Source organism: Ambystoma mexicanum, chromosome 9 (genome assembly GCF_040938575.1).
Source record: "Ambystoma mexicanum isolate Mex_15411 chromosome 9, UKY_AmexF1_1, whole genome shotgun sequence".
Classification (NCBI taxonomy): Eukaryota; Metazoa; Chordata; class Amphibia; order Caudata; family Ambystomatidae; genus Ambystoma; species Ambystoma mexicanum.
This window is the reverse complement of record NC_090931.1, coordinates 162,078,336-162,150,424: the sequence shown is the minus strand read 5'-3', so window position 1 is coordinate 162,150,424 and position 72,089 is coordinate 162,078,336.

The following is a 72,089-nucleotide window of genomic DNA, read 5'->3' as shown; positions in this document are numbered from 1 at the left end:
AAACCTATGAAATTCAATTAAAAAACTTTGTTAAAGGGACGTTATGGTTAAGTTGCACTGAAGAAACATGAAATTCAATAATAAAACGTTGTTAAAGGGACGTTATTGTTACAGGAAAAACCGAAAAATCTCAGACATTTGGCAGTTATGGAAAGCTAAGCAACCATAACCTGCGCCACCACCATGCACTGCTAAGACTAACACCCAGGACATCAAAGTTGACATCACAAATGTCATTGATGATATCACTAATGAGATCACATGTGAAATTAATTTTGATGAAAAGTCCTTACAAGGGGATGTGTTCATAATGTTGGTAAGAAGCTGTTAGGGGTGATTGTGTGATGTTAAACATGTAATAACTAGCTAAAAATTCAAGATTTACTATACACTTGTCCTAGTACAAACAATACAAATGAAGACCCACAATGCATACAAATCAGAGGCAAATACAGAGAAACTAAAGTAAGGAAGAAACAAACAGTATCATCAGAAAATGTTAATGGCATTAAAGTTTATTTGAGACATAATCCTAATGAAAATACTTTAAGAACATATGACAAGGTTAAAGTCTAGATACACAGCTCCTTTTGAATTTTAATATTTTGACTGTCATTGAACAAAACTACCTGGCCTAGATATTTCAGTGAACAAAAACAAGTGGACCAGAAATGTGTTGTCATCAGTGATGTCGTCAATGACATGTGTGATGTCATCAATGACATTTGTGATGTCATCTTCGATGTCCTGGTTGTCTGTCTGAGCTGTGCAAAGGGGTGGCGTGAGTCATGGTTGCTTAGCATACGATAACTGGTGAATTTATGAGGTTCTTCAGTTTTACCTCTAACCCTAACGTTGTTGTGAACATACCGTGTACGCGGTCCTGGAGTCGGGCGCCCCGCAGGCTCTGCTTCATGCGTGATTCCGGGACCACTCTGCTGCTCCACCCTAGTGAGGGGTTCCGTTCTTCTATGGCTCCCCCTCGCAGTATTCCTGTTTCCCGTTGCGCCGCCACTGGACACACGGCGGGACCAAGGTTTTCCCTGCTCACGTGACCGAAGCTCGGTCATGTGATCGCAAACAATCAGGAAGTCCCTCATAAAAGCCTCTCTTTTTCGCCTCTTGTTGCTTCTCAGCTGTGTTTGTGAGTGCCGTCATTTGGACTTCTGTTTCCTGATTCCCTGTAACCGGTATTTCTGACCCTTGGATCTTTGATTAACCCTTGGATTACTGGCTGAACTGGTGTTTTCTGGACCTTTAGCTTTTTTCCTTTTGGACTGGTGCTGGATCTTCCTTCTGCTTTTCTGCTTTTCCTTCTTCTTTGGCAAACTGAATATGTTTTCTGGACTCTAAGGAACTTTGGACTTGGTTCTGTCCTTGTTGAATTTGCTCCTGGATTCACCTAAAGAAACCTCGACTGGAACTTTGTCATCAGCAGCACCTCCCCTCCCAGGGGAGGTGTTCCCTGTTTTCTGGGTTCTTTAACCTTCCCTTCCCTGCTCTCCCTGGGCACCTCGCTAGGTAGGTCTCATTGCATGTTTACCTCCCATCTATCCCGGTAACACTTGTACCTGTGCTAACCATCCTCTGTTTCCTTTTTAGCTGCCTGAGGTTCCAGTGCTGCGGTTCCAGTCCACCTCTGGCCCCAATAACCGGTCAGGGAGAGATATTACTTCTCTGACAGGTGCTTGGGGACAGAAGTATTTAGTCCACCCGGAAGATCACGTCATGACAAGCGTCCCTTTAACAATGTTTTTTCATTGAATTGCATAGGTTTATATTGGTGCAACTTAACCATAACGTCCCTTTAGCAATGTTTTTTCATTGAATATATGCACACGTACATTACATAATATACACACACACGCACACACTTGCACTTAAAAAATACATTTCCTTACCTTCTCAAATCCTTTGCTCCTCCTCTACAGGCAGGTCCCTGACTCCCATGCTCCAGCACACACGCAAGTAACCAGCTCTGGTTCCTGTCATGCGTAGCAGAGCAGAGGAGCCAGAGTCCTTCATATTCTGGGATGGGTTAGGCTCAGATTTAAAAAATAAATCATTTAACATGGGGACATTTCGGCTTTTGGCATACTTATGGTGAGCAGTGAGCAGAGTGCAGTGACACTGACTCTGAGGATTGGATTAGGAGCAATGCCTGCTCATTTGCAAGGTCTGGAGGTCCAACGGGTGACTGTACCTTTTGTCAGTGGACTCTGTTTACATTGTCTCTGGGATGGTGCTTATGGTACTGTGAATTGGGAATAGGAAGACTCAGAACCTTGTAACTCTAACATGGGGAAGAGAGAGGGTTTGTACTTCAGCAGCCCCTTGAGCTGTCGGGTGTTCCTCACCCTGTGTGGACCCCATAATAAGTGCTTGGTGGTTCTGTGTCTTCGTGGGTCTGTGGCCCAAACAGAATCTGATTATTCACATTTCTAGTTAACTTTGAACTTGGATAATCGGACAATTGGATTTTATTGCATGTGATTTTAGCTTTTTGCAGTTGATTTTAGCTGATTTTAGCTGATTTTAGGATTCGCTTGGTTGCACATTTAAGTTTTGTTTCCCATATTTTGCACATACCTAAAATGAGTAAGACCAGAGATTGGATTGGAGACTGGTCAGGAGGGTTAAGAGGGTTGAAGACTTAGCCATCTTTATTTGACCCCATTAGAATTATTGGACTTGTTGGCTTCCACAACATCATGGTCAAACGTAAAGACAATGAGGTTTATATGTCCAGTAACTGTGTCAAAAAGGCACCAAATGCACCTATCGTCAGAAAGGAGGGAACTCAGATGTACTAGCCATCTCTAGCTGTGTATTAGAAAGAGATGGTGTGGAAGTTTGAGGAGCATATTGTGCTCAACCAACGTGACATTGAAGCAGCAACTTTGGAAGACAATGGGGGGTAGGGTGAGTGTTTGTCCCCCTCCTGCTGTCTTTTCGGGCATACCAGGGCAGAAAGGGGCAATTGATATTCTTGTGCCCACCAAATTGACCATGGGCCTTGATGACCCTGAACGTGCTGGTAAGATTGTCCGGCTTGGCCACAACGATCTACGGGTGCTGCATTAAGCAGTGGGGCTATAAGAGGTCCCCGTACTTAGTGTGTCAGCATAGATTAGCACTGAATCCATATGCAATGAGTGCAAACGCTTGGAGGATATGCGAGAGGAAAAACTGCAGTCAGTACTGAACTCTTTACTGTCATATTAAAAAGTGGTGATGGGCTTTTTGGATATTATTGATGACTCAATAATGTCAACTGAACAGGGTCTTTCAGAGGTGAACAAGAAGGTTTCCGAACATGGTCCCAAAGTGGGAGGGCATGGTACAGGGAACAAGGGTTGGTGCGCCTTTCACAGTGATTGATAGTTCCCAGGGTCCTACGATACAGCTCTTTGTTAAGGTTTTTATCCCCCCCCCCACATCAGCCTGGCCTTTCTCAGATGAGTCACAAGATGGGTGACGGGGCAGATGAGGTAGATGGTTTGCTACCCCAGTGATCTACATGCAGCCTGGGCAACTCTAAGGTGCTGTATCTGCACCATAAGTTGGTCCCTCTAGTAGGGGTAATAGTAGGAGTACCTGTGCTACCAACTGGTCAGATTGAACCCACAGTTGCCCTGCTGAATAAGCTCAGCTATTGGATAAACCGCAATCTTCAGGGGCCCACGGTTGATCCACGGTCTAGCCTAATGGCTGGGAAAGTGGGCTGGGTGGGTCACTCCCAGAAAAACCTTGAGGGAGACTGTGTGTTTGTTCCTCAGGCCAGACCCTTGGTGCTGTCTGAGGAACCAGAGAAATCTTCACAATCCTAAGGGAACTCGAAATGCTGGTCACTCCCAGGGACACCTTCATCAAAAATAAAGCCTGGTGTACAGACATCCAAAACACCCTCTTCAATAAAATAACCCTGCTCCACGAAAAAATGAATGCCAAAAAAACGGCCCTACACAAGATTGCATTTCCATCCTCCAAGAAACCTACTGCAAGCAAGCCAGACCTAGTCACCAATTTAAATTCAAATCTATCTCAACCACTGAGACTGAGAAAATAATGTCTTCCCTAAAACCATCTAAATGCTTGGGAGACACTTGCCCAGCACCCATTGTTGAAGAAGCCACAGAAAAGGTAACCCTGTTCATCTCTAATTTCATCAACACCTCCTTCAAATCTTGCTTAGTACCCAGCAATCTCAAAGATACTTGGGTATTACCCTTACTAAAAAAGCCCAATCTAGACCCCAATACTCCCACTAACAATAGAACAATCACAACCATACCCTTCTTCTCGAAATTCTTGACAAAGCTGCCTACATCCAGATTCAAGCTTATCTGGAGATCACAACCTACTAAGTACACACCACTCAGGTTTCAGACCTAGACATGGGGCCGAGACAACCCTCATTGACCTGAAGAACCAATTAGATGATAGGAAAGACAATGCGGAATCCCCCATCCTTCTCCTACTAGACCTGTCCGCCGCGTTTGACCTCATCAACTACAAGGTCCTGTGTAATCACCTCAAAACAGCCGCCCACTTCTCTAAGGAAGGCACCACTTGGATAAGCTCATTCCTGGACAACAGGGCCATGCAAGTCTTCTCTCCTACCTCCGCAGCAGACCCAGTACCTATCACATGCAGAGTCCCACAAGGCTCCTGCATCTCTACAACCTTACATAACATCTTTACAAAGCCACTATTTGACATACTTGAAAATCTGGGTGTCTCATATACCAACTATGCTGACGACACCCAGATTATCATCCCGATCCTAGGCAACTATGACAAAGACAAAACGATGATCAACAAAATGTATCAAATTATTCAAACATGGATGGCCACACACGGCCTATGTCTCAACGAAGAAAAAACAGATCTCCTAATCCTTGGTCCCCAAAAAAACGGACTAAATTATCCACCATGTATAACTCCATCCTCATTGATGGAATTAAGATCAAAGTCTCTAAGGCGGTCAAGACCCTAGGCGTCTACCTAGACTCAGCTCTCAACCTCAATAAACAAATCAACGCCACAACGGCTGCAACTAACTACACATGCAAATTGATTTACACATGTAAACCATTTCTGTCCACAGCAAGCTGTATTACAATTGTGAAAGCCTTAATCCTTTCCAAAGTGGACTGCTGCAATGCCCTATATCTAGGCACCAGCAAATGCAACACCACTAAAATCCAGACTGTCCTGAATAATGCCCTTAGAGCCGCTCTAGGCATATCCAAATTCCACCACATCTCTCACGTAAGACGCAAGACCAACTGACTCTCCAACACCGACAGAATCAAGTTCAAACCGCTCAACCTCACTCATAAGTGACTGTCCAACAAGGCTCCCTTATACCTCATAGACAGATTCGCAAAACACACCTCAACTCATCCCATCAGAAAAGCTCAATCCAACAGTCTCAGCATACACAGGTTTAAGCTAAAAAAAACAGGAGGTGCTAGCTCTATCCCAGACACACTAAGAGACATATCCCCCTTCCATTGCTTCAAGGCTAACGCCAAGAAGTGGCTGCACTCTCTAGACTGCTGACCATCTGGCCTGCTCTCTTGCACCTCTCTCTATATCCCAAACAGAAAATCTATTGTAAATATGTAGCTTGTTGCCACACTCACCTGTATATATCTGTTTATATCTGCATACTGTATATTTCTCTGTACTTGTTACTCTGTATTTTATTTTCTTGTCATATGTAACCATGTAACCATGTAACTTGATCTGCGCCCAGATTCCCATGGGCCCGCTGCACACTATAAATGAATAAACAATTACAATTACAATCAAGGAGTAGATTTGTTGCTGTGGCCCATTTATATCCCACCAGATGCTCTGTGGACCGCAATTCAGTGTCTGTTGTTCCATTTACTAGGGAGAGGTGGGTATGTGAAAAGAGAGGGGAGACATCATCTAACTCAGTGTCCTCTATGACCCCACCAGCCTCTATTTTCTTCATGTCTAAAGTTCCGGCATCTAATAGACAGCCGGTTGTGGTTGAGATTCGCTATGAGGTCTTGCCGACCATTGAGGAGATCGATTGACGGAAATTTAGCAGGCTCAGGGATCATAGTGTGCCTTTGGTGTGGTCTCCGGATACAGGTTCTGGGTCTGGAGGGGTGATTCCAGTGAAGACAGTTATTGACAGACTTTCCTTGGTTTCAAGGAGCATCACTAGTGCAAATACAAAATTCCAGGGTCTCAAAATAATGGTATTTTTAAAATCGTTTGATGTTGTCCTCCTGCAGAAAAAAACCTGGGTGGAATTGGGGGAGACTTTTTGGTGGATGGCTTCAGATCCTTCTCAGTGGTTGCCTCTAAGAACAAATGCAGCTGTTGCTATGGGGGAATGTTAATCCTTGTAAAGGCACTAATAGAGGGGGTGTTGAGGGTTAAGAATCCCAAGCCACTTAGTTTAACAATATTCCCATTAAGGACCATCCGTTGTCAATTATACATTTTTAAAGTATTCCTCACAAATCCTAGGCTGACAGATTGTGCACCCTTAAGACATGCATTGAGGGGTGTACTGTCCCAGGTCTAAAAGCGGATCGTCTTCTTATTGTCAGGGGAGATAGCAATTTAAATATGGGCAATGGTCTTACGGATAGTTTTTGTGATGTTAATGAGGACGCTGCATATGCGGGATCCAAAGGCCATCACTGGTAGATGTACGAACCTTTGCCAGAGGGCTTCACTTTCTCTCTTGGGTTTTGGAATGGGGGATGAAACCACTTGATGGACTCGATATCCCGGGGTAGGTGACATTTTGTAACCACAATGGGACCTTGACAATTCATTATTTCCTTATGGAGATGAAAAACTGGCATTTGATCCAGGAATTTGAGATCTTGAGTTTTCCACACAGCACCTATTTTCCAATCCACCTTAAAATATTATGACAGAGGGGGCATTCGAATTTCAGGTCCCACATACAACTTGATGGGGAATCAGTCAATCCATTTTGTAACAGGCAAATAAAATGGGAAAGGTTTGACCCAATGGTTTTACATTAGAAGATGCATCCTGAATGTTCGCTGTGGTTGTCGTGGATATTAGACTCTGCAACATCTCCTTTGGCGATCACTGAGTCTTTCTGTAACACTCACTGATATTTTCCAATGGGATTTTTTCGACCAAGCAGAGACTGGCCAAGGGATGATTCGATGAGAACTGTCTTAAGTGCAAACATGAACTTCTCTCAGTACTGAAGACACCAGGATGAGAGGGTCATGATATTATTCGAGCAAGATCTACATATCGCCATGCTATAGCCAAAAGGAAACAGGAAATGGATGTCAACGCGTGGGAAGCACTGCTAAAGACAGTGGTGCTGATCAATGCCAAAATGTTCTGGAAATATGTAGCAAGTGGCCCAGCATATAACTAAAACACTTGTAGTGGCGGAGACCTATGTACATAATTTCTCGGGACTCTATTTGGGTGATCCCGAATTGGAGGTTGTTTCCCCCTACCCCTAATATTGTCCCTGGTCTTTTCGGCAAGTGAGGTCTTGCTAGCCATTGAGAAACAAACCATAACCAGGTCTCAGGGCCTGACACTATGCCTGCCAATCTGTTTCAGACTTGGGGAGACGTGTGGGCCCTGCTAGAAAAAGGCAATACTTTTCCTGGTATTTAAGAAGGGCGTCCGCATTTCCCCATGTTCATATACACCCATTTCTCTACTCAATACTTCCTTTAAGATCTTTGGAAGAGTTATTTTGGGCCATATGGAGCGGTACCTACTGGATCGCAATGTTCTAACTGATATACGACTTGGCTTCTGTCCGGGGATTGGCACGGCTGAACCGGCTCTGAACCTATACTTACAGGTGGAAAAGCCTGTTTTTGTCCACAGATGGGCAGTCTATTTGGCCCTCTTGGACCTGAGCACTGCCTTCAACAAGGTTGACTGGGTGAAGTACCGGGCCATGCTCAGGTCCGTAGATTGCCCTGAGGAACTGACTCAGGTGTTGAGACTGGTGCATAACGGGAATGAGGCCTGTGTAAGATTGGGTGACCAGGGTCATTGCACCCCCTTTTCTGAGGTTAACCTAGGGGTTAGTCATGGCTGTGTGCTGGCCCTGGTTCTTTTCACCCTCTACATAAACGGTCTTTACCAGGCACTGGTTAACACCGGGGCAGAATTTCCAACGGTGGGCATCGGCCCCTCCCACTGCTAGCATATGCAGATAACACTGTCATTCTTGCTAAGGCACCCAGAGCCCTTCCGAAACTGATGACCGAATACACCAGGTTTATGAACTCGCTAGACCTTAAGATCAACACATCCACGTCAGCAGTAATGGCTTTTGGGTATGGGAGGAAGTCTATTAAGATGCGACCCATGGTAAGTGATGCCTCAGTTATACCCTGTGTCTATGACTTTGACTACCTTGGTATCCATTTAACTTTGTCAGTCACAGGCCTGGCACATATCAATAGGCAAGTCACTAAGATCAATAGGCAAGTCAGTAAAATGTGCCAATCACTGGGAGGACTGTCACAATTCATAGCCAGGTGTCAAGGAAAACCATTAAATATGATTTTGGAAGTCTATAAGGCCAGGACAAAGGCATCTAGTAACTATGTTGCCTTTCTCTGGGGCACTGAACATTTTTCTGAGTTACCAACCAAGGAGATCAGATGTCTTAAGGGTCTGCTGGGACTTCCTCTGTCTGCCCCCTCATGTGCTGTCCATATAGAGATGGGTTTGAGCCAGATCAAGGACAACTGGTCATTGGCCCTGTTGCTATTTTGGCTCCAACTATGGGCTAACAACAGGGCATCCTTCACCCACTATGTTTTGGAGAACATCATGGAAGAGGAGGACAACTGTAAAATTCCTTTGTTAAAATACATTCAGTCTAGGTTAAGAGAAAATGTTTTCAGTATTCATGAAAGAAATGTTCCTAAGAAAAACTTTGTGGTATTTTTTAGGGCCCTTAGTGAGACATGGGGACTGCAGGTTACGGCAAACAGACGCATAGCCCTAATTAGTAGGGCGTATGGCATGCAGCCCTACCTCGCGTTTGGTAATCAGAGATCAGACAGATGGGCCATTACACAGGTATGGTTCAATCTTCTTATGCTCAAATGCAATGGCGGGGATTTCCAGAGGAGTCAAACTGCCCATTTTGTGATTATCCCCAGGAGAACATTATACTTTTTGTTCCGTACTGCCAGGCATATTGTCACATCAGAAATCAAACCATTGTGCCAGTCCTTAATTCTGAAAACGTTATACCCTGCCACTCTGCTCTACTGCATTTGCAGCAAGCTGAAGAAATCACAATACCATGGGCACTATTGTCCTATATCAAAAGATCAGTGAGAATTTGGAAATTGTGATCATGATATTATCTATTTGATCACGTTATGTAAAGTCTTTTTTAATTGGTCTTATTGGTTTATTAGGAATTTTGTATTATATGTCTATATGTATGTGTAACAGATTTATAATCCAAATAAACTTCTAGAACAGCACTTCTTTTTTAATTACTACTTATTTATTTATTTATACATGTATAATGAAGTGTGCAAAGCACATGGGCATCTAGGCGCTGGTTACAAAGGTGGGAAAAACTGTTGTAGCAGGACAGTCCACGAAGTAAAGATGCAATGTCAGTTAAAGAGGTTGGTTTTGAGGAGATTTCTGGAGGAGTTGTAGGAGGGTTCGTCTCATAGATGGGTTGGGAGTTCATTCCAGATTCCGGCTGCACGGACTGGGCAACTAGATCCCCCCGCTCTCTTTTTGTTGAACCTCGGTGTGATGACGCAATGTTTGTAGGCTGATCTTGCAGGTCTTGTAGAGGCAAGTTTTTTTGATTTTTTAAGCAAGATACTAAAGGGCATCGTTGGAAAGACATTGGTGGATGATGGACAGGATTTTAAACTTGATTCTGTCATTGACCAGAAGCCAGTGGCAGCCTTTCTGGCCTTGGAGATGTGAGCATGTTTGCTAGTGTCTAGTGCAGCCCTGAGGGTGCTGTTTTGAAGTGTTTGCAATTCATGCACTTTTTTCAGCGGTTCTGCATAGTAATGATTTACAGTAGTCAGGTTTAGACCCTATAAGGGCGTGGGCAGCTTTAAGTCGAATTTTGGTGGTGAGGAAGGGTTTGCTGGTGTTAATGAGGTGGCTGGCACGGCCCGATGATGAGGCTATGTGGTTGACCTGGTGAGTCATGGTGAAGGAAGAGCTGAGGTAAACTCCTAGGGTTTTGATGGAGGTGGCAACAGTGATGTTGTGCCATTGAAAATGAAGGTTTTGTAGGCCTAGAGAAGTTTTGCCAGGTGGGCAGTAGGGCCAATAAGGAGAAGCTCAGTTTTTTCATCATTGAGGCAGAGGCTGTGAGCGTCCATCCATGATTGGATGGTTTTGTACATTGAGTTTATTCTGAGAGTATCTTTGTGATGGTTGCCATTGAAGGGGTTGAGAATTTGAGTATCGTCTGTGTCAGGCCTCCAGATAAGGTTCGTGCCAAGCCTTTTTATGCATGGACATCTTGTAAATAGGACAGCTTTATTATTTTTCTGTGTACATTTACAGACAGGTTTAGAGCAAAGGGCAGTGCAAAGGTCAGGTTACTTAACAGAAACCGGAACGCTTCTTTTGATTTTGATCTACATGGATGTAATTGCAAACCATGGAGAAAAGCCTCTGAAACAGAATGTATTTTTCTGTAGCCTTTCAAAAAAAAAGAAACTGCACACTGTGTTAAAAGGGTTGCCTTTCTTCAGATTGCAGCTTCTTCTGTTTTGTGTGTAGATGCTCATGGGGCAAACAGAAGCACTGTGCATATTTGTTTTCCAAGCATTTTAGGATTGTATAATTAATAAGATAGAAAACTAAGTTGTAACTGGGAATTCATCTTTTGTAACAAATTATGCTTTTATTCTAGCGAAAGCAAAACAGGATTGCACCTGTATTTTTCAGAGTTCCTGTGCTGTGTGCATAATCATGCGTAGGCAGATCATTTTTACACTTAAAATTTAATTTACACTCTAATTATGAAAAGTGTGTAAAACGATGGATATGCACAATCTAGTCTACATCCAGTGAACCTTGCAGTCTATGGGGTACGTTATTATAAATGGTCAATGGCAGTAGAGTCTTTGCTCAAGGGTGAGTGATTGTCATTGCACCAATCACAGGTGTTATAGCCTCTCAAATCTTCAAGACTACAATTATAACATCCAAAACCTGACTCTCCAGGAAGTGTAAGTGTTGTTCAAAAACAAACAAATGAAAGTTACATTTGTAATTGAAATAGAAACTCAGCAAAACTTGTCAGTGTGATAATCCAGATAGATATTTAACTTTATGTAGCGCTTCATACATGGTTCGTCCAACATCTAGGCACTGTGATTATTAGACCTCAGTCGATACTCAGTTTACCAACCTCTGAAGGATGTCAGTCAATAAGAAAGCTCAGCCAGTTGAGCGCTCGTTGCTGCGATCTGTAAATGATATCTAGGTTTCAGGTTTGAATCACGGCAAGGCCAACTCAGCCTTTCATCCTTTTGAGGTTGAAAAAGGAGTACCAACATTGGCTTGTCATAATATATTCTATGTACAGCACTTTGCCGAAGGTTCTATATAAATAACCATTTGACTATGAGATTAGATATAGAATTTAGCATGGGGTCCTTGCCTCTCTGCACTGTTGTATCATATCATTTGCATACCATTAGGGAGTAATAGCTCCAGGTAATGAGGAATTCCATTAAACATAAAAAGACAATTCTGCTATTGAACCTAAAAAACACACAATAGAATTCATGTTTGCTTTACTATGTAATTAGCTAGGGTTTTTGTTTTCAACATTTAAATATATAGAGGAGAGATCAAATGGCCAGACCATGGAGAAATAATGAAAGGTGTATTCTGTCACAATGTAGAAAACTGCTGCATGGTAATGATGTCTATACAGTTTTTTCACATGTCGGTTGAATGTCACATACATTTTACTCTCTTGCAAAGGAGAAAATTCATGTTTACTCTCTTGTAATCACATTTGCTATCAAAGTTTAAAAATAGCTAGTAAAATACTCCCTCCTCAAAATCTTATCTGGAGCACTGGTCTGTGTAATTAGTGCATGAAATGCAGAGAGAGTCAAAATAGTCGAACAGGGGTTTGTGTACGTCCACCTTGTGGAGTGTATGTGAGACACAGGATTCTTGGGGTAGTCCACAGAATGTAGGTTTGGGTTTGGTGATGGCATCCCCAGGGAAGACTCAGGAGGCTCTGTTAGCCAGGTAAGAGGCTCCCCATTTGGCAGTGTCTGGGTATAATTAGGCTGAGGATATGAGGGCACGACAGAGGATTTCGGGGACATGAGGTCAAATGCTGCAGCGAGTTCGAGCTGTAGGAGAAGTGAGAGGGAGCCCTGATAGTTGGCGTCATCAAGCTGATTCCTCAGGTCTAAGAGGATGATTTCAGTTCTATGATTTGGATGAGAATCTGATTGATGGGTTTGAGCAATGACAGGATTTGTAGGTATGAGACTCTGTCCGTCATTTTCAGAAGGAAGTGACCATTGTGATAGGTTGGTAATTTGTGAGGCTTGCAGGGTCAAGAGTTGGCTTTTTTAACAATGGGAAGATTCAGGATTCTTTCAAGGATAGTGCAAGTGGCGATGTATGAGTTAATAATAATAGCGATAAGGGGGAGTATGGGTTCTGCACTCTTTCACCAATGAGGCTGGGCAAGCATCTCCCCTGCAGTGGGAATGCTTGAGGCCTTTGATGATGTTGGTGAGGCTGAAGGTGCTAGTGGGTTGGAACTGGAGGACAGGTTTTTTTAATGGTTTTTAGGACTGGGGCTGGAGCCTGGTAAGGGTGTTTGTTTGGCTTTTATGTTTGACTGTAGTTGTGAAATCTTGCCTGTGGGGGTGGCTTGGATACAGTTGCACCAGGCGTTGTCCTTCGTAGTGGAGGAGGGTAGGGAGATGGGGGTCCCTGAGAATAGAGACGAGTTCACTTGAGCTGGAGGTCCCTTTAATGCTTCTCTCATTGTATGTGGCTGCTTTGGAACACAGGATGGATTGCTTGTAATGGAGAGAGATGTTGGAGAGATGGGAATTATTGGGAGTGGTAGTGTCTTCACACCAAGCTGCTTCCACAGCTGTTTTGGTGTCTCTTGTGGTGCAAAGGTCGGGTGACCCAGGAATTGAGTTGTGAGCCTTTTTTCAATTTCCAGTCTTGGAGAGGTGCTACGGGGTCTACGGTTGTGTGTAGCAGGGCATTATAATGTTCAAGGAGGGAGGTGGTGTCCTCTATCTATCTATCTATCTATCTATCTATCTATCTTATAGTGCCATTCTCCCAAGGACTTCAAGGCACTCACAAGACAGTAGACAACAAAAAGCATAAAAAGAAGCAGGAAGTAAGAAAAGAAACTGGAAGGATTGGGTGATTTAGCCTGTACATGTGTCAGAAATGTTTGTTTTTAGACATTTCTTGAATTGAGCAATAGACGTGCATCATGACATTATCTGGCAAAGGGTTCCAGAGACTCGGCACCCATGAATTAAAACCTGAGCCACCGATCTCTTTTAGGAGAGAGCTGGGGTTGATGGAGTGAACTGCTTTTGTAAGAGCGCGTTTCCCGCCTGAAGGGAATACTCGAGACTCGAGATGAGAGGTATATAGGCGCTTTTTCGGTCAGACATTTAAATAGCATAATGGTGCCTTTAAACTGGACTCTTTGATTGAACGAAAGCCAGTGCAATTTTCTGAGTGCTTCAGACACATGGCTGATACCACAGACAGCACCGTACTGTTCCATTTTGAATCCCCTGTAAGCTTTTCAGGTTTGCCTTGGAAGTTCCGACCAATAGGCTATTGCAGTAGTTCAATTTTGAGTTAAGGACGGCTGTTGCGATCATATCCCTGCTAGACACTGACAGATAGGGACAAATCTGCCATAAAAAAGTGGATGTAATAAGAGCAGACGGATTTGATTTGCGAGACATGTTTTTAAAAGACAAGTTTACTGTCATGCAACATTACTGTCATGCTTATGTAACATATTCCTCCTGTGTTTTGTTTCTTAAGTTTACCAGCACTGTTATACTTACAGATTTGGGCGCTGTAAACAAATGCAATAAATAAATAAATAAATATTTTAAAAAATATGTGAGATTCAAAAACTACCCTCAATATTTTGACAGAGTCAAAGACCTTAATGTTGTGACTTGCAATACAGAAGTGGGTATATAATGCATCCAGTTGATTCAGCTTATGTGGGTTACCTAAGATAAGCAGCTCAGTTTTCTTGTTGTATAGGGGGTAATTCATAGAATCCAGCGCACAAGTGGCGCACGCGGCTGGCGCACAGTGTGCGCGTGCGAATCCCTGCGCCAGCCGCGTGCGCTAAAATCCATTTCCGCGCACAGCGTATTCATGGATTCCAGCCACCAAAACCTGCCGTGGCGCACAGTGGCGCAGCAACCCTGCAGCAGCGCCAGTTACGCCCCCAAGAACGCCTCTCGCGCACGGAAAAGCCATCAATATACCCAATCCAGCGCAAAGGGCTGCGCTAACCCTGTACCAGCACAGCAAGCGGGCTACGTGTATCACTGGGGTGCGCGGGAAGTTCCACACGCGATTCCATCAGGGTACGTGTATTTCCGGGTGCGGGGGAAGGTTCACACGCGAAATCAGCAGGGTACGTGTATTCCAGGGGTGCGCAGGAAGTTCCACACGCGATTCCATCAGGGTACGTGTATTTCAGGGGTGCGCAGGAATTTCCACACGCGATTGGGCCCGTGCGAGCGGGGTACGCGTATCTCAGGGGTGCGCGGGAAGTTCCACACGCGATTCCATCTGGGTACGTGTATTTTGGGGTGCGCGTGAAGTTCCACACGCGATAGCAGCAGGGTACGTGTATTTCAGGGTGCGGGGGAAGTTTCACACGCGAAATCAGCAGGGTACGTGTATTCCAGGGGTGCGCAGAAAGTTCCACACGCGATTCCATCAGGGTACGTGTATTACAGGGGTGCGCGGGAATTTCCACACGCGATTCCATCAGGGTACGTGTATTACAGGGGTGCGTGGGAAGTTCCACACGCAATTCCATCAGGGTACGTGTATTTTGGGGTGCGGGGGAAGGTTCACACGCGAAATCAGCAGGGTACGTGTATTCCAGGGGTGCGCAGGAAGTTCCACACGCGATTCCATCAGGGTACGTGTATTACAGGGGTGCGCGGGAATTTCCACACGCGATTCCATCAGGGTACGTGTATTACAGTGGTGCGTGGGAATTTCCACACGCGATTCCATCAGGGCACGTGTATTTCGGGTGCGCGTGAAGTTCCACACGCGATATCAGCAGGGTACGTGTATTTCAGGGTGCGGGGGAAGTTTCACACGCAAAATCAGCAGGGTACGTGTATTCCAGGGGTGCGAGGGAAGTTCCACACACGATTCCATCAGGGTACGTGTATTCCAGGGGTGCGCGGGAAGTTCCACATGCGATTCCATCAGGGTACGTGTATTACAGGGGTGCGCGGGAATTTCCACACGCGATTCCATCAGGGTACGTGTATTCCAGGGGTGCGCGGGAAGTTCCACACGCGATTCCATCAGGGTACGTGTATTTCAGGGGTGCGCGGGGAGCACCACAGCAGTGCAGGGGCACCCACCACCAGCCCCCACCCATGTCTCCCACCACCCCCACCCCCTAGCACTGTGGGGCACCCACCACCAGGCCCCCACCCATGTCCCATCCATGCCCCCCTGCACCTGGGTCCCACCAATCCCCAATCATGTCCGTAATGGCCATCCTCCCCTGCCAAAAGGCCCAACCAACTATCACATCCACCCACATATCAAAGGCAATGACATGTTACACACCCAATGTAAATAATGCAAATGAACACATGTCTGTCACACACAATGGCTGCAAGTGAATGCTAAAACACCCAACATGACATGCATGAAAGCAATGAGATGATACGACACATTGAAGGATGAAAATAAAAATGTATTTAAAATCAACTTGAATGGAAATGAAATGAGAAAAACCACAAAGCAGAACAACCAAAAGAAGAAGAATGTCCAGGGAAAAAAATCAAAAACACACAGCACAATCCAAAAAAATGGTGTCCAAAGTCACAGTCAGAAAAGTAATCTAAGTGTAAATGATAAACAAAAACCATTGCTGCATGGCGATGAAAAAAATCCAAAAAATAGAAAAATCCATTGAAGAACTATTTACAAGATAATCCCGGGTCCATGAGCCCAACCAAATGAAACCTAACTATGACAACTAACTAAAAACTGAACTACATACAAAAATGTGGCGCATTGTCCAATCGCAACCAAATAAAGAATATAAATAAAGGAAACCTAACACTAACTATATAACTATATACAAAGGCGGCGGGCAAGTCCAGCGGCTCACTCCGTGGTGTTCTGGGCCAGGGCATCATCGAACTCCTGTTCGATGTCCCGGAGGCGGTCCTGTTCCATGGCCCCGAGGGTCCGCAGGGACGACGCCGTCTCCTCCAACCCCCTGCGGATTGCCCCGAGGCACTCGGCCCGCCTCAGGGCCCTCCGCATGGAGTTCTCCGCTCTGACCATTGTGAGCCGTACCTCTTCCGCCCGCCGCCGCTCCGCACCTATCTGCTGGCCCAACCGCTGCCACACGGAAGACACTTCCCATCCTGGGTCCTCCTGCCCTTCGGCCGATGCCTGCCCCTCCGATGTTGATGGCCCCGAGCCATGATACCTCCCACGTTGACTCCGCAGCTGCCTCCGACGCCACTGCCTCTGCCAGCACGACGGCATCCAGGCTGATGGGATCCACCGACGCCGTCGTGCACGTGCCCTGCCTGATGATGCCGGCACATCCTCCATCTGCTGGGGTACAGTTGCTGTGGTGTCCACCCCTGCTGGACCTCTGACTCCCGACTGTGGCAGGGATGGGATCCCCACCGAGCTGGCTGCATTGGTCAGGGCAGGTCCACAGGGGGCCCTGGTGGAATCTGGGCCGGAAGACGGCAAGGAGAACGACTGGCGTATAGTCAGAGGTGGAGAGGGCCGCCAGATTGGCCGACACATGCAGGAAACCCCCGAACATGGACGATCCCTATTGGGCCATGTTGGCACGGTGCTCTTCATGATGACGTGCGTGCTCCTCCTGGGAAGCACGCACGGCATCACGAATCACAGCCGTGCGCATCGCGACCCCAATCAGGATCTTCTCCATGCGCCCAGGGGTCCCCTCGTCCGCAGGTGGAGGGGAGTCAGATGACATGGACATCCCCTCTACCTGCGGACGGGCCTGGGACGGGGCATCCCTGCTGGTGCATGGTGGTGCACCCACAGGGTCAGGGACAGCGACATGCACAGGCCCTTCCACGGTGTCCTGTGCTGCCTCCTGCCTCTGGACTGCACCACTTGCACCAGCAGGGATGCCCCCACCAGGCCCCATGTGCGCCTCAGTGGTGGCCTCCTCCTCCTCTGTGGAAACCACCAACCTGGATGGCTCCTCACCATCTTCCGCTGTAGCATGCCCCTGTGGGGGCTCTCCCACCCCTTCCGCTGCAGCCGTGGGGGCATCCCCGCCACCTTGCTCCACAGCGCCGTCTCCGCCCTCTTCTTCACTAGCCGCTGCGTAGAGGGAGACATAGAACACAAGCATCAGGGTACTGTACAATGGTCCCCTAGACAGGAAGCAATAGCAGATGAGTGGCACTGTCAAAGTACACTTCCATCATGTCCCTCCACAACACATGTGTCAGTCCAGGCAAAACACACACAGTGATAGTCATGGTGCATGCCATGGACATTTCCATACATGTCCAATGGACTCCCGAAACATACAATGTAATGGAACTCACATGCATCATGGGTCATGCCTATCACATGCCCACACTTCACCTCAGTCACATCCATCTGGCCCGTACACCCCAATCACAGTGGATACAAGGGTGACTAGGCTGCATCAGTGAATCTGTACATTGTCACAGACATGTGTCATGCATCCATGGCATTCACAAGTCAGAGACACGCAGGTCAGGCACACAGACATGAATACCATATATGTACCTGGCATCAGCACCCATCCCTCACCCCCACCCATGTCCAGGAACAGAGACTGCCATGCTCTCATGTGTACAATCTGCATAGGTCTCCCCATGTCGCATTTAAACACATGCAACAACCGTGCGGTTCACACATTACTGGTCGCACATGCATTACCATGATGTCCCTGCACACATACATGCGTACATGGCCTATGTCACACATACAGGCAAGTATCAGACAACCAGCACACTGCAACATGCCCTGTCTCACACAGCAATGCTTGGCCACTTACCGCTCAACTCCAGACGGGTCTCCCTCTCAAGGACCTGGGTGTGGAGCGCTGGGTGTACGCGTTCCAGGACCCTCATCTGGATGGAACTCATGCGGCCCCGGCCCCCCTCCACGAGGCGCCGGGCCTTTATGAGGGTCCTGGACCTCAAGTCTTCCCAGCGCTTCTTGACCTTCTGGATGGTGCGGGTTGCCACCCCCTCCGCGTTGATGGCAACCACACAGTCGGCCCAGATCCTCTCCCGTCCTTCCTTGTTGGCGCGGGACGATCCGAAGAAGGCATCATACTGCCCCAGGACTTGCTCCACCAGGACACCAACTTCGGTGGCAGTGAAGCTGGTGCCCCTCTGCCCCTCTGGCCGGGGGTTGCCACTGGTGCCAGATGTGGATGTGCCCGACATGGCAACCCCAGGGGCAGGAGTGGGTGGGCAACTGGGTCCTGGGGCTGGGCTGTGGAGCGATGTTATCTGAGTCGGGAGTCTTCTGTTCCAGCAGGGGTGGACACAGCAACTGGACCCCTGCAGATGGCTGATGTGCAGGCACCAAATGGCAGGGCACGGTGGCAGCAGGCAGGCAGGCAGGCAGGCAGCAGCAGATGGCACGTGGGAGGCTCCTCAGGGCACTGGGGGGCAGTAATTCGGCCTTCTGGGCAGGAGCGTGGTCTTCCGTGTGTTTTCGTAGCCCGCTTCCCCAGGCCCGATTGCGTGAAAAAGTTCAGGTATACACGTAGCCCGCTCGCACAGGCCCAATTGCTGTATGTTGCCACTTTTGTAATGCGCAGGGACGCTACCGCCTGCCTTCATGTGGCGGACGTGTTTCGGCTTGTGAGTGTCTTTGGCTGTGCGTGGCTTTGCCCTATTCGATTCCATGAATACGTGTGGTTCGAGTGCGTGTGGGCGTTCCGTCTGCTTCCCTGCAGTACATCCCCAGTTACGCCCTTATTTTCGCGCGTTGTTCCCCATTCCGCACGTTACGCCCCGTGTCCCGCCCACTTTCTGGTGTATGCGCCGAGGTTGTGCGCTTTCACTGTGTGCGTCGCGCACGCCTTTCGGGATGTTGCAGTGACTTGTGCGCCATGCACGGGTTTGGCGCACATCCCGGGGTGTACACGCGCAGGGACTTCCATGAATCGCACGCGTGCGACTGTTTTTTTCCGCTTGCGCCTGCTTGCGCGTAGATTTTCGGCGCACGTTTGTTCCATGAATCGGCCCCTTAATGTCAAAGAGTTCAGGATGAGCCAGAACTTTATAGCTATAAAGACTTCACTAACCCTGTCCAGATCTAAACTGTAGGTGCCAGATAGTTTGAACACAATTTGGGTATCGTCTGCATAATTTGCAAACCATAACCCTAAAAAGAGAAGAAGGTTGAAGAAGGGGCTTGATGTACACATTAAACAGAAGTGGTGATAGACAGAATCCCTGGGGTATGTCACACAAAAGGGAGGCCATTTGTGATTAAGCTCTGTCCTTAGTCACATATGCAGTTCTTGATCCAAGGAATTATCTGAACTAGCAGGCCTTAGGGGACGTACAGCCGCCAACCTTGACTAGCCCATCTGTCAAGAGGGCATGATCAACCACGTCAAAAGTGGCTAATAGATCTAAGAGTAGTAATAGTGCCAGTCTGCCCCTGTCAATAATGCCTGCTATGTTGGATTTAAGATCCAAGAGTGCACTTTTGGTCCTATGGTTCATGCAGAACCCAGATTGTCCTGGAGTGAGAAGGTTATTATGTTCTACAAACTTTTGATATTGTGCATATGCCACTTTGTCAAGTATTTTAAGTATAAACAGGACGTTTGTGATCAGCCTGAAATTTCCAGGATCATTAGGATCTAAAATCTCTTTTATTAATACAAGGTGTAATCCATGGTTCTATGATGTTATCTGAAACAGAGGCTTCAGATAAGGAGCAGTTGATAAAGAAAGTCACCTAGGGCACAGGAGAACTGAGAAACGCTTGAAATAAGACATCAGGAAAACTGTCCCCTTAACACGAACATGAGCAAAATATCAGATCCCTCTCTTTCAGACACTTTGTGAAAAGCGAAGGGTGGGGACACAAAATTATATATGTTACTAATAGACTGAATATTAGGTCTACCCCCGACCGTGGAGTAGGGTTGTTCTAAAAAGAGGGGGCCCGTTTGTTTGTCCTGTTTTATACATAACTAATAGACTGAATCACATTTTCAGTGGTATGGAGAGAGTTATGTTGATTTGCTCTGTATTGTTGGTGCAGGTGAATTTTTTAACAAAACTGTTGTGAATCGTCTGACAACACTTGTTATCAGCAACAGGTGATAGTTCCGCAGGACTGCCTTTTAGTTCTTGAAGAACAACAAACAGCTCCCTGGGTATTCATTTTACCACCTCAATTCTGGCGTTAAATTTGATTTCCTTGACCTTAAACACAATATTCTTGAAGGTCTTCATGGTTGCTTTATAGGCCAAACGTGATGCATTGGTTGGATGTTTGCGCCAGAAAGGTTTGGCTTTACTTTTTGCAGTCCTAGCAGATAGCATCCCTGGTGAGACCATAAGTTGTGTGGAGTCCATTTTTGTTTACTCAATTTTTTAAGTGGGCCAGGGATTAATAATGTCAAACAAATAGCATTCCTAAAGCATGAGATAAAATCAGCAAGTGGAATATATTTTTCTAGAGATGCTAATAGGGACAGAATAGCAGAGGAAAAGACTTGAGAGGTAACCTTCCTTGAGTTCCTAGTACGGGTGAATTCATGAATTTGTGGAGTATATGTCATAGAATGAGAGGAGGGGGGAAGCTCAAAATCAAGATGGTGATGATCTGACCATATGCATGGTAGTGCAATGGTTGAAAGTATCTCCTGGTTGAGTGTTTAGCTAATAGTTTCAAGTGTGCTTATAAGGGACATTGGGTGTCATTACGACCCTGGAGGTAGCCATGCTGCTATTTGCGGCATGGCTACCCCCTGGTCCGGGTTCCTGTACTGGGGAAATACTGGGCCACTCCGACCTTGGAGGGCCCGGTTTTTCCCCATTCCAGGAACCCATCCCCATTCCCATTCGAGCCCACATAGGGCTCAATGGGAATGGGGAGCATGCTAACAACGGGCCTGTTAATGACGGGCCTGTTGTTAGCATGCTGGTCTGCTCTTGCTTTGCATCTGTCCCTCAATTTCTACAAATCGTTTTGGTTTGGGTATACTTATACATCTGTGCACCCCAGTTCACGGAAGTAGAGGTACACCCAACCCAAAACGATTTTTTGAAATGGGGGCACAGATGCAAAACAACTCTGTCCCTCAATTTCTAAAAATCGTTTTGGGTTTGGTGTATTTGTACATCTTTGCACCCCTATTGGCAAGAGCGGTGCACAGATGTAGAGGTACACTCAACCCAAAACGATTTACAGAAATGGAGGCACAGATGCAAAACAAGTCTGTCTCTCAATTTCTAAAATTCGTTTTGGGTTGGTTATATTTGTTCATCTGTGCACCCCTCTTACAAAGAGGGGTGCACAGATGTAGAGGTACACCCAACCCAGAATGATTTTTAGAAATAGAGGTATAGATGCAAAGCGGGGGAGGGGGCAGGGAGCAGGGGCAGGGAGAAGGCAAATGAGACTGTTTGCATGTCTCTGAGTGTGCACGTGGTGAGGGTGAATGCTATGGGCGGGGAGCGGAGGCGTATGAGCCAGCACTTTCTAGTAGAGCTGCCATATTTGAAATGGGGCAATGCTGGTACTCCTCAGTTAACTCGCTATACTCTTGATGGGATAGTACTGCTGTAACAGGGCTTCTATAATTGTTGAATCTTCTCAGCGATAATACTATGCTTTTGTTGAGGCAATGCTAGTTCATTTTAGTGGGGCTGCTGTACTTTTGATGGGACAACATCAGAACTTCCCAGTTGAGCTGCTACACTCTTATTGACACGGCCCCAGCACTTCTCAACAGATGTATTTATTTGTATTTTAATTGGTTATTTATAATGCGTGTACTACCCAGAGGTTTCTAATCGCGGACTGAGGGAGCGAACCTGTGTTGCGCGGACTGAGGGAGCGAAACTGTGTTGCGCGGACCGAGGGAGCAAACCTGTGTTGCGCAGACCGAGAGAGCGAACCTGCGTTGCGCGGACCAAGGGAGCGAACCTGTGTTGAGCAGACCGGGGGATCAAACCTGTCTTGCTCTGTGTGGTCTTCCTTCCAAGGCGAGCATGTTGCCCCTGAGCTATCCTTCCGATACTCTAAAGATCTGAAGTAAATTTAATGATACCAGAACTATTGAGCAAGTCTGTCATCATCAGAATAACTCAACACTGTTGTGGTTATACAAGAGCTCATATATTTAAAGGGATGGAATTACTCAGAATGTAGCAGCACTATTCAATAATCCAAAGTTCTTAAGCATAGTTAATGTGAAAATACTACACTTCTCACCATTGGGACAGTACTGCCACTTCTCACAGAGGCTTCTACACCTTTTATGGGCAGCACTGATCCAGCCTACTGCTCACATGCTCAGAATTGTCATTTCTCAGCAGGACTGCAACACTATACCATTGTGTTCTGTATGTTGAGTGCTTCTTCACCACCAATGTGGATTCATGGCTCTCTCCCAGTGTCTAAATAGTAGATCTGTCTACATTCAATTGGCAACAGGCATGTCCAGAGCTGCCTGCTGTCCATAGGCTGCTTCTCAGGATGTTGGGAGACATGATGGGGCAAGGGATAGAAGGCTCGAGCCTGTCCGATAGCAGAATCAGCAGGGTCTTAAAACCTGCTCACTCCTTCTGGAGGGGCCATGGGGCAAAATGAGCCTGATCCCACATACAGGGGGTTGTTACCCCTTTATCTCTCCTGAATGAAAGAATGAGCTCTCTCAGACACAAGTTATCACCCCTGTACACACATTGAAAAAATATGGTATGGATCTATCGATCGAGAAAACTGGAGTGACAATTCAGAGTGTTTTAACAGAAGTATAATTGTCTTCCTAGATGGGAGACTGACTCCATTAATATACATGGGGTCACTGAGATGACCAAGAGTGAAACTGTACATTCAGTTGTGAAATTACCAGCAACGGTTTATACTATGCTCCAAGGAGTGAGGTGCCCACTCAATATATCACACTGTTTATAGGTGTGAGACCCATCCTGAATGCTTGCCCAAAGAGCCTTGCCCAGAGTTTCACACTGAAGAAGTGAGCATGTGAACTGGGGTCTGCAGCCCACACAAACACAGGGGATTCCCATGCTCCCACTTGCGAGATTTGCACCAAATTAGACAGATTCTGCTCTAAGGTTGGAGGCACCCGCACAGTCTTTGCTCTGACGTTGACACTCTCACAGGATGGGATGGCATTTCGTTCTCCCATCCCAGTTGTGTTGCTCTGCCTTTTGAGGGCTACTAACACCTGGATGATTATAGAGGGGTGGAGTAGGGGCAGTGATGGCCTATTGGAATGCAACGCGAAGGCTTAAATCTCCTTCTTACTTGACTTTAGTATATGCAGTACATGCTAGCCAATGTTGCCACTGTTCTGCGCTGCACGCGTCTCCACCCGCCCACTGCGTGCTGTTGCACCGAGTTGGCGACTACATGCAAATTCAGAAGACGTCTCCCCTGCCAGGTAGTGCGATGAATTAGAAGACACTAGTGTCCTAAAAAAGTTCACTAAGGTATATTATCTAATAATTTCTAGTAGCAATTCTATACTATTTTTAAAAGACCGATACAAATACATTTTAATAAAATTAAAACAATTCAATTTGGCAGCATAACGTTCCATTTATGGTAAATCTTTTGAACTGACCTCAAAAATAAATTCTGTAACGAAAACTGTTATGGAAATCATTTCTTTATGAGGCGAGAGTAACTTCAAAAACAGATCCCCCCACTTAACCAGGGATTGCAGAGGCAGTGCCAGGGGTTGCATGGGGGTACCCAGGGTTTGCAGTTGCATTCCCTTGTTACCCCTCAAATGACATCCCTGGCTTGTCTTACTATTCTCTGACATGTGAAGGCGGTGCAGCCGAATAGAAAGATGCCAATACACAGAGGGACAGAACAGGGAGCTGTGGCAGATAGGTCTTGGAGCTGCAAGCAGGCGGGCCGGTGGCCGACAGGTAGGCTAGGGAGGGTGGTGAGAGGAGAGGCAGGTTGCGGGCCTAGGCTGAGAAGTATACACCCGGTGAAGAAGGCACCAGACACCAGGAGCAGATATGGGTCATTGCTAGAAATTCACTCCTGCGCTCCGTGGATCCGGATTGGCTACTGCTTTTTAAGACCGGGTGAAAATTGGAGTCAAATTGGAAATTCTTATTACTAAGCGCAGGACAGGAGATGTTTCCCAGGGTCGAGAGGGTGCTGATCTCGACAAAGGGCTGCTTACAGGGGGTGCTTGTGGCCCATTAAGCAGGCTCGCAAGGGGCCATGGCCTAACGAGCCAGCAGGCAATCCCACCATTAGGCTTTGCATCCTTGATGAGCCCCGACTCATTTTTGGTGCCAGTTAAGACACTGCTCGCCCCTCTTCTACACGTTGAGCTGTCTGGACTTCTAACTTTCTCAGTCCACTACATGATGCAGTCTGTCAATCACATTTTCCTCTCTCTGTTGGTGACTTGACTCCCATATTCCTAACATTCTTTTCTACATGGAGCATTTTGCACTTCCTTCCATCACTTCTAGCCGGGCGAATCATCTGCTTTTTCTCCCCGCACCCTGCCTCTCTTCTCCACACATCACGTTGAGTCCTCTGACCAATGGGCCAGCTCTTGCTGGGTCCGAGATTTGGCACCAGACCTGGCTGGCTTCTTGCTGCGTGATGACTACCTGGAAACAAAAGGCGAGCTGGGCAGTCCAGCCCTCCTCCTGTTTCTGAGTATAGAGATATCAAGCAGCCTGTGCAGCCAGAGGGCTGCACAGTTACAGAGGCTGCTTTTAGGTGTCAGTACTTCCGAAGTGCTGACACGCACCTGCATGCTGGAAATTCATCACTTCGGCTACTCAGGCTGTGTCAGCGTTAGTCGTGGATGGGCCCCAGCAGGGCCCTGGCTCAGGTGACCTTTTTGGAGACGACCGGGGCTGGGCCCCGACTAGACCCGGCACATATAATTCCCTGAACCTTCTACTGTAGATGTCTATGGACCCCTTAATGTACTAAAGATCACTGCATTACCAAAAGTATTTTGGGTGCACCACTGACATGGAAGTGATTTAAACTGGAATTGATGTACAGTGTGGAGTTTGTAAAGAAGCAGCATGGAAGTAATTGCACCATTATTAAACTATTATTTTGAACATTTCCTTTGAGGAGTTTGAATGCCAACTCTGTGCCATTGGCACTCCGCCCCCTCATCCAAACTCCGCCCCCACCCAGGCCCTTGTGGCATCCCCCTTTAAATGCGTTCCATTTCCACCACTGCTTGCCACAGCTCATCCCCATCCCTCCACAGATCGGATGCTGCCCTCCTTCCTTCCACACTCGGTGGGACACCGTGGCCCCTCCTTCCATCCCTCCTTGCCGTTTCCCCGGCTCTCACATGCCACTGACCTCGGATGTGCAGTGGAGAGAAGCGGGTCGCGCGCAGCGGCGTGCGAGGTGACCACGGCTGAGTGAGCAGAGAAGTCAGCCTGGGTGAAGGTGACAGCTAAGACATCCATCCCTCTCTGCCGCTGGAGTGGCGGGGGACAGCACCTGCTTCACTCAGGCTTCCTGATCAAGTGATGGATGCCTGAGAAAGGCTCTCGCGACAGGCCCTGGAGAAACATACCACCCTGTGATTGATTCACGTGCTGCGGAAACCAAAAGTGGCAGCAAGTGGCGCTAGTGAAAGAGAGAGTGTGGGTTAGGTGAATGTAGAATGGGAATCAGGAGGGAGAATGAAAGGGTGGGGGGGGCTCGCGCTCACAATCAAAGGGCCTAGGTCTGGTGATACCACCCCAGGAAATCTGGCAGGTTATCACCAAACGGAATTACCTTTACAGGCACTTGGTCTGCCGGAATTACTGGCAGATTCCAAGTGCCGTCAAGGGTAGTTAATCCCCATTCCATGGAGTGCTGGGGGGGGGGGGGGGCGCCGGTATTACCAGCGCTGGTGCCGGTAATAAGGGCTGTTTTTTGACAGTGGGGGCCTGACTTTCCTCCTGCTCTTGGCTGCAGGTAAATCAGACCCACCACCGGAGAACCTGAAGTGTGCCGGTGCAGTAACGTGCTGGTATGTGGTAATACTGGCATGTTATTACCACACCGGCACATTTGTAAATGTTGTTTATGTGTTTCAGTGTATTTATTATGTAACATACTCTATGGCAAAACCAATCGCGTCCAGGGACGGGGAGTGGAGGTGACTGGTTAGATTGCGTCAGATGTGTTCAGTTTGTTGACGTCTCCGTTACATACTGGCGTAGAGGAGTTTAGAGGAGGCTTAACTCAAAATCACAGTCAATTTTCTGGCGAATTACAATGTGCATTGAGTGAGTGGCGGTGGTTTCGAGGTCCATGATTGAACACATGTGTCTCGTGAGTGTGATTTGATTTAATGCAGATGTATGCAACATGTCAGCATGCCAAAGCAAAAACGTTGCGTTGCGTTGTTAATAATACCATAAGACTCAGAAAAGCACTATTTAGGAAGCAGAAACGTCAAGCATGTACGGTACCAGCAGTAAATAGAGATGCAGCTTTGAAATCCATTAAAACAGCGGATAAACACTGGATGATTGAATATAGACGCTCTTTACAACAGAAAGAGGGTGACAGCATGCTAATGCATATGCAAAATAAGAACACTGCTCAGATTTGGCAGCTACTTAATACAACCAATAGAGCATCATCACTAACAACACAGCTAAATGGTGTCAAAGAAAATGATTGGATAAATCATTTCTCAGCCATTTATGCGGCACCATCGCAACAAGATGCTCTAAGTCTTAAGCCATCCGTATTCGATCTACAATTTGACGAAGATGATATTCGTCATTTTATTAATAAGACTAGCTTGTCTAGAGCCCCTGGTCCTGATGGACTACCGAATTTAACGTTGAAAAATAATGTTCATCTATGGGTGTCAATATTGTATATGTTATTTAAACTGATCATCTGCAATCAGAAGCTCCCTAAATCCTGGACCCATTCATTTATCGTGCCAATATACAAAATGGGAGACCGCCAAAATCCACTGAGCTATCGGCCCATTGAACTTTTGGATGTGCCCGGAAAAATCTTCTGCAGATTAATTCTGCGTGATTTAAACGCTTGGTCTCTGGCTAATCATCGCAGAGACCCTTTTCAAATGGGATTTTTTCGCAGGTTTAGGTACCTCCATCAACCTGACATTGCTCAATATTATCAAATCATCATGTATTATACATAAACAACCTCTATATATATGGTTTTTGTGGATTTCTGCATGGCATTTGATTCTGTCGACCGACATCTTCTTATGAAAAAACGATTGAAATACAAATGCCCAGACTCACTGATAAAATTGGTGAATCTTTTGCACACTGATACGTCCATACAAATAAAATTGAATATGGAAGGCCTCCTTTCTAAGTCTATTTCTACCTCCCGAGGCCTGAAACAGGGCCGTATTCTTGCGTCAACATTATTCAATCTTTTTCTCTTGGATATTGCAGATGACCTAGCCCTTGTCGTCTCAGACTCTCCAAAGATACAAAACCAAACTCTTTCTTGGCTGCTATATGCAGACAATTTGGATTTAATTTCGCAGACTCCAGCGGGTCTTCAAATCCTTCTAGACACATTGGATCGTTATGTATGTAACAATAATCTAACGGTGAATGAAGATAAAACCCAAATATGGATACTGAACAAACCAAAAGCCTCCTTTTCAAACAAGTATGAGTGGTCAATCTCGGGAAAAAAGCTAGAGATAGTTTCAGAGTATAAATATTTGGGGATGATGTTCAACAATTTAAAATAGGATAAATCGACAGAAGCCCTAATATCATCAAAACTTATTATGCTAACTTCCCAAGCAAAAATAATTCTAGTCAAATACTGTAAATTCACATGTAACCCAATCATGACTTATTATCAACAAAAGGTCATACCTGTGATTACTTATGGAATTGAATCAATGCTGCCCAAAAATCCTAAATTCTGGAATCAAATAGAGGCAAAATTTTGGAAATCTGTGCTTAATTTACCAAAAAGCACTCCCTCTATGCTATTAAGGTTTGAATTAGGGCTTCTGTCTATTCATTCACAAATCACATGGAAAATTTGTACATTGTTAAGGAAATGCATACTGGGGATTTCTAATCAAAATAGCTTAGCTCCTTAGTGAACCATCTACTGACATCAAATCAGATATTCCCACTCAAATGGCAAAACTTTGTGTTAAATGTGCTAGCCAATGCAGATATCTCAATTGATCTACTGCTCATAAATCCATCTAGAGCTAGGATCAAATTATACCAGTTCGACTGGATTCTAATGCAAGATTATTGCATGAAACTGAAAGATTTTGATAGGAATGTCTTTGGTCATACGAGATTCGGCATGATGGCTGATTACCTTGTGAAATGCCCTCCTCCTGTTCTTAGACAAAAAATTCTAAGATTTAGTCTGAAACTATGGCCGGTTGGCGAAATTTTAATCAGACGAGGGTTGGTTGAAAAAGATATAATACATTGTCGATTCTGTAAGAAGACATCTCACATAGAAACTCTTTGTCATATTGTCACAGAATGCGAGACCTTTGCAGCAAAACGAATGAAATTGGCCAAATGTATGGAACCTAAGTTTAATACAAGATCTGTAAATGAACTTTGGGCTGAGATATTTGGTACAAAAAAGATTTCGATAAGAATTGCAACTATTAACATACTTGACGATGCATTTCCATATGAACAAAAGAGTAACATGACCACCGTGCGAAAATGAAAATACACATCTGATGATGAAATTTGATAATCTTGGAAAGATCTGTGAAAGATTTTGGTTGCTCTTCTTCTTTTCTTTTAAATCATAAGTTTTGTTATTATGTATTAATTTTCTCTGTTTTCTCTTAATATGTAAGATATAATTCGATTTATCGTATTATAACAATGATGATTTCCTTCTTTTTTAATATGTATTTGTAAAGTTGATATTCAACTAAATCAAAAAAAAAAATAACAATAATAATTATTGAGTGTGTGGCGGTGGTTTCGAGGTCCATGATTGAACACATGTGTCTCGTGAGTGGCTCAGAAGAGGTGCATCCAAAGTGTGACTCTGATTTGCATAAGAAAGGCAGATTAACGTGCCTCATTAAAAAACAGGTAGGGAAGTGGTTGCACCCCCTACTTCTGCAGTTGGTTCTCGGGTCCATTAGCTGCTTTAAAAATGATTAAACAATCACCCTGGTGCTAGCTGTAAACTTAGATCACCTTGGATTCGATATAATTACATCAAGTTAGAGCATCTAGAAGGGATTAGCTCCTGAACAAGCACTACAGGAATGTAGGTATGCACATGCTTAAATCATTTCATTGGATGAACATTTTGCTCATGGTACAACAGGTATGTTAAGTCTACTCATGTACCAGGATTGTGCAAGGTCACTCTTGAGCCCCTCACCCACCCAACACTACTCGATGACTCACTCACAGTTCTTTCAAAACTGTGGTGGAATCTCAGTGCCTTTATTCTGCCAAGAGATACTTTTCTAGGTCACAGCTCTCTAGAAGGTAGTCCATATATAGTCCTATAAATCAGATCCTTACGTTATGTTATGTTAGAGGTTCCTATACTATGCACTGTCATGACCTGTGTCGTGCCTTGGTGCTCTGGTGGATCTGTAAAGCAGGTTGGTAAGGAGTTGTAAGTTAGAAGTACTGAGCGAGAGAAAAGAGCAAGAGAGCTTTGATGTGCTGGTGGCAGCTTCAGTTCAGTCTACGCCGTTCGCTATGCATAGGTGTTTTTTCAGGTTTGGTAACCGTCACGTGCTGTTGTGCGAGGCTATGTTTGGTTTGTTTATTGTTGTGGTGTAGTGAAGTGGGTGTAGTTTGTTGTGTGTAGAGGTATGGTTGTGTTTTGTTCAGAGTTTGAGAAGTGTATGCAGAAGATTGAGTTTTTTTTTAGTAGGGTTGGTTAGTTGCCATAGCCTATCCTACCCTGACTGTTTTGATAGACGTTGGCTTGTGTGCCTTCCCCTGCCATATATGCTGGTGTGCTACATGTTCCAATCCTATGTTGTGTGCAGAAGAGTGGGTCCTCAACAGACTATTCAGTCGCAGTATCTTTGCATCCCCAGCGTTCACACCAAGTGCTGCTCCTATCCATTCCCCCTTAGCACACCCTTGTGTGCGGCAACCAACACCCCACAGGCTTCTCCAGGGGTGGATGCGCTCCCTGTACCCAGCGGTCCTTCAGGTCGCAGATTGGGATGTCTCTCTCTCTCTCTCCCCATTTATTCTCTAAGGCTCTCTGTCAGTGGTCCATTAAGTCAGACCCATCCCTCTCCCATGTTGCCTGTGTGACCCTCTATAGTGAAGGCTACATCTAAGCCCCCCCCATTCAGGTGGCACTCTTCTTCTCTATACTCCACTTAAGTCTGGCTTACTCCGCAGTCCTTCTCTTGGGGCTCAACTGTAGATGTAGTGCTACCCAGATTTGAGACAAATCAGTCAAATATATAGCACCTATATTTGAGGTACCTGGATAAGTGGAGAAACACCTAAATTAAAGGTATGGAGAAACGCCTACATATGAGATTCAACAGCACATATGCAACAACCAACATTCGGAACACCTGAACATTGAGAGAAAAAAACTCCATTTGGCACTGAACAGTAGTAGATGTAGTGACACCCAGACTTGAGCTACAGCAGTAAATGATAAAACATCTAAATTTGAGGTGGCTGGATAAATGGAGAAAAACCTACATTTGAGAATCAAAAGCACATGATGGAAAACCTAACATTGGGGTACCTGAACAGTGGGAAGGAAAATGCCCACATTTGGAAGTGAACAGTAGATGCAGTGACAACCAGATTTGAGAGACAGTAGCACATTTTAGGTAGCTGGATAAATGGAGAAATGCCCAAATTTGACAGTCAACAGCACATGGTGGAACAACTAGCATTGGGAACACCTGAACAGTGGGAGAACATGCCTAATTTTGAGAGTCAACAGTGCAGGGTGTCACACCTAACGTTGGGGTATCTGAACAGTGGGAGAAAACGCCAACATGTTAGAGTCAACTGCACATGGTGAAACACATAAGTTGAGTATCAACAGTACATTCATAAACGCCAAACTTTGGGACAGTTGAGCAGCTGGAGAAAACACCCTCATTTGGGACTCAACAGTAGATGCAATGACACCGAGATGTGAGACACAGCAGTGTGGGGCGAGAATACAGCCCCTGAGTGAGAGAGAGTGAGAGGCCATGCTAGGCCCCGTTGTGAGAGTGAAGCTGGCTAATATGGAGTTCCATTGAAATATAAAAGCCAGCACAAAACACTGATTTTCAACATAAGGCCTAGAGAAATGGAAAGAAATGGGCCTAGCCAACTCCACTAAAATGGACAGGTGCGCAAGTGAAGGGGAATCTACCGGAGACCTTAAAACTGATGGATATGCCCAATGAATGTGACATAACATGTGGTGCTGCAGATGCTGACTTTGTGTAAATTGGGAAAAGGCACCTTTGACAGATTTAAAACCGCAGCAGTGCACGTGGAAATAAAAAATACATTTGAAGTACGGCACATTTGGAAGATAAAAAGCAGCAATGATGCCTGACATTTAAGAAATAAAGTCAAGTGACAGATTGCGTTATCACGAATAAAGAGACTTCATTTTCATCATATAAAATCACAGCATGTAATGAGAAAGGCCTATATCGTTTGTGAACATTTGTTTCCCATGTTAACTGTGGCCTATATATTGCATGAATGTCATAATGAATCTTCCTCTGTTCTAATATAGTAGGAAAGAAAGATTGTATTTATGAACAGCAGGCCTAGGTGTAATATAAAATGTCACATGTTAAACACACATCAAAGTAAAATGCAATTATTTTAGAATTATGTATGTATCTTGTTTATCCCCATTGAACTGGAAGGTCTGGGCCTCTGAAACCTTGACCACTGGATGTTTGTCTGAGGACCTCTAGGAGAAGAAGGTCTGGTTTTCAATTTAAATGTTAAAATAAATACAGAGGAGTAGATTGGAATTGTGGAGGTGGCAGATAAGCCAGCCTGCAAAGGTGTCCTTAAGATCAGGTAACCCCGTTAACTATGCATTAGCTTCGAACAACAAACCTTTGAAGCCCAGGAGGGGAGGACATGGTCACATGGGCCAGCCAGGTGTCCTAATCAGGTCACAGGAGAGAAATCAAACCTAATAAATGGTGAGGGCTGGTGTGAAACTAAGAGTCACTTGTGGTGCCTTGCCAATGACTAACATTGAATCCATTTTCTTGAATAAAAAGTGCATTGTGTGTTCCACTGAGCTCATCCCCGGTTCATATTAAAGGGGATCAGAAGCCCACCGGGAACATGTAAAAACACATTTTGGGTGATGAATACACGTGAGTTATGAGAAAAACTATGATTCTGGCCTTCCCATAATTCTGAGGGAATAGAAAATTGGTGTGATGATAAGTTATGGAAGTAAGGCTTGAAGCAGGAAGGGGAAGATTTGTGACTATTTTGGCTCAGGAGAAAATCGACAAAAATGTTAGCTCCTGCCAGGAATAGCGTGCCAACATATGATTAATATTTTCCGACTTGCCATAAAATATAGGACTCAAAAAAATATATGTGCCTGCAGTTATCGGAAGAATTCGGGTAGCTGCCATGTTGTTAGATTTTAAGGTCACTGAAAAAGTGAAACCCACTTGGGGCATTTTGGGATGATGAATCTTTATCCTCCCTCAGCCTCCATCATTCACACCCCCTACCTCAGTGTCCTAGTAGCAGGCCGTGGGTGTATTGGGGAATGGGGTGGAGGGAGAGAGCTGGCCAATCCATAGCGTGGGAAGTATGATAGCAATGGAGTGTCACCAGCCCTATAAGATATCAGATTTCAATCTAAGAGGGATGATCTTTCTTTGACATTTTGACTTGTGGGACCTTTCTTTGGACATATGATTTTTTGCTTGACTTTCCCACTCTATTGCTAGACCTTAAACATTGTGTGGGAGGCAGAGACTGGGAAACCTAGAAGCTAGCTGGGCATGCCATTTGAGGAGTCAGAGGAAGTCAGGGTGCTGGGGACGACCTTTGACCAAATCCTTTGACCAGATCTGTGCTTTCCTCAGAGGAGCCCTGCTGTTTCCCTGGATGCCCCATATCCAAGGCCTCCCATGTACATAGATTAATACAAATTCCAACAAAAGTGTAGGAGGGAATCTGCCAGCCTTAATCACCATCTTGCATAGCGTGTAGGGGGGTGGAACTGGGGGAGACCCTTGGCACATGCTATTAAATCCAAATCAAAGTAATTCCACTATAGAAAATCACCCTTTCCATTTAAATTGCATTGTGTTGGGAACTGCTTGCCTTAATCCTTTCCATTAAATTGTGGAAGGGGGGAAGGTATGTAGATCCTTAGAGCATTGAATTGAAGTTAAATCAAGTAATTCCCATGTAGAAAATCATGTGATGAGTGTTGTTAGAGTTTGAAACAAACAAAGTTAAAGCCCTGTGTGTGAGAGCCTGTATAGACAATAAAGTAGTTGGCTGACTCTCCCTTTCTGAAACCCCTGTCTTCTCTACAGAAAGTGGTGCCCATAATCCCAAAATAAGGAACCATAGAACGCTGCCATTGAAGTGAATGTAAAGCGTGAAAAACAAAATTTCCCATTTATTTACTTGCATACCAAAACGATTTTCCCAAAGCCCTGTATTTCATGCAAATAAAAAGCCCAACATGATTTTCCCATTGAGTTCCTTTCTTTAATTTGCCTTTCAAATACAAAGCCCAACATGATTTTCCCAATGAGTTCCTTTCTTAACTTTGCATTTCAATTAAAAAACCCAAAACAATGGGCCTCATTACGAGTTTGGCGGTAGCCATCGGTAGCCATGGAGCTATTAGCTTCATGGCTGCCGCCAAACCGGGCTCCTTTACCGGGTTCCCAGAATGGGGAATTACCGGGCCATTCCGAGTTTGGAGGGCCCGGTAATTCCTCCTTCTGGGAACCTGGGCTTGGACCTTCCCCATTCCCATCTGAGCCCCCATAGGGCTGAATGGGAATGGGAAAGGGAGCTAACAACGGGCTGATTACGACCGGCCCGTTGTTTGAAGTTTGAAGTTTAATTTATTTGTAAAGCGCAAACCAGGCCCAGGGGCAACCGGGCACATACTCTTGAGGACAGGTTACATAAACAATTGGTACATGATAGGTTACAAAAATATACACAGTATACAGGGCAAATACCATTGGCAGATTATAATACAAATACAGTGAGCGTGTATATACACATAACCTGTATTATATGTGGAAGGCAGGCTGAGTAAAGATCCTCATTAATTGTGAGAGAACAGCCAGGACTTGGCGTTGTTCTTGAAGGTTAGTAACGATGATTCGGTTCTGATGGGAGTAGGGAGAGTGTTCCAGAGTTTGGAAGCTAGTACAGGGAAACTTACACCACCCGCTTTCTGTAGTTTAAATCTGGGCAGGGTGAGGCTGTGAGTTTGGGCTGATCTAGTGGATCGGGAGGAGGTGTGGAGGGTAAGGCGAGGACAGGTAGGGTGTTAGCTCCCTCTTCCCCTCGCGAGACCTGGTAACAACGCCTGGTTTTACCAGGCGTCCTTACCGGGTCCCACGAGGGGACCTCGTCATTTCGCAGAACGGGTTTAATGGGTCCGCCTCCATTAGCGGAGCCTGTTAACCCATTCCGTGAAGGTCGTAATGAGGCCCAATGTTTTTTGAATTGTGTCTAGTTGTCAAACCCTGCCTATTAATAAACAAACAAAACGATTTTGCTGCTCTATTCCCATTCCCTGTACCATGCCTTCAAATTAAGGGGTCATATATTACTGATGGCTGGGGTGTGGTTTGCTGGGAGAGAAGAGCATTGTGATAACCCAAGCAATCACTGGGGGTTGCTGGGAGGAAGGAGTAGTGTGCCAACTAAGCAATTACTGTGTGTTTTGTGTTTTACCTATTGGTTAATTTGCAAGAATTCTGATGTAAATTGAGACTGCAAACTTCAGAATCTAGTCAATTTGTGCAAGTAATACTGGACCGGCATACTCCAAGTGCTACGGGCGGGTGCAGTCCCTCCCACCAGGTCTGACCAGGCTGGTGTAACGAAACCCTCTCGCAGACTTTGACGGAAGCACCGGTACCGTTATGAAAGGTGCCAGTGCTTCCGTCCTCCCCATTCCCATTGAATCCTATGGGACTTGAATGGGACTGGGGAGTCGTGTTTTTGGGCACCTGGAAATGGGGAATTACTGCGACTGCCGGTGCTGTAATGCCCCAGTTATTCCCCATTGCCAGGCGCTGGAAAAAAAACAACTATGGCAGCAGCCGTGCTGTTTCTACCGGCACAGCCACTGCCAGGGTCCTAATGAGGCTCATTGTGTTGTGCCACAATGTTGGTGGCTGACGTTTTGGTTGCTATTATTATTTGTCAAACCATTAATACATATATATTCTTACCATACACCTGTCTGGTTTGTAGCTCATTGGTGGTACTGCGGGTATTTTTTGGGGTGGTGCGAGACAGGTTGGAGGCCTCACTAAAGTTGCATCTTTATAAGCGCTTTGGGTGCGCTCCACCTTGCTTGAGGGCAGGGGGGAAGGAACTGATTTGAAATTGACCACCTAATAAATTGCTACAGCATCAAATGATAAAACACCTACATTTTAGGTACCTGGCTAAATGGAGAAATGCCTACATTTGTGAGTCAATGGCACATGATGGAAAAACTAGCATTGGGAACACCTGAACAGTGGGAGAAACCACCTACATTGGAGAGTCAACAGCACATGGTTGGATACCTAAGTTGGGTAGCAAAGTTACATGCATTACGCTCAACTCTGGGACACCTGAGCAATGGGATACACACCAACATTTTGGAATCATCAGTTCAAGGGTGAAACACCTTCATTTGAGATACATGATAGTTACTTAATTACTAGCTGACTATGAAGGGTGAACTATCTTATATAGGGCAATAAGAGTGGCAGGGCCTTAATGGCGTACAGTAATCGCTGGACTCCCTACCCAAGCCACACTTACCCCATTAGTCGCTGCTGGTTGATGGTGGCAGGCCTCCCAGGTGAACACGGGCAAACAGGGAGTGGTCCTGCTACTTCAGGAGCTTCCCTTTGCCTCTGAGCCCTTAGCTGGTAGCTACCCGGGCAGGCACTGTACTGGTTGGATGTTCTCAAATGGATCTCTTGGGTTTAACACCTGCTGCCCCCCAGCCTGACTCACTTCCTTGGTCTGCAACATACTTCCCTGTTTTCCCTCTGTCTTACTATATTCTTGCTCTTGTTATTCTTCCCAGCAGACTAAGGGCCTCATCACGACTTTGGCGGTAACCCTTAAATCCGGCGGTAGCACTATTACTGCTGATTTAAGGGTCTGCCAAATCAGGACTTCAGCGGATTTTGCCCCAGCTCTGAGCTGGGGGGAAATCCGCCGAAAATATGCGCTATTACCGCCAGCGGGAAATCCGCCGGCGGTAACAGCACGAAAATTCCCCATTGAGCCCAATGGGGAATGGGGCATTCCCGAATGGGCTCAATGGGGAATGGGGATTAACATTACCGCCAAACTCGTGATCCGGCGCTATTAGCGCCAGGGAGTTCTGCGGTAGGGCTAATACCGCTGGAAGTAATACCGCCGGCGTTAACGCCAAAGTTGTGTTCAGGCCCTTTGGGTTTCCCCAGGTGCACCATGGACTAGGATAAGCACTTTCAAACTACTGCAGTAGTGATTTGATTCAGTTAGAAAAGCATTTTAACATAACCAAACACAACTTGTTTACTTGTGAATTAAATGAACAAAGTAATACATGGAACACCTTATCCTAAAACCAATCTTCCAAACTTTGGCTGAAGGGTGTCAAAAACAGACATACCACATGTTGTTTTTATTAATTTACCTCTTTCCTCTCTCTTCTTAGTTTTGGACCACAGGTGTTACATTAGTGAAACCTACTTGAGGCAAAACTAATGGTATACAATAATGTAGTTGCGCGTGCCCTTCTTTGATGGCATTATAAGTGGAATCTGGCACTTTGCAAGCCATTATCCATCACCTGTAGTGTCTGTTATGTTTAACAATATATTGATTTGTCGTAGTGATTAGTCATGCCAATTCGGCCTACAAATTAATTGTTTGAACTGTAATAGGCTAATTGAAGCCATGAATTGTTCTAAATCTAGATTCATGTCACAACTATGTGATTTATAAGATCCATTTTTGTCTGAAAACACATCTGGTTAATTGCAGCTATCAAGCAGCTTCTATTGTAAGAAAGCCTATACAATGCAACATATAAACTTTGCAATCCTTAAATATATGAATGTGTGGGGGAGGGGGGGGTGGGCGCATGCATCATTCACTGGAGCATATTTTAATGAGCTTAACAGAATGAAATGCTGAGTCAGGTCCGAAGGGCTTCCCTTATGAAGTCTTCAATTTCAACCCTGAAATCAACACCCGGCAGTGAGCTCACTTTCATATTTCACAGGGCTGGGTTAAGCAGAGACACACGAAGCACTTCTGGTGGCACACCTGTGTCAAGGCCCCTGATGCTTCCGTGAGCCGAGCTCAAGGGGTGCTTCTGAGAATTAAAGGTGTTCTGCTTCTTTAACTTGATCAGTGACTTCCTGGGAACTTCCCACTCTCGGCTCAATATCTAATCATTTTCTCTTTGAGTTCACAGTCTTTTTTTTCCCCATACATTTTAAGACTAAAAATAACCGGATGTGTTCATGGCAGTGACGCGGCCGAGTGAGTAGCACGCGCGTTCTGCAGCATTAGCCCTGCTTAGTTATTCAGAGTCAATTTTCTCGAACCTCGCCATTGGCCAGAACTCACTCCTCAGTCCAGATGTATGTGCCGTCTTCATCAGAACTCTGTGCACCCACACTTCACAGTGCCCCTCGCGCTTTTACTAGCACTCCGTTTCTTCACCTCGGCCTCTCACGCTTCATAGTTTTCTTCCGGACAGGAATAGGAATTACCATTCTGATTTGGGAAGAGGGGTCAAAGGCAAGTGACTCGGGGCATAGTGCCACCAGTCGAGATTCAGCAGCAGGAGATCAGTGTCACAGGCAAAAGACGCTGCTCTGTGACCAAGGGCAGTGTCACAGGGAATAGATGCTGCTATGTGTCCAAGCGCAATGTCACAGGCAATAGATTCTGCTCTGTGACCAAGGGCAGTGCCACAGGCAATAGATGCTGCTCTGTGACCAACGGCAGTGTCACAAGCAATAGATGCTGCTCTGTGTCCAAGGGCAGTGTCACAGGCAATAGATGCTGCTATGTGTCCAAGGGCAGTGTCACAGGGAATAGATGCTGCTCTGGATCCAAGCGCCACAGGCAATAAATGCTGCTATGTGTCCAAGGGCAGTGTCACAGGCAATAGATGCTGCTCTTTGACCAAGGGCAGTGTCACAGGCAAAAGGTGCAGCAGTGGGTGAACAGTGTTACAGACGATAAATGCTGCTCTGTGAAGGGCAGTGTCAGAGGCAAACAATACAGCAGTGGGAGATGCTGCTCTGTGTGAAAGGGCAGTGCCCCAGGCAATAGATTCTGCTCTGTGAGGGCAGTGCCAGAAGCAATAGATGTTGATGCTGCTTTGTGAGAGTAGTGCCAGAAGCAATAGATGTTGATGCTGCTCTGTGAGAGTAGTTCCAGAAGCAATAGATACTGATGCTGCTCTGTGAGAGTAGTGCCAGAAGCAATAGATGTTGATGCTGCTTTGTGAGAGTAGTGCCAGAAGCAATAGATACTGATGCTGCTCTGTGAGAGTAGTGCCAGAAGCAATAGATGTTGATGCTGCTCTGTGAGAGTAGTGCCAGAAGCAATAGATACTGATGCTGCTCTGTGAGAGTAGTGCCAGAAGCAATAGATGTTGATGCTGCTTTGTGAGAGTAGTGCCAGAAGCAATAGATGTTGATGCTGCTCTGTGAGAGTAGTGCCAGAAGCAATAGATACTGATGCTGCTCTGTGAGAGTAGTGCCAGAAGCAATAGATGTTGATGCTGCTCTGTGAGAGTAGTTCCAGAAGCAATAGATGTTGATGCTGCTTTGTGAGAGTAGTGCCAGAAGCAATAGATGTTGATGCTGCTCTGTGAGAGTAGTTCCAGAAGCAATAGATACTGATGCTGCTCTGTGAGAGTAGTGCCAGAAGCAATAGATGTTGATGCTGCTCTGTGAGAGTAGTGCCAGAAGCAATAGATACTGATGCTGCTCTGTGATGGTAGTGCCAGAAGCAATAGATACTGATGCTGCTCTGTGAGGGTAGTGCCAGAAGCAATAGATGCTGCTCTGTGAGTGAGATTAGTGCCAAAAGCAATAGCTACTGCTCTGTGAGGGTAGTCCCAGATGCAATAGACGCTGCCATGTGACAGAGGACTGTGTCACATGTAATAGATGCTGCTCTGTGAGAGTAGTGCCAGAAGCACTCGTTGCTTCTCTGTGACAGAGGGCAGTTTTCCGGGCAATAGTTGCTGCTCTCTGACAGAGAGCAGTGTCACAGACAATAGTTGTTGCTCTGTGCCAGAGAGTACTGTCACAAGCAGTAGATGCCGCTCTGTGTGAGGAGGCAGTGGTACAGGCAATAGATTCTGCTCTGTGACAGAGGGCAGTGACACAGAAAAATAGATTTCACTCTGTGTCAGAGGGCAGGGTCACCAGCAATACATGCTGCTCTGTGACAAAGTACTGTATAAAGACAGTATATCCTGCTCTGTGACAGAGGACAATGTCACAGACAATAGATGCTGGTCTGTGTGAGTGGGCAGTGTCAACTGCAATAGATGCTGCTCTGTGACAGAGGGAAGTGTCACATGCAATACATGCCACTCTGTGTGAGGGGGCAGTGTCACCAGCAATAGATGCTGCTCTGTGATAGAGGGAAATGTCACAGGCAATAGATGCTGCTCAGTGTGAGAGGGCTGTGTCACCATAAATAGATGCTGTTTTGTGACAGAGGGCAGTGTCTTAGGCAATAAATGATGCTCTGTGTGAGAGGGCTGTGTCATGGGCAATATATGCTGCTCTGTGAGACTAGTGCCAGAAGCAATAGATGCTTCTCCGTGACAGAGGGCAGTGTCACAGGCAATAGATACTGCTCTGTGTCAGAGGGCAGTGTCACCGGAAATCGATGCTGCTTTGTGACAGAGGGCAGTGTCACAGGCAATAGATGTTGCTCTGTGCCTGAGGGCAGTGCCAGAAGCAATAGATGCTTCTCCGTGACAGAGGGCTTGTCACAGGCAATAGATACTGCTCTGTGTCAGAGGGCAGTGTCACCGGAAATCGATGCTGCTTTGTGACAGAGGGCAGTGTCACAGGCAATAGATGTTGCTCTGTGCCTGAGGGCAGTGCCAGAAGCAATAGATGCTTCTCCGTGACAGAGGGCTTGTCACAGGCAATAGATACTGCTCTGTGTCAGAGGGCAGTGTTACCGGAAATCGATGCTGCTTTGTGACAGAGGGCAGTGTCACAGGCAATAGATATTGCTCTGTGCCTGAGGGCAGTGCCACAAGCAATAGATGCTGCTCTGTGCCAGAGAGTACTGTCACAGGCAGTAGATGCCGCTCTGTGTGAGGAGGCAGTGTTACAGGCAATACATGCTGCTCTGTGCCTGAGGGCAGTGTTACAGGCAGTAGATGCCGCTCTGTGTGAGGAGGCAGTGTTACAGGCAATACATGCTGCTCTGTGCCAGAGAGTACTGTCACAGGCAGTAGATGCCGCTCTGTGTGTGGGTTTAAATAATGCAAATGAGCAAGGTCAAAGGAACCCACAAAGAGCAAAACACTGTTCCTGACAGTCAATAAAAGAACAAATAGTGCAAATGCCTACTGACTGTGATTCAAATGTAATGCATCAGAGCATGCTTTGCAGATACATATGGAAACAGCATAGGACTTTCAATAAAATTACAGACAACGTACATATAACAATATACAAATACATGTGCAACAATAACTCCTTTTTTAACAAGTTTAGCCGCAATGGTGATCTCTATGGTGGTTCCTTTTGGGGAATGCCATGAGGAAGATAATGCAATTGCAGTACATTAAGTACAAGCCAGTAAATTGGACTGGTAATAAGTGACAATGTTGTGACACTGAACAAGATCTACACAACTGTGTTTCGGCCTCAAAGCTGTTCTTGTGTGGCTGTGACTTGATTGGCCTTCATCAGGACGGAGAAGAGTAGTATGCGAGAAGATCCTATATGATCATAATAGGTTGCAGCGCTGCACTCACATGCAAGTCGGGAGGCTCTCCATCGCCTTCCTGCGGCTTTTGGACATCAGATTGAAGATGCCAGTACAAGGTTAAGCCTCGACCATCGTCTTTGACCCGTTGTCTCCAACTTCGCAGGAACACCGGTCCCCTATTGAGTACTGCGATTCATACGCACATAACCTACTCCGGAACTCACCGGCTTTATCTGATGACTTGGACAATCAGAAATTTTAGCCATCGTGCAACCTATTATGATCATACAGGATCTTCTCTCATACTACTCTTCTCCGTCCTGATGACGGCCGATCAAGTCACAGCTACACAAGAACAGCTTTGTGGCCGAAACACAGTTGTGCAGACCTTGTTCAGTGTCACGACATTGTCACTTAGTAACAGTCCAATTTACTGGCTTGTACATAATGTACCGCAATTGTATTATCTTCCTCATGGCATTCCCCAAAAGGGACCATAGAGATTGCCATTGCTGCTAAACATGTTAAAAAAGGAGTCATTTTTGCACATGTATTCGTATATTGTTAAATGTACATTGTCTGTAATTTTATGAATATGCATAATTGCATTAAATTTGAATCACATGCCGAAGTAATTTGCACTATTTGTTCTTCTATTTACTGTCAGGAACAGTGTTTTGCTCTTTTGGGTTCCTTTCACCTTGCTCATTTGTATTATTTAAATGTTCACCCGCCTGGGTAGAGCAGGGACGTAACCAGGCGCATTTTCGTATTAAATTAGCTCTGTGTGAGGGGGCAGTATCACAGGCAATATTCTCTGTTCTGTGTGAGAAGGCAGAGTCACCGGTAACAGATGTTGCTCTGTTACAGAGGGCAGTGTCACAGGAAGAAGATGTCGCTCTGTGTGAGGAGGTAGTTTCACCATCAATAGATGCTGCTCTCTGATACAGGGCAGTGTCACAGGCAATAGATGCTGATCTGTGTGACAGAGGGCAGTGTCACAGGCAATAGATGCTGATCTGTGTGACAGAGGGCAGTGTCACAGGAAACAGATGCTGCTCTGTGACAGAGGGCAGTGTCATAGGCAATAGATGCAGCTCTGTGACAGAGGACAAATTCAAAGACAGCAAGTGTCACTCCGTGTGAGGGAGCAGTGTAACTGGCAATATATGATCTCTCTGACAGAGGACAGTGTCACAGGCAATAGATGCTGCTCTGCTTGAGAGGGAAGCATCACAGGCAATAGATGCTGCTCTGTGACAAAGGGCAGTGCAAAACGCAGTAGATGCTGCTCTGCATGAGAGGGCAGTGTCACAGACAGTAGATGCTGCCCCTTGTGAGAGGGCGGTGTCACCGGCAATAGACTGCTTTGTGACAGAGGGCAGTGTCACAGGCAATAGACGCTGCTCTGTGACTGAGGGCAGTGCCACAAGCAATAGATGCTGCTCCGTGCCAGAGAGTAGTGTCACAGTCAGTAGATGCCCCTCTGTGTGAGGAGGCAGTGTCACAGGCAATAGATGCGCTCTGTGACAGAAGGCAGTGTCACCGGCAATAGACTTCTTTGTGACAGAGGGAAGTGTCACAGGCTATAAATGCTGCTCTGTGTGAGAGGGCAGTGTCACGGGCAACATATGCTGCTGTGTCAGAGGACAGTGTCACAGGTAATAGATGCTGCTCTGTGAGGGTAGTGCCAGAAGCAGTAGATGCTGCTCTGTGACTGAGGGCAGTGTCAAAGTTAATAGATGCTGCTCTGTCCGAGAGGGCAATGTCACCAGCAATACATGCTACTTTGTGACAGAGGGCAGTGTCACAGGCAATAGATGCTGCTCAGTGACTGAGGGCAGTGCCACAAGCAATAGAGGCTGCTCTGTGCCAGGGGGTAGTGTCAAAGGCAGTAGATGCCGCTCTGTGTGAGGGGTTAGTGTCACAGGCAATTGATGATGCTCTGGGTGAGAGGGCAGTGTCACAGTCAATAGACGCTGCCCTGTGACAGAGGGTAGTGTCGCAGGCAGTAGATGCTGCTCTGTTTGAGGGGTCAAGGTCACTGGCAATAGATGCTGCTCTGTGACTGAGGGCAGTGTCAAAGTTAATAGATGCTGCTCTGTCCGAGAGGGCAATGTCACCAGCAATACATGCTACTTTGTGACAGAGGGCAGTGTCACAGGCAATAGATGCTGCTCAGTGACTGAGGGCAGTGTCACAGGCAATTGATGATGCTCTGTGTGAGGGGGCAGTGTCACAGTCAATAGAGGCTGCCCTGTGACAGAGGGTAGTGTCGCAGGCAGTAGATGCTGCTCTGCTTGAGGGGTCAAGGCCACTGGCAATAGATGCTGCTCTTGGACAGAGGGCAATGTCACAGGCAATGGAGAAAGGCGAGGTGGGGTACCTACTCGGTTGTGCGCTAAAGCCCAAAAAGTAAAGATGTGACTATATTAGATGGGGGTTTTAGTAGCGTTTTTTTGGGGAAAAGTGGACCCCCCAACCCACTTACTTGAAAAAACCTGTAAAAGGGATTCCCCAACCCGCGCTGAAAAAACACTCACATATATTTGCAGACAAACTAAACTTACTCGAAAAATGTTTGGTGATGAACAGCGTCAACATTTATTGAACTTAGTAGCAATTTGGGACCGATAGGGAGATAACCACCATTGGGCACTTTGTTCCAAACTGACTCAAGGGTAATGCTACGCTAATCTTGGATTGGCACAGTGTACCAAGAAACCACAAAAAGTATGCCTATATACTTAGTTCTTCACATACTGGAAAATGGCTTTCACAGGCAAAGGATGCTGCTCTCAACTCAGGGCAGTGGCACGCGCATTAGATGCTGCTATGTGACAGAGGGTAGTGTCACAGGCAGTAGATGACGCTCTGTGTGATGGGGCAGTGTCACAGGCAATAGATGCTGTTTTGTGACAGAGGGCATTGCTACGAGCAATAGATGCTACTCTGTGCCACAAAGCAGTGTCACAGGCAGTAGACGTCAGTCTGTGTCAGGGGGCAGTGTCACAGGAAATAGATGCTGCTATGTGACAGAGGGTAGTTTCACAGGCAGTAGATGCCGCTCTGTGTCAGGGGCAGTGTCACTGCTAATAGATGCTGCTTTGTGACAGAGGGCATTGCTACAAGCGATAGATGCTACTCTGTGCCACAAAGCAGTGTCACAGGCAGTTGACATCAGTCTGTGTCAGGGGGCAGTGTCACAGGAAATAGATGCTGCTCTGTGACAGAGGGCAGTGTCCAGGTAGTAGATTTCGCTCTGTGTGAGGGGGCAGTGTCACAGGAAATAGACTCTGCTTGGTGTGAGAGGGCAGTGTCACGGCAATAGATGTTGCTCTGTGACAGAGGGCAGTGTCAAAGGTAATAGATGCTGCTATGTGACAGAGGGTAGTTTCACAGGCAGTAGATGACGCTCTGTGACAGAGGGCAGTGCCACAGGTAGTAGATGTCGCTCTGTGTGAGGGGGCAGTGTCACAGGAAATAGACTCTGCTTGGTGTGAGAGGGCAGTGCCACAGGTAATAGATTCTGCTCTTTGACAGATGGCAGTGTCAAAGGCAATAGTTGTCGCTCTATGTGAGGGGTCAGTGTCACAGGCAATATACACTGCACTGCTCTGTGTGAGAGAGCACTGTCACAGGCAAAACATGCTGTTGTGTGACTGAGGGAAGTGCCAGAAGCAATGGATGCTTCTCTGTGACAGAAGGCAGTGTCACGGCAATAGATGCTGCTCTGTGACAGAGGGCAGTGTCAAAGGTAATAGATGCTTCTCTGTGACAGAGGGTTCTCTTTGACTGAGGGCAGTGTCACAGGCAATAGATGCTGCTCTGTGACAGAGGGCAGTGTCACAGACAATAGATGCTTCTCTGTGACAGGGGTAAATGTCACGGGCAATAGATGCTTCTCTGTGACTGAGGGAAGTGTCACAAGCAGTAGATGCAGCTCTGTGTGACTGGGCAGTGTCAGTGCCAATAGATGATGCTCTGTGTGAGAGAGCAGTGTCAGAGGCAAAACATGCTGCTTTGTGACTGAGGGTAGTGCCAGAAGCAATGGATGCTTCTCTGTGACAGAGGGCAGTGTCACAGGCAATAGATGCTGCTCTGTGACAGAGGGCAGTGTGAAAGGTAATAGATGCTTCTCTGTGACAGAGGGCAGTGTCACAGACAATAGATGCTTCTCTGTGACAGGGATACGTGTCACAGGCAATAGATGCTTCTCTGTGACTGAGGGAAGTGCCACAAGCAGTAGATGCTGCTATGTGACAGAGGGTTTTGTCACAGGCAGTAGGTGCAGGTCTGTGTGAGTGGGCAGTGTCACTGCCAATAGATGATGATCTGTGTCAGAGGGCAGTGTCACAAGCAATTGATGCTGATCAGTGTCAAGGGGCAGTGTCACATGCAGTAGATGCTGCTCTGTGCCAGCAAGTAGTGTCACAGGCAGTATATGCCACTCTGTGTGACGGGGCAGTGTCACAGGCAATAGATGTTGCTCTGTGACAAAGGGTACTGTCAAAGGCAGTAGATTCCCCTCTGTGTGAGGGGGCAGCGTCACAGGCAATAGATGTTGCTCTGTGACAAAGGGCAGTGTCACAGGCAGTAGATGCTGTTCTGTGTTAGGGGACAGTGTCACAGGCAATAGATGTTGCTTTGTGACAGAGGGCATTGCTACAAGCAATAGATGCTACTCTGTGCCACAAAGCAGTGTCACAGGCAGTAGACGTCAGTCTGTGTCAGGGAGCAGTGTCACAGGACATAGATGCTGCTCTGTGACAGAGGGCAGTGCCACAGGTAGTAGATGTCGCTCTGTGTGTGGGGGCAGTGTCACAGGAAATAGACTCTGCTTGGTGTGAGAGGGCAGTGACACAGGTAATAGATTCTGCTCTTTGACAGATGGCAGTGTCAAAGGCAGTAGTTATCACTCTATGTGAGGGGTCAGTGTCACGGGCAATATACACTGCTCTGTGTGAGAGAGCACTGTCACAGGCAAAACATGCTGTTGTGTGACTGTGGGAAGTGCCAGAAGCAATGGATGCTTCTCTGTGACAGAAGGCAGTGTCACGGCAATAGATGCTGATCTGTGACAGAGGGCAGTGTCAAAGGTAATAGATGCTTCTCTGTGACAGAGGGTTCTCTTTGACTGAGGGCAGTGCCACAAGCAATAGATGCTGCTCGTTGACAGAGGGCAGTGTCACAGGCAATAGATGCTGCTCTGTGACAGAGGGCAGTGTGACAGACAATAGATGCTTCTCTGTGACAGGGGTAAGTGTCATGGGCAATAGATGCTTCTCTGTGACTGAGGGAAGTGTCACAAGCAGTAGATGCTGCTGTGTGACAGAGGGTATTGTCACAGGCAGTAGGTGCAGCTCTGTGTGACTGGGCAGTGTCACTGCCAATAGATGATGCTCTGTGTCAGAGGGCATTGTCACAGGCAATTGATGCTGATCTGTGACAAAGGGCAGTGTCACATGCAGTAGGTGCTGCTCTGTGCCAGTGAGTAGTGTCGCAGGCAGTATATGCCACTCTGTGTGATGGGGCAGTGTCACAGGCAATAGATGCTGCTTTGTGACAGAGAGCATTGCTACAAGTAATGGATGCTACTCTGTGCCACAAAGCTGTGTCACAGGCAGTAGATGTCAGTTTGTGTCAGGGGTCAGTGTAGGAGGAAATAGATGCTGCTCTGTGACAGAGGACAGTGTCACAGACAATAGATCCTGCTCTATGACAGAGGACAGTGCCACAGGTAGTAGATGTTGCTCTGTGTGAGGGGGCAGTGTCACAGGAAATAGACTCTGCTTGGTGTGAGAGGGCAGTGCCACCGGCAATAGATGCTGCTCTTTGACAGAGGGCAGTGTCAAAGGCAATAGATGTCACTCTACGTGAGGGGCAGTGTCACAGGCAATAGACACTGCTCTGTGTGAGAGAGCAGTGTCAGAGGCAAAACATTCTGCTTTGTGACTGAGGGCAGTGCCAGAAGCAATGGATGCTTCTCTGTGACAGAGGGCAGTGTCACAGGCAATAGATGCTGCTCTGTGACAGAGGGCAGTGTGAAAGGTAATAGATGCTTCTCTGTGACAGCGGGCAGTGTCACAGACAATAGATGCTTCTCTGTGACAGGGATACGTGTCACAGGCAATAGATGCTTCTCTGTGACTGAGGGAAGTGCCACAAGCAGTAGATGCTGCTATGTGACAGAGGGTTTTGTCACAGGCAGTAGGTGCAGGTCTGTGTGAGTGGGCAGTGTCACTGCCAAAAGATGATGATCTGTGCCAGAGGGCAGTGTCACAAGCAATTGATGCTGATCTGTGACAAGGGGCAGTGTCACATGCAGTAGATGCTGCTCTGTGCCAGCAAGTAGTGTCACAGGCAGTATATGCCACTCTGTGTGACGAGGCAGTGTCACAAGCAATAGATGTTGCTCTGTGACAAAGGGTAGTGTCAAAGGCAGTAGATTCCCCTCTGTGTGAGGGGGCAGCGTCACAGGCAATAGATGTTGCTCTGTGACAAAGGGCAGTGTCACAGGCAGTAGATGCTGTTCTGTGTGAGGGGACAGTGTCACAGGCAATAGATGTTGCTTTGTGACAGAGGACAGTGTCGCAGGAAATATATGCTGCTCTGTGTGAGAGGGCAGTGTCACCGACAATAGATGCTGCTCTGTGTGAGAGGGAAGTGTCACCGGCAATAGATGCTGCTCTGTGACATAAGGCAGTGTCAAACGCAATAGATGTTGCTCTGTGACTGCGGGCAGTGCCACAAGCAAATGATGCTGCTATGTGACAGAGGGAAGTGTCAAATGTAGTAATTGCCTCTCTGTGTGAGAGGGTAGTGTCACTGTCAATAGATGCTGCTCACAGGCAATCGACTAGGAGTGTGGCAAAGGCAGTGACACAACAGGCAGTGTTGTCACATGGGTGACAAGTGACAGTGTAAAAGAAGTCAATGTTTCATTGTTATAAGGGTGCACATCCCGTGCTTGGGACAGTATGAGAGAGAGCAGAGATATGTTATGTTAATAGATTTGCATGCTATGCCAGTCGGTTTCGGACAAAAAGAGTGAGTTGAAAAGACCTACCCAACCAAGAGTCCTAAAGAAGGTACTACCAAAAGAGTGACCTTCTAAAAGGTCGACATTTGGTTGTGTAGGTCTTTTCAATTTGGTCTAGGACTGTGGGGGCTACCAGGGTGTCCCCCGCAAACCCTGCTCACTCTACAGTGAATGGGAGTTGCGGGGGTGTCCCCTGCAGCTGTCCCGCAGTTCCCCCAAAAATATAAAGTATAGTTAGTGGGGTTGCAGGGGACACCCCCGCAGCTGACCCAAACAAAAAAAAAAGGAAAGGACCCTGCGGCTCTGTTTCCCGATCACCGAAGTGAAAGGGAACAGGCATCACAGGGACTGTGAGAGACGGAATGCAAGGTAAGTAGGGGGACGGGGGTGTTGGGGTGTATGGGTAGGAGTGGGAGGTGGTTAGGCATTTGGGTAAGTGGGTAATGTTCAGGGGAGAAAAGACTGAAGATTATTTCGAAAAAAATGATCTTGTCTTTTCTCCCTTGAACATTTCTTATTTGGGCATTCAACCCCAAATCATGCCAGTCACCACTGCTGTGGTCTAAAAGAGCAGAGGCTTGTCTGGAAAATGCGCACTGTGCCCCCAACAGAGGTATGCCTTACTGAGTCTGTGAGGATATTGAAAAGTGCTTGAGAAGAGAGGGAGAAGGATGGGAGCACAGAGGTAAACATGAACGACTTCTACAGGGAATAGAGGGACTGGAAGGTGGGATGGTGATTGTGATACTTTCCGTTCCTGTAGTGTCATTGAAGTGCAATCAGAGCTTTCACTGATCAGAAAAATGGTCAGTGGATAATGCTCTCAGGATTTGGCTTATAATCCACAAGCATGGGTGCCATATTTAACAGTCAGACAGGGAATACATGCCCAGGCGCCCTCCCTTGCTCTAACTCCCACACATCAAAGACAAAAAGCCGGGGCTGCAAATTTCCATTCTGAGATGCCCTACCTTTTTAACATGTCCCACCACCAGACTATTTACTACAGGAAGTGATTAGTTATGGGAATTAGAAACTGGTAGTAACTATTGCTGTGACACTTGTTTTTCTTAATTATACAAGTTTTTATTTTTTCGATTTGACTGGGATTGGGTGATTAGAAAGTATGGCAATACAGAACAAGCTGCAAGCTCTGTGAAACAATGACCTTGTCATTGGTTTTATTTCACTTTGTGGGACTCATCACGTGTCGGGCGGTAGCGCTTAAATGTGGCGGTAACAGTATTACTGCCGTATTAAAGGGCTGGCCCTATAACAAGTCTGGCGTGTTTACCCCCAGCTCAGAGCTGGGGTAAATATGCAGAGAAAATGCCAATTTTCAGTGCAATTACCGGATGGTAATACCGTCAAGTGGTACTTGCGTTAACGCTGTGAGTTGTGGCGCAAACAACGCTGCATCACGAGTTGATGGGCATGCGCCCATGGCCTGGGCGGTAGCACAAATAGCGTTCGGCAGTAACAGCGGCTAAAACCCAAAAACTCAGCAAATATATCGTTACCGCCGGCGTCTTAAACTATTAGCATGTGATAATAGCAGGAAATGCGGCACCACCGGAACGGGAAACAAAGCGGCAGCCATTTTGGAAATGGGAATCCACCTAAAATGGGAGTCCATGGAAGCCATCTCCTCCAACAAACCACAACAAAATGTCTCAGGCGCGTGTGAGGGACAAGTCTGCACTGGACAGGGTGCGCAAACCTAAGTTCTCTGACTCAGAATTCACAATACTGGTGGGGGAGGTTATTTCCCACGAGGATGAACTCTATGGTCCCCAACAAAAAAAGACAGGGGCACAGCGGCATAACCACATCTGGGCAGACATCAGCAAGAATGTCACTGTGGTGGGCCATGTCCCCAGGGATGGAGAGGATTGCCAGAAGCGATTTAACGAGCTGCGGGTCCATGTCAGGGGGGCCACCTGGCACAGCACAGGAGTGAGACCATGGTGACTGTTGGATGGCCACCACCACCGGAACTGGCACCATGGGAGGAACAGTGCCCCACCCTCATTGATATGGCATCCATTGAGGTAGTGGAAGGAGTGGAGGCAGGTGCCTGCACCCAGGAGGCAAGCACCTGCACCCAGGAGGCTGGAGGCGAGTCAACCCCGAGTCAACCCCCTTGCAAATTGCATTGTAAATAGGCCACCACTCCATCCCCAGTGTGAATGCCCGACAGCTGGGCACTGTGAGTGGGTGCAGTGCATGTGATTGACCACAGCCACCTGTACCAGTGCACTTAGGTGACCCCAGGGATCCAGTATTGTGAGTAGGGCAGCCAATGGACTCATGCAAGCACCATGGCACACACATCCATGGCGGGGGCACAGCAACATCATGTGAGAATCTACAGTACTAACCTCCCTTACTGACTGTAGCATGCCATCTGTGCATTTGCATCATATGCATGAAAAGGCTAAGCCAACAATTCTGAACTGTGTCCCCCCTCATGTAGTATTCCCCAGTAATACCAACATTGTGAAAAATAAACAGGCCAGGCCTAAGTATGATTGAAACTGTCCTGTACAACCAACCCCACCCCGTGTAAGCCTTGCAATGCATGAAAATAATTTGAGATGCTCTGTCCTCATACCGCTATAGACACGCAGGCATCATCTGAGTGCAACCTGGATGATGAGGAGGCAGGCCCATTCCAACCTCTGCCCAGATGTGACTCTACCAGCACCACCACCCCATGAAAGGCCTGGAAGGACACGCCAAGGCAGAGGACACACCCCACCCTCCTGCACAAGGGGCTCACCAACTCGGTGCACAAAAGCTAGCAGGGGCTCACTACCTCGGTGCACAAACGTCACCAGGGGCTCACCACCTCGGTACACACAATCCATGAGGGCCGCCTCACCAAGCCGATCCCAAGCCACCAGATGCTCATGGGATGTTGAAGTTGCCACAAGTGCAACCACCCCAGATGATGGTGTCCAATCCAGTAAAGAGCAGCATGCTGTATCTGTTATAACCCCACAGTCCAGTGCAGCAAATGGATACACCCTAAGGGACCCCTGAGCATGTGGAGACTCCCAGCCACAGTCCACATGTCTGTGCATGCCGCTGCCATGCAAACACACAAGTGGTGGATGAGGACACACCTTCATGTGGGTCATCTGCTGGCAGCCCCTCCATCCAAGCTGTGACTCTGCATAGCTCCGCTCGCATCTAAAGAGTTCACCTCTTGTTTCTGTCAGAGGGTTGTTTTCCACACCTGTGGTCCCACAATTTACCTGTGTTGGGCCCTGACAACCGCTACCCTCTACTTACCTGGGGCTTTCTCTACAGACAGCAGTTTCCTGCAGCCACCACCATAACTAATCTCTGGAGGACGCCTATACCACTACACCAGATGCACATTGGGGTCCTACTTTACAACTCCACCCAAGGGCCCTGTTTGCTGCTACCCACGCTTTGATGATTGGACACAGCACTACCAGACAGATTTGATATCTTCTCTTCCACCCCCCTCCTACTCCACCCCAGACCCTATCTCAAGGGAGATACAATCCTCTTTTGGCCCAGAAGAAGGCACCCACACTGGAAGCCGAAACGTCCTAGGGTCCAGTACCTTAAACTGTGGACCCACTTTACACCTTGGGGAATTTTAGGTTCCTGACGTATGTCTACAGCTCCTCTTATTTTTGCCCTTCCTTTATATCAGGACACCGCACTTTGTTTTTTGCTGTTTTGATATAGGAAGCTGTGAGCAATAAAACTGTATTTCTAATGAATAAAAACTGTTGCTCTTAATCATATAGAGCTTGCCAATACAATTTAATCTATTGGTCTTGTTTACCCCCGAGGGGGCTTTAAATTTCATCACAAGTATGAACCACAAATACCAAATTTAAAGTATGGTCCAACTTTGTCAGGCGGCTACCCCCTGTGTGACACCCAGCCCTCCATCCACAGCAGACCCACCAGACAGCCCAGCACCACAAGCAACAACAGCCCCACAACCCTGCACAGCCCTGCCAAGCACTGCAGACCCACCACCCCATTTAGACCTGCCAGGCACAGCAGCCCCACTGCCTTGCAAAGACCTGCCAGGCACAGCAGCCCCGCACGGGAGACACAAACAGGTCTCGTCAATGCAGTCATGGCATGCCTGGATGTGATGGAGGTAGACCAGATGAAGATAGAGGGCATGGCCAGCGAACACAACCGCAACATCAAGTCCATTAGCAGGGCAATTAGGGTGGCTGTCAAAACCATGGCGCATGACAATGTCCGATAATACAAAAAATGGTACCTGGAAATGAGGAAAACAACTGAAAGAGGAAGGCTAGGGAATGTAAAGATCAAATCATCATTTCATTTTATTTAGATTTGTATAGACAACATTTTATGAAATAATTTAATCAATTCTTAAAAAACATTTGACTATTCAAGCATTCAACCATTCATTCACTAGTTGAACATCTAAAAATCATATAAATGAGCTAAAGTATCACAAAAAAGTACTATTCATTTCATTAGTACACGTCTTTTCAATTTATTGATAGTTCCAAATATTCAAGAAACGAATCATTATTGATAATAGTTCATTCCAGGACAAAGTATCGACTATTGGTGCCTTAAAAAATCATTCTTCTTTACGAAAAGGCTTCCCAGTTGGTAAATAGTTTCGACTTGACCGATTGTGTGTGTCTTCATCAGGATTGGATGAACGTTTAACAAATATTCTAAAAGCAAACAAACATACAATTAAAATTACAATTACATACCCCTGTCAACCCTCTCTCAGTGTTACCTCTCTACAAATATAAAACCAGATCTTAGAGAACAAAAACAACTCTAAGTCCAAAGTGGACATCATTTAACCATGGTTCTATAAACATCATAGGCTGTGTATATCCTATTGTGAAAGAAAACATTACTGACCAAATCAGTGAGATTTCATTTACCCATCCGAAATTTCCCTAATTTCATTTGGGACTCCGGGGTTCAGAAAAGCGGAAGTTACTCTCATATTCCTAATAATCTACACTTTCCCATTTGTGTTAAAGCAGCCCACTCTAGTCACACCGGGGAGGACCCCACTAGGACAGGCTTCATATATCAGTTTCAAAAATACAGTGACCTCCTACCTGAAAACCCCATTTGGTTTGCCTAATGGCTGGTATTCCAGTAGTCTCTGGTGAGGGTCTGAAGTGCTAGACCCCCTAAAGGAAGTGACGATATCTAAAGAATTTAGAACAAAAAAATGTAATTTAAATGTCACAATAGAATAAGCTAACCATAATAATCTCTCTGGTTGGAGAAACACATATTTATACCTTCTTTCTGAAAGATTCTCTCCCAGGCTGTATAAGATCCCTCTCTCCCTATTACACCGTTCCCTTCTTATTCGTATAGAAGGATGTCAATGTGGCCGCGGTGAAGGGAAAAGGAAACGAAAGCACTGTTACCCTTCTTCAACTCAGCACGTTAGATTAAACGGAGGCATGGGCCTTCAACAAAGAACGTTTATGCTCGCCCATGTAACGATCTGTGAATCAAATAGACAAACAGGCTCAAATTACAAAAAAGCTCGTTAGCAGGTGTCTGCCATCGAGAAGGACCCATCAAATCCTAACGGAAAACAGCTTACCCAAAAAGCAGATCACTGTTGTTTAACCGGAGGACGAAAAGACCCTTCTCTGACGGGACACTGCCTCAGCCGTTGAGTTAAGCTAAGGCAATTGTTGGCTCGGTATTCTAACGGTCTAAAAAATGAAATATAAACAGACAGTGTCAGCTCATATACAATGTTCGCACACGGAAGGGATGCACTGTGGCACTCACAGGGATGCAATGCGAAAGGAATGCAAAACCCATCCACAAAACCACTGTAGATGATCAGGATCAAATCCAAACCTGAACATCCCTGAGAGAGTGACCCATGATGCACATTTACATGCATGTGAAACTAAACTAAAACTGGTGCCATGTAGCTAAAGCTCCACCATCCATTGAGACAGCTACAACCAACTACAAATCACCACTTGCCCTGAACAGCCAGTCATGACGGGACCCTCATCCTGATTGATTGGATGCACCACTATGCCAATCAAAACCAGGGAGCGGTGCATGTAGAAAGTGGACTACAAGGGACATGGCACACATTGCAGAGCAAACCCGTGGAACATGAATACATCATATTCAAAGGACAAGTGGTTACATGACGGTACTTGTTGAGCATGAGTGTCACAGACAATCCCATACACACAGGTCATCATCCACCAGTGCAAGTCCAGTAATACCATATGCATGCAAATGTAATCTGCCACATTACAGGCCACTCAATCACACAGAGTTAATATACGGTTCAGAAGATGCATGGCCTGAAAGATGATGGATGTATACCAATCAGCCAATCACATTGCATGACCCTGTTGCACACTAAGATGACCACAGTGCATAGTGTATTGATGCTTATTCCTTGAACATCCAGTGAAGCAACCTAGGCCTCATGTACACATTTCATCCCATGCAGGTGTTTCAGGCTACCCACAGCTCACATGGCTGATGACCCCTGTGCTGAATTCACAAACTCCGGCAGAGCTGGCATACAACAATGCCCACAGTAGGACCCCCATATGTGTAGAAAGGACATTTGTTTTGTTGAAGGCACGGTTCCGGTGCCTGGACTGTACTGGAGGGGCACAGATGTATGCGTTAGAAAAAGGTGGCAAGATTGTACTCACTTTTGCCATGCTGCATAACTACTGCTGCCGTAGGAATGTGACATTTCCCCCTCATGTAGATATGCAACACCCAGGGGATGAGAGTGACGATGATGATGTGCCCATTGCCATGGCTAATGCACACAGGGATGGGGTGAGGGAGGGGAGTTTGGACAGATAGGCACCGACTGAGTATTTTTTTCTGAATTGGTGGGGGGCACATGTCACAAAGAGCACTTTTAAAATAAATAACGCTTGTACACAATCAAGAATGTCCTTGCTTTCTGTCATGTTTGAACAGGCTTTAATTTAAGTAGAACTAACCCCCTCGCCCCACTAACTCCCCAGCACGCATACCCACTCCCCCTACCAACTCCCCAGCATGCATATCACCGTCCCTCTCCAACTCCCCAGCAAAAAAAACCCTCCCCCACCAACTCCCTAGTACACATACCCCCTTCCCCCAACACAGGGCATATGGGTCCATGTCCCCGGTCCTTAGGCCAACAGTGTATTGTCCATCTAACATGGATGTTGTCGCTTCCCACATGCTCCGCCTTCATGTGAGTGCCATGGTAAATGATGCAGTGACTAACGCCTATGTGAGCCCTGTAGGGAGCCCTCTGTGGGGGGTGGTTGAGGTGGATGACACTGATGCAGCCAACTGCAGCTGCTGGCGGAAGAGATTATTTGCCTTGCGCGTCTGTTTGGCATGCGCAGATTGCACCTCGCATAATTCACGTACTCACTGGCCAAACCTTGTGAGTGCCACAGTGCATCCCTCTATAAACTGCCATGTGCGGGCATTGTCACGCGCTATTGTTTTGGCAGCTCCTGCTAATGGCCTTGATGTGGCGGTTGTGTTCTTTGGCTATGCCCTCTATCCTCATCTGGCATGCCGCCATAACATCTAGGTGTGCCATGACTGCATTGGCCGGACCTGTTCCTGTCTCCTGTGTGGGGCTGCTGTGCCTGGCAGGTCTACATGGGGTAGTGGGGCTGCTGTGCCTGGAAGGGCTGCGGAAGGGTTGTGAGGCTGCTGTTGCTTGTGGTGGTGGGCTGTCTGGTGGGTCTGCCGTGGATGGAGGGGCTGCCAGCATATGACCCATATGAGGGTGTGTCCTCATCCACCACTGGTGTGTATGCAAGGCATAGGCATGCACAGACATGTGGACTGGGGCTGGGAGTCTCCACATGCTCAGGGGTCCCTTTGTATGTGTCTGTTTGCTGCACTGGACTGTCTATTGGCGTTATGACAGGTATAGCATGCTGCTCTTCACCGGATGAGACACCCTCATCTGGGGTGGTTGCACTCATGGCAACTTCAACATACTGTGAGCCCCCGGTGGCTTGGGATGGGCTTGTTGAGGCAACCCTTGTGGCTTTTGTGCACAGAGGTGGTGAGCCTCTGGTGGCTTTTGTGCGCCGAAGTTGTACACCCCTGGTGGGTTTTGTGCACCAAGGTGGTGAACCCCTGGTGCGGCAGGGTGGGATGGGTTCACCGTCTTGGTGTGTTCTGCCGTGCCCTTTGCTGGGTGGTGGTGCTGGGGGAGGCGCGTCTGGGCAGATGTTGGGATGGGCCTGCCTCCTCCTCATCCACTTTGCACTCGGATGATGCCTGCTTGCCTGTAGAGGACATAGGGTAGGGCATGAGGAGTGAGCACCTCAAATTATTTTCATGCTTTTCAAGGCTTAAAGGGGGGGTGTACAGGAAATATTCAATCATGCTTGGGCCTGACCTGTTTAGTATTCACAATGTTGGTATTACTGGGGAATACTACGTGAGGGGAGACAGTTCGGAATTGTTGGCATAGACTTTTAATGCAAATAATGCAAATGCACAGCTGGCATGCCACAGTCAGTGAGGGAGGGTTGGTACTACACAAGCTCACCTGAAGTTGCTGTGCCCTGTTATGATTGTGTGTGCCATAGTGCTTGTATGTGCCCAGTGGCTGCCCTACTCACAACTCTGGATCCCTGGGGTCGCCTAGGTGTACTGGTACAAGGGTATTGGCAATCACACGCACTGCACCCACTCACAGTGCCCAGCTGTTGGGCATTCACACTGGTGATGGAGTGTTGGCCTATTTACAATGCAATTTGCAACTCGGGGTGACTTACCTCCAGCCTCCTGGGTGCCTGTGCCTGCCTCCTCTCCTCCCACTCCCTCAATGGATGCCATATCAATGAGGGTGGGGCACTGTTCCTCCTATGGTGCCAGCTCCAGTGGTGGTGGTGCCCCTCCACCAGTCACCATGGTCTCATTCCTGTGTTGTGCCAGGAGGCCCCGGACATGAACCTGCAGGTCATTAAATTGCTTGCGGCAGTTCTCTCCATCCCTGGGAACACGGCCGCTGCAGTGACCTTCTGGCTGATGTCTGCCCAGATGTGGTTATGCCGTTGTGAGCCCATCTTTTTTGTAGGGGACCATAGAGTTCATCCTGGTGGGAAATAACCTCCTCCACCAGTATTGTGAGTACTTATTCAGAGAACCTAGGTTTGAGCATCCTGTCCAGGGCAGACTTGCCCCTCACAAGCTCCTGAGACATTTTTTGAGGTTTGTTGGAGTGGACGGCTTCCAGCGGCTCTGATTTTAGGTGGATTGTGATTTCCAAAATGCCCACCGCTTTGTGTCCCGTTCCGGCGGTGACGCATTTCCCACGCGCTAATAGCGTGAGACGCCGGCGGTAACGCAATGTTCGCAGTTTTCAGGTTTTCAGCCACAATTACCGCCAAACGCTATTTTTGTTAATGCCCGGGCTGTGTGCCAGTGCCCGCCAACTAGTGCTGGGGCATTGTTTGCACCACAACTCACAGCGTTAATGCAAATGCCACTCAGCGGTATCTGCACCCGGATATTGCCCAACTTGTGATGAAGCCCTGTGTCTTGCAAGCGGCTGCGTCCTGTAACGGGGCTGGGTTCCCTGATTTGGTCCACATGTGGTGTGAGGGCAGGTGAAGCTTCTACCCAGAAATGAGGGCTCCGCAATTCATGATGCAAGAGAAGGTGCAATGATGAGGAGGGTGAGTCAGGCGGCAGAGGCCATAGAGGGGTTGAGCCGCAGAAGATGAAGGGGCATGGATGGCACTCAATTATACTGTGCAGTAAAGAAATGTAAATTTGTAGGTACATTGATGTTATTTGTATATCAGTGTGTGGCCTTACCACTGCCGCTGAAGATGGAGGCACCAAGCAGAGAGTGTGGGAACCAAGAAGGCTCCATAGAGACGTGGTGAAAATGTGGAGCCGGAGTACGCTGACTTCCCGCTTGAGAGAGAGAGCGAGAGAGAGAGGGGATGTAGAAAGAGAGACTGCTGAAAAATCATGGGAGAGTGGAGGGCCAATGAAAGCAGCAAAGAAAAAGAGAGGGTTGAAAGATAAGATGGACAAATAAACATATCAGAATGAAAGAGAAAGGAAAGCAAGAATGGAAAGAAAGTGAAATGTGGAACAGCAAAGCAAGAAAATGAAAGAAAAAAGAACGCACAAATGCAGACACTAAAGAAAAAAAAAGAAAAACGTTGAAGTAAAACATACAATTATTTTATCATACAAGCTGTGCAAAGAAATACTTAGGGCCTCATTACACGGATGGCGGTAAGGATTTACCGGTACCGGTATTTTACCGGTACCGGTAAATCCTTACCGCCTTACTACGAGGTCCCTTTGCGGGCTGGGGAATTTAACGCCTGCTTTTTGCAGGCGTTAAAAACCAACCCGCAAAGGGACCCAGGGAGCTAATTACGGTACCGCAATTAGCGCCTTCCCCATTCCCATTATGCCGTATGGGGCAAAAATGGGAATGGGGAAGGGCAATGGTGGAATGGGGAATTACCGCCCCGCCAACCTTGGAATGGGGCGTTAATTCCCCTTTCCGCCAAGGCGGTGCCGGTATTTTACCGGCATGAACCATGGCGCTAATAGCGCCATGGTTCTCCGCCATCCGTGTAATGAGGCCCTTAGTCTTATTTGAGCGTAGCTTCTGAAAGATACAGAATTAAACCTTGAAAATGATCATAGTGCATAACCCACATTTTCCCACGAGCAGACCTGTAGTGCCTTACATGCAGGGGCCCTGGAAATAGCTGGAGATGCAGTGTACGCTGGTCGTCACTGGGAGCTGCACCTGCACAGGCCATTTGAAGTGTTGGTTTCATAAGAAAGACCCAAGGAGAGACCCCTCCCCCCAATCACGGTCCAGGTCGTCCATTGAGGAACATTATTCAGCTTGGAAGCAGCGGCCTCCCGGCTTTGAAGTAAGCAGCCTTGCTTCAGGAAGCCTGCACCCAGCAGGCGAGGAGTCAGAAGCCCGGCGGCGCTTCGCTCAGGCCAGACTGTTTAGAGAAAGGTTTGACCAGCAGAAACGCAACAGAGCAAAAAGACACTCCTGCCCCGTTGTTCAAGGAGTACAGGGTCAAGTGGCTCATTTGCCCTCATGTACCCACCGCTCATGCCCACAAGGGCAGTTTCTAGTACTCTAAAGGAGTGCTGAAGTGTGCAAACAAATGGTTGTGTGCAGAGCCGGCCTTGGGGGGGTGAGCCAGGCGACCACCTGGGGCGCCTCGCCCCCCAGGGCGCCATTAGCCCCTGCCACGCCAGCTCCGGGGAGTCATCCAAGGGCTCCCCCCCGCTGGCATAGTGGCAGGCACCTCATTGGCATTGAATGCACCCACAGCAGCGGCTCATTCAATGACAATGGGGTGCTGACGCGCCCTATTTAACCTCGTCGCTGGAGCAGGCCCGGCTCCAGCAGGGGGGCAGGGGGGCCAGGCCCCCCCAAGGCCAGCCCCTGGCCCCTCCTAGAAAGCAGAGCCAGACTAGCAACCAAAAGAGGCCCTGGAACATTTCATCAAAGAGGCCCCATATTTCGACAGAGTGCCATAGCTTTGGCACCAGAACGCATGCAGAAAGGTTCCTTACGGAGGTGTCAATGAGATCCTGAGCAGGAAAGTGTAAAAGTGGATGGGGGATCCCCCGAGTTCCCCACACAGCATGGGCAAAGTCAATCCATGTGCCTAGAGTAGGCGTCTGGGGGTTGTGGCTGCACAATGGAGAAATGGACACAGTCATACAGTGAGGCCAGGAGGTGAGGACTTGAGGAGGACCCCTGCACAGTTAGAATTTTGCAATCTCGACACTAATGTTATGTTACGATCCGTCTATTTCTGGCCCTTTAATAAGCACAGAACTCATTGGAAAGCTCTGCTCAAAATAAAATAACAAAAATGAGCTGTCGCTCGTGGGTTGACAATGAAAAGGCTTTTTGGCCAAGTGGAGAAACTCAAGAATGTGAAGGTTGCCACTGGCTTCAGTCGACAGCGCAGGCGCTCACAGGCAAAAGACCCTTCTTTAGACGCAGTACCAGAAGAGGACCTTCAAGAAGAGGCAGATGAAAGGTGGAGTAGGAAAGATGAAAAGAGGAGCATGAAAAAAAGCTCTCCTTGTCCAGATTTGCGTCTTGCAAAGAGTTTTCAGATTATTACCAAACCTCACATTGCGATGGATACAGCAGAGGATTGTGGGTGCTTCCAACTATAAATTCGCTCTAAAACTAGATACTACTTGCCTCAGTGCTACTCGGATGTCTTTTCACCCATTCCGCCCTTTGGGGTAAAGGAAGCAACATAAGACCCCATGGCATGCTTGAATCCTTCTCATACAAGCAGCCCACTATAATCCTGACCAGGCACTGGTGGTAAAATATAGTGCCATGCACTTAAAGAGCAGTAAACATGATGTATTTAGAATAATCATGTTAGTGCTTTGAATAGCAGGGATACACTGAAAGCGCTAGCTGCCTGAAGTTAACCAGAATGTGCTTTTATTTGCAAAACAACCTCTAAAGTGAGGTGTGTGCTTTTAGGATACATTTCATTTATGAATGCAGGCTTTTATGACGTGTAAGGTGAACCAGCAAAGAGAAAAAGGAATTTCGTTTTTATTCCTCTTAAAAGGATTTCAACAGTAGCCCTCAAGGGATGCATTGTACAAAAAGAACTTGCACTTTGTACATACACGATTTTAGCTGCACTTTGATAGCAAAGTGACGGCACTAATCACCAGAAGCACAGAGCTGGTGACTGACATGGCGTAGAGATAGTGCTTTGGAGCTCTACGCCCCGGAAGTAAAATGTTGGATATCGATAATGTGGCCTTAGACCTTTGGGCATCTTTTAGCTACAGACTGATAACTAGACAGACAATGGCAGCTTTTTGCGGGTGACAGATAAGTCACTGAGCAATCATGGACATTTGTTTCCTTCAGCTTTAAGCTGCTGGGCGCACTGAGGAGACTGTTGATACACATTACAACTAAGGGCAGAACCTTTAATGGTCTGTAGCCCCACTAGATCCAGAGTGACTGCCCATCAAATGACATGCGAGTATATAAATTAGGGACTTTCCATATACAGGGTATATATATATCATACCAGCTTGAATGAAAGCGGGCTTGCTGATCAGGTGGGACAAAGCTGAGGATGCTGTCAGAAGATCCTGTCTCAGACTGGCAAGCCTAAGCCTCAGGGAATGTTTTGCTTGGTTTAGAAAGCAGGCATTCAATGAGTTATATTGCTGGGGAGTAGCTTGAATTAAATGTGTGCTCTTGCTGTTTATTACATTTCTGAAAATGATTGCTCCATTTAACCTTGTTTTTCATTGTGTTTTTTTGCAATTTTGAGACATATGATAATAATTGTAATAATATATGTATTTTTTTATAGTGCTCTATTTATTCCAAAGCGCTTTACACAGGACATATTTACATACATTACCCAATCGAAATTGGTACTCATTTATCGACCTCAGAAGGATGAAAGGCTGAGTTGGCTCCAGGCCGTGCTCCAGCAGGGGAAGCGGGAGGGAGGGGCAGGCTCCCCCTGGGAGCCATCCTCTGTCCCCCCTAGAAAGGAGGACATGTCAGTGCTGTTATACACCACTGGTAACCCGAGAGAGTGGGGGGTGTATGTCACTCTAAGCATTCAGCAGCAAACTCAGAGACATCATTCTGAGAGGCTGTACTGCAGGGGGCCCGTCCAGGAATTGTTTTCTTGCCCTAGACAATGATTTATGCGTCACAGACATAAAAGTAGGAATGACCAGGGAGATGGAGGGCCATTCACACCTCTAAGTGACACACGTATTCAAGCAGGCTGCCTACAACTATTTTCGCAAACCTAAAATCACAATTTTGGTTTCTGTAATTCTAAGTATGTTTATTTTTTGTGGGAATATAGTGGTTTTTCACATCATGCTTAATAAAATGGTTAATTATATCAAACAATAAATGACAGGTAAAGTTGCTTGAACACAGATTTCTGCAGCAGGTGCGTCAACTGACTGTGGGCCCTTACAAATTACATTCAAAGTATATATTCTGCTGCATTATCTACTTGGGTGTAAGTGAAAAGATAAGGTTGGTCACAACACAAATTTAATTCTGGAGGGGAGAGTGTAGTAAAATTAAAAAGTAATAGATACAAGGCTTTGAATTAAACATTACCACTACCGTTGCTCTGCCCAACATTCCATGCCATAATTAGCTAATTCATTTTGGTGCTACCACCAAAAGGTGCAGTTCAGGCTCAATTGCTGGGCTGTGTTCCATCTGTACTGGAACACAATCAAACACATGCATTGTTAGGGCCTGCGTTCTAGCAGTTTGGGAAGGGCTTCTGACATTAGTGACAGGGCCAAGGCTGATATGCAAACAATGGCATGGAAGGCTGGCCAGAGCAATGGCGGTGGTTATAATTGATTTAGAGACTTTTGCCTATTAGGTGCAACCAGAATGCATGCTGTGGAGCACAGATAGGATGGCAATAAAATGTGAGGAGAAACACACATCTTATGGGTGTGTCTGGTCATTTACCCACCTAATGACTAGCCATGGCTATGTCTACACCTCACCACCAAAACCTAACCTTTCTAGAACTCTTTGAGCAAGCTCTATTACAAAATAACACCAAATGTGTTGCTTTATAGGGCCTGCCAGTGTTATATCTAAGCATTCTTTTAAGTGTTTAATTACTTTATTGCCTCTGTAAAGGAGATCCTGGTGTAGTAACATTCTCTTAATGTGTGTCTTCAGCCAGTTGATTTTATAAGCAACATATTTGTCAATGCCTCTGTGACTTGCACTGAAGTCCTGTCTTAAACAAGCAATCACAAAGCTAGCAGTTTTGGCTTGAGTATAGGTATTAGCAGACATTTGCCAGGCAATGCCATCATATGCCCAGTTACTGGCACCATTTTCCAGCTGTTCCCATTTTATGGCCAGTTGGTACCCTTATGGCACTGCCTGGCAAATATTTATCCATGCCTAATCAAAAGCCCAAGCTGTTGGCTTTGCCAATGCATGTTGGCGTTCGTTTGTCTCCCTAAGTGAATCTGCATATGCCCAGATGTGGCTGTATTGCTTGCTACGCCCAGGGAATCAAGCTGCACCTCACTGAACTGGTCCAACAAGGCCCTAACTGAAAATGATAAGGCTAGGTTGGCAAGTATTACCAAGTTTCAGATTTTCTCATGCAGACTTACCAGTGGGGCTCCGACCTAAATAGAATGCATCGTTGTTTGGACGCCTAGTCTACTCGGCCAGAACGTTTCATGATTCAAACTGTTAAGTACTGACTTGATAACCTCATTCTGTTTGAGTAACTTTGCAGAGTTTGTATGCAAACAGAATGGTTCCCAGTCAATTGGTCGAAAACATTTGGTCGACAGGACAACTGGTCGAATGCCAAATGGTCGCATTTTTTTTTTTTTTTTTAACCCCTTTTTTGTTTTTTTTGGGGGGGGTCCCCCCCAACCCCATTTTTTTTCTTTTTTTTTTCCCCACACGAAAACCCACAAAACACATATATAAAAAAAAAAAAAAAAACGACCATTTGGCATTCGACCAAATGGTGTCAACCAAATTGCAGTCGACCAGTTTGCTGTCGACCAATTGACTGGACACCAAACAGAATATGTCATGTGTGTTGTGGGATTTGTTTAGAAAGTATGATGTAAATCCTGGGTGCTGGGTGTTTAGGCAGTGCCGTAAATTAAACATGAACACCCGTAAAATAACAAACAAGAAGAGCGTTTTCTATAATGTTGCTGGCAAAGTATAAAAGGTGTACATCTTTTATAACTAAAAAGCAGTATTTAAATATTTTTCTAAAGAGTGCAATTAGAGGTGGATTTAACATTTGGACCAGGGAAAAATGCCAATGACCCAACCCCTGCCCTACTCCCTCCCCTCAAATACAAACAGCAGGGCTGAACAAGCCATGCCAGTGAGATCTTATCTTTTTAACGTGTCTCAGAGGCAGATTATTTACAACAGGAAGTGATTAGAGATGAGAAAAGGTAAAAGGGCAGTGACCATTGCAGTGGCACTGTAAAAAAAAAAAAAATATAGGGTTTTAAGACGCTATTTAAGTGTGATTGTTGGGTGGTTAGTAAGTAAGGGGATACAGAACAAGCTGTGTGAAACAATAACCTTGTCATGCATTTCATTTCACTTTGTGTCTGTAGGAGATTTTTTGTAAGTTCTTATGAATTGCTATGCTGGAGCTTGCACACTTCCATTCAGGATGGGCAAAATAAAGCTACAGTCATAGGGGATCATTTTGCAGGTCAAGCGGAGTGGAAGAAGTGGTGCTAAAGCATTTAGCTCCACTTTTTATGAGCTGCAGGATTTTGTATGATTTGACAGGCAAAGTTGGAGAGCAGATCAAACTCAACAACGTCCCCCTGACAAATCCAATTGGTATTCTACCAGCATATATTTTTACGTTGGCAGAAAACCAATTGATTCCATGGGATCTGCCTGACTTTTACACCTCATAAAAGCAGGCAGAGGCCAAAGGAATCCATTGTGGATGGCTCCCACAGTCGTTAATTGTGGAAGTAATTTATATTTTTCCAGACTAAATTTCAGGCTAGGCTCAAATTATGGCTTTACCACTTGACTAAAGTGTGTGATCCTGGACATATTTTTTAATTTCACTATGCCTTACCTGTTAAAATTAGGTGCCCCTAGAAGTGATTTAGTTCGCATTATAAGCTATTCTAAAAAGCCTCACTCATGTTAGGACAGACAGACAGACACACACACACACACACACACAGACACTTTATTTAACACAATTTTATCGTCCAATAGCAAATCAAAGTAATCAGAAACAAAGAGTCATCACGGACAATTGCATATTATAACCAGTATGTAAACAGTATGTACCAGACAATGATGTCTAGGGGCACATCCCACCAGGAGCTATACCAGGAGGCCGCAAACCCCTCAACCAGCACCGCCTGCCTCCTGATGCAGCCCTTACAGCCCTAGCACTCCCTTGCACTCTCAACTCAATTAAAATGTGCTGCAAAAATGTAACAAAAAATAACGTGTTTAAAATGTAATTTTGGGTGTGAACTATTGATGGGAGACATTCACAATGGGACTACTGTAGTGGTTCAGTTGGAATAGAGGATTGGGGAGGTTGTGGAATGGGTGGGTGAAGAGAGGATTGTATAAATGTGTATGTTATTGGAGGATATGTTGTTGTGCTCGAAGTATTGTTAAGATCAACAAGGCTACCTTTATTGATTCTGTTCTTGAAATTAAAAGAAGTTTGAAAAAAATGTAATTTGTAGGAAACAAAATCTCCTATTCCTTGCTTCAGTATTCTGGGTGGGGCGGTCTATCTTTCACAACAAGATGGAGGGAGCACACGCATCTCCTCCGGGGACTGCTGGGAGTAGCCACAGTGCTCAGGAAGGTATTGTTGGGCAGACACCATCTGAGATGGTACAAAGACTGGGGGCCTCACTGCTCAGCCCTCTCAGAGGAGGAAAAGGAGGCATCACCCTCAATTCTCCCAAGTGAGGCCAGGAAAGGCATACTGGGTGCTGCTGTCAATAGGTGGGAGGGGAGGTAAACGGGAACGGTGGTTGGGGCAGCTGAAGGAAGGTGACTGGACGGTGAAAGGTGAATGAGGATCAGATGTAACAGAAAGGGGAGAGCAGGCGGGATGGGAAGATGGGTAGATTGATGTTGCAACACTGTTTTCCTTGCTTCTCTTTTGCTATGTACTGTTTTATATAGAGGGGTGCAAGTGTATTTTTGCAGATCTGGGGAGACATTTTTTGCTTGATCAGGGATCTGGGAAATATGGATCAACACCAGCACTCTGTGTCGGGTACTCCTACACCCACACCCAATGGAATGTGGGCCCCCCTGATCACAACCCTGGCCCACCCAGATGAAAATTCCTGGAGCCCGGCCTGCGCCGGAGCGAGGAGGTAAGTAAATAAATAAGTAAATAAATAAATAAAGAGTTGCCCATCCTGGCCCCACCCCCTTCCACCCGCCCCCGGTTAACCAGGGGTGCGCGGGGGGGGCGCCAATTCGCACATGGCGCTGCTGCCCTTACGGCCGGCCCTGGTTGTGTGATGGGCTTGAGTGATACTTCAGCATGTACATCCAACACCAAGGCGTGTTAGTGTGACCTATCAGAAGACCCAATACAGAAACATCCGGGCATTGACTGGCCAACTGCCAGGAGTGCCAGAGTCCAGAGTGGAGTGTGTGCCAGGTAAATGCAGTGAATCCAAGATGGGAAGAGGAACCGGAGCCTGGTGGGCACCGTCTCTCAGAGCATCAGACCTCTATGTCCAGGTGTGTTTGGGATGGAATGGTTACATTTACTGTGATGTCAGGATTTAGTTCAAAGTGGCCAAAAAACGTTGGGAATTGTCAAAATTGGTACCCAGTCATTTTATCAAAAATAACTCAGAGCGGTACATTTCACTGAAGACCATAATACAGAAAAACACAGAAAATATTAAATAAATATATACAGGGTAGTGGGTAAGGGGTTAACATTAGTCGGGATGGGGGTGGGGTGGCGTTATAAGGGTAGAACATCGGGGGCCTTGGGGAGCCCCCGAAATAAAAAAATAAACACAATCTGTGTTTTTCAGTATTTTGGCCGCAATGAAATGTACCCACTACATGTCAAACTACTCTGAATCACACGTCTAAGGTATCATTTTCCATCAGTACTTTGGCAATAATAAGCGAGTACTGCTTGGAACTCTAAATGTCCTCTTATAGAGTGTTCTGTGCTTGTTATGTTATGGTATTGGATTTTACTGTGTTATCTTATGTTTACCCAGCTTATAGGCACATTTCAAAATGTCATCAAATCACATGTTTAAGAAGGAAGTCATTCCGTTTGAACATACGTTTGATAGCGAGTGGCGACCTGCTGGACCTTTTAAATGTCATTGTATAGATTTGTGTGCATTATTTATTTATGATTTTCTACATTACTTGACTTTTGTGTGAATTTCAAAGGTACCCAGATCAAGCTTTAAGGTGTTATTGCACAACAGTATACTTCCCTGATAGCGAGGGACTTGTGTTTCGTGCTCCTAAAATACACTTCAAAGAGCTTGATGCAGTATTTATCTTGGGTTCTGCTATGCTATGTTACATTATGGTATGTTATTTTGTGTCTTTTTATGCAATGTATTTTACTCAGCTTTTATGCACATTTCAAACTTTCTGAATCAAACGTTTAAAGGTGTCATTCCTCATCATTATACTCACTGATAGTGAGGGACTAGTTTCTGGGCCTCTAAAATGTCATCTTATAGAATGGTTTGCTCAGTTTATGTTCTGTTATGGTACAAAGCTTGTATGTGAATTTCAGACTTCTCAAAATCAAGCTTTTAAAGGGGTATTCGTCATCATTATACTCGCTGATACTGAGGGACTAGTTTCTGGACCTCTAAAATGTCATGTTTTAAAATGGTGTGCTCTGTTTATGTTCTTTATTGGTACAAAGCTTTTATGCGAATTTCAAACTTCTAAAAATCACGCTTTTAAGGTGTCATGTTTCATTAGTATAGTTCATTATAGATAGTGAACGACTTTTTTCCGATCTTACACATGCCAGATTGTGGGGTTTTAATGCACTGTCTATGTTCAGTTCCTTTATTCAGATTGTATACAGCACCGATAAGCGTTCATGAGGCACTTTACCCATGGCGGCTACACCAAGCATATGAGGCCTTCTAAGCCCTTGCCCCTGCAGACAGCTCCTATTTCACGTTATCCCTTTTGACACTGTCACACCCAGTACCTCTGTCTCTCTCAACCAGCCCCACTGTCCATGTGAATCAAGGATCCGGGAAATGTCAGATGAGAGAAGGGGGCGCTCTGGAGACTCCTCTCATTACCAAAAGTGAGGTGCTAAGGGTTCTAGGATACGTGAACCTCTGGTTCAGTGAAAGAGCATCCTGCAATATGAAAACATCTCACCCCCCTTCATTAGTATGTTGTTTGGCATCCTTAGAGACATCTCAAACCACACTCTAACTTGCTCAGGTGCTGTGCTCAGTGGGCCTGCTGGAACTTTCACCTGGCAGTGCAATGCATGGCATTTGTCAGGGGTTTGCCAGGTGGTTCGGGCATGGGTAAGAAACCCTTGATTTTTTTTGTTGTTGTTCCTGAAGATCAACCTCGCCTCTACAACAAACCTGAAAAGCCTCTCTCACACAGAAGACACAGCCACTAACCAATAATGATGCTGCACCCCCTGCCCGCTCTTTCAATTACCGACCGTTCTTTGTAGGTAGCTCCATAGATTTGTTTTCAGAATGATGCTGGAAATCTCAGGGGATTTGTCATGGTGAGGTTGACAAGATGAGAAGGAAAGATAAAAGGCAGAGTGTGGATTTCTTGAAGTTCCCAAGAAGCTGAGTGCACCATCCCTTGACCTCCGGCATGGTAAAAAAATGTGCATGGCCTTATGTGGGGCAGTGTGGCATGCAGCAGTGTGACAGTGTAAGCAGTGTGATGATGTAAAGGGTTTTGGGATCCCCTCAACATTGCAGTAGAGGAGAGCAGTGAGTTAAAATGCGGATCATGCTAGGTGTATGGTCATGCCCCTGCTACCGTGATCCATTGTTGGATGCCCAAGGATCATCTCTCTCTACGCCCTTGCTCAGCATGCCCCCTCTCGCAGCACAGACTCTCTGAAGCTATACCTTTATGTCAATGTGTAATAATAAGACAGTGCAACACCCCAAACCCCTGGGATATCTCTAGACTATGCCTACATTATAACAAGACTGGCCTATTGCTACTGGGCCCATGGCTCCCTGCCCACTGCCATTGTCCTGACTGAATTCATGTCCAGAATCTGGGCTGTACCTTTGACCTTTCTCTTTGAACTCTTGTTATTTAAGGCGCCAACATGATAGTTCTGTTATGGCAACTAGTGTACATGTATGTATTACTTTATTCTGGTTAAAGAACATATACTGTCAATGATGACACATACTTCTGGAGATGTGTATATCAGGACACAGCAAAGGGGTGTCAGTTGGCTAGTTGGGTTGCAATGCACAAGTGTGTCATGAAAATAAACCATTCTAGACCCTTGGGAGGGAAATTAGCTGGCCAATACTGGCTTATAGTCAAAGCCTCAAGAAGTTTAGGAGGATTTTCTTGAGGAGTCTCCTGGATCCTTTAAGGAATATCAACTGAGGTTTTACTTGAGGATTGAAGAATTGTGTTGAGGACTTTGTAAGACTATGTTTGCTCATAAGAGTTTCCTTGAGAATTATTTATGATTATCTGAGTAAATTGTGCACACAATTATTGGAAACTTTATTTACAAAGTCATGACCCCACTATACATATGGAAACTTGAGAAATGTTTTACAAAAGTGAATAACTAAAAAATAACGAATGCAAATAGATCCTTTCCTGAATATTATGTACAGCTACAATTTAGAAACTGCTTCAACATTATTGTATTATTTTAAGAGTGTACTTATTCAAGACTTGAACTTGAGACCTCTATACTGAGTTATCAGACAAAGTAATTATTATATAATTGTTCTTTTGTAACAATACTAACGAGTGTGTAACAATACCAACGAGTGGTTTCTAAGCACGGGATCAGGATTCAATCCTGTGTTGCGCCACATCGTTGTGCTGCTCCTGAGCTATCCTTCCTCACCAATGGTCACCCTATCATCTAAATTCCCTAATTGTAAAGCTGGATCCTGAGTTCGTGTTGAAACTTGTTTCATAAATACATTTCCTTATCTATTTGTGGCACAACAGGTCTTTAAAGATTGCTTTTTCTTTTTCTTTCCTAAGCAAAGCTGTGGAGGCCTGTTGGCATATAATGGCATATGCTGTAAAATTAATTCAGTATCATTTTGAGCAATGAGCTAAACGCGGCCTGGGAGTGAACAACAGGAGTGAACAACAGCTCTAATCCAGAGAACTCCAACACAGGGTCTGAACCTAATTATGATCAAGCGACCACCAATGTTCTCTCTCTGGCTTTGGACTTATTTTGCAAAACAAATCATCTTATGCCAACGAGCAATTACCAGCTTTCCAACAATTAGGTCTACTTGGTGGAGTCATAGCACACCGTCTGACAGTGGCAGCTAGTGAACGTTTAAAGTTTTTGGGCGTGAAGGTCTTCACTGAATTGGCATGAGGAAGTAACTGCAACAAGTGAGTCCCCACCAACCCAGGAAGGATTGAGGAGGTCTCCACCTGAGAGATTTAAAACAAAACCAATGTGTTGAAATCATGCATTTCACAGCACAAACATCAGACAATTGAATGGGTAAAAGGCCTCGAATGTTTGATCAGATATGTAGAGGACAAGATGTATTATTTGGTTGCCGTTTGTTTCCATCGATACGTCCCATAGTATCTCGGCGCAGATCAGAAATCACTAGTTCAACATACAAATGTTGAGTGAGAAACAGGACTTAAAGCCTGGTCTTCAGACGTTTTTTAAAGTGGAAATAGGCCATGGAAGTAACATAAAGAGTTAGATGGAGAATTATACAACCATTCAGACTGTAATGAAGAAGGATCACCCAGCAGGAAAGGTGGAGCGTAATGTAAGCGAAACAAGAAGTCTTGTATTTGTGTATGACTAAATCATAGTGGATGAAACTGTTGGGGTGCAAAGATCTCCCTTAATATGGGCATTTCATTTGCTGGAGTTAGCTGCTAGATTTAATTGGATACAGAATGGTACCTGATCGGCATTACGAAGGGCTAGCTTGTTGCCCAGAGAGGCATATACTTCTTCTAATTTAGTGAGAGGGTTATATAGCTATTTGCGCTAATGTAGGCAGATTAATAAAGGGTGGGCAACATCGTCTTCTGTAAAACATTTGTGGTGTTTGCTCGATTTTATTTCTTAGAGGGCTACGGTTTTGATGGCATGAATTGCCTCTGAATTGTAAACTGAAAGGGGGTGTATGGCTAATTTTCTGTTACAGGGAATGTTTATCCAAGTGTGAAGTTGGAGATTGAGGGGTGACTCTTTCCCCGATGGGGCTAATATCTTGGTGTGGAGACGGCCTAACATAAAAGTCAAGATATAAGGGGTATCATAATCAGAAATCCTCGGTGGTTTGACCAATTTAGAGGGTGGACTTCATTAAAATGGCTGCAGGAAGCAAGCAGAGAAGAAATGTCACCTGGTTTGTGTAGACACCTATGCAAGGGAGCGCACCCCTCGAGATGTTGAATTAACAGTTATTAACCTGTAAAACAAAATAGTCTAGTAGATGCC